This window comes from Gorilla gorilla, chromosome 22 (assembly GCF_029281585.2).
Source record: "Gorilla gorilla gorilla isolate KB3781 chromosome 22, NHGRI_mGorGor1-v2.1_pri, whole genome shotgun sequence".
Lineage (NCBI taxonomy): Eukaryota > Metazoa > Chordata > Mammalia > Primates > Hominidae > Gorilla > Gorilla gorilla.
The window spans coordinates 11125271-11197059 of record NC_073246.2 but is presented as its reverse complement, the minus strand read 5'-3'; the positions used below and the strand labels follow the sequence as shown (position 1 = coordinate 11197059).

Genomic DNA, 71789 nt, shown 5'->3' with positions numbered 1-71789 from the left:
GGTCTTGAACCCCTCAAAGTCATTTATGAGGGTCGGAATCAACTTCTTCCAAACTCCTATTAATGCTGCTATTTTTACCTCCTCTGGTGAATCATGAATGTTCTTAGTGGCATCTATCAGAGTGAATCCTTTCCAGAAGGTTTCGAATTGACTTTGCCCAGATCCATCAAAGGAATCATGACCTATGGCAGTAACAGCCTTATGAAATATATTTCTCAAATAATAAGACTTGAAAGTCAAAATGATGCCTCAATCCATGGACTACAGAATAGATGTTGTGTTGGCAGGCATGAAACCAGCATGCGTTTCCCTGTGCATCTCCATTAGAGCTCTTTAGTCACCAGGTACATTGTCAAAAAGCTGAAGTATTTGAAATGAATCTTTTTTTCTGAGCTGTAGGTCTCAACAGTGGGATTAAAATACTCAGTAACCCATGCGGTAAACAGCTCTGATATCATCCAAGTGTTGTTGTTCCGTTTATAGAGCACGGGTAGTGTAGATTTAGCATAATTCTTAAGAGGTGCCCTAGGATTTATGGAATAGCAAATGAGCATTGGCTTGTAACAAGAAAGTCAGTCTGTCCTTTAAATATTTTTCTTTTTCTTGATATAAGGTCTCACTCCATTACCCAGGCTGGATTGCAGTGGCATGATCTTGGCCCACTCCATACCTGACCTCCTTGGCCCCACAATCCTCCCACCTCAGCCTCCTGAGTAGCTGGGACTAGTAGCATGCACCACCATACATGGCTTATTTTTATTTAATTATTTATTTTTTGTTAGAGACAGGGTTTCACCATGTTGCCCAGGCTGGTCTGAAGCTCCTAAACTTAAGCCATTCCCCCACTTCAGCCCCACGAAGTGCTGGGATTACAGGCATGATCCACCCTGTCTGGCCTCTAAATTCGTGTTATGGAGACTCATTTTCATAGTTAAAATGTCCTGAATTGACTGTGGCCTGTTGGGAGGTGGGATAGAGGAAACTACTTATGGAAAATGAAGAAGAAATGGAAGCACACCAGAAGCAAGAAAGTGTCATTCGATTTTTACATCAAGGACTCCATGGTAAAGAGAAAGAACAGGTAGCCTGTTTTTGTGGCTGACCATTGGACTGCAGACTGAAACTGCATCCACCAGGTTCTTCTGGATAGTCCCAGTTTTAAATTTTTGACCTGACATTCACGAACACAGTGCTACTGGTCAGACCTTTGTCCGGGTTTAAGCTTCAGAACATAATGTCTTCATGCAGTGGGAGGCCTGATTATGGTTATGATTCTGCCCTGGGGCATCTGCCCCTTCTGACCTGGAGGTAAACTTGGCATCTACTACTTACCTCTACACTTGAACAGCCAAGGATGGGCTGAGCACAGAGGCTCACATCTGTAACTCCAGCACTTTGGGAGGCCAAGGCAGGAGGATCGCTTAAGGCCAGGAGTTCAAGCCCAGAATATAGTGAGACCTCGTCTCTGTAAAAATAAACAAACAAAACCGAGGATGGGTGGGTGACATGGAGCAGTTCAACATGGGAAACCATTAATCTGAGAGCTGGAAGGACCCTTAGAGCAACACCCCGTTAACAGATGAGACTCTTCCCTGAGATTATAGCCTAAGGTAATGCATTGAGCTTTTCTAGAGATTTGAAAATAATCAATCCTAAAACCCCCAAGCATACTGCTACTGTTTGCTATTGAATAATGTTTTCTAGTCTGGGTGTGGTGGCTCCTGCCTGTAATCCCAACACTTTGGAAGGTTGAGGCAAGTAGATCACCTGAGGTCAGGAGTTCGAGACCAGCCTGGCCAACATGGTGAATCCCCGTCTCTACAAAAATACAAAAAATTAGCAGGCCACCATGGTGCGTGCCAGTAATCCCAGCTGCTTCGGAGGCTGAGGCAGGAGAATCCTTTAAACCTGGGAGGCAGAGGTTGCAGTGAGCCGAGATCACACCACCGCACTCCAGCCTGGGCTACAAGAGTCAAATTCCATCTCAAAAATAATAATGATAATAATAATGGTTTCTACAAGCAAGGAGTTACTTTGTACTGTGAACTGGTGGGAAGGGATCTGCCATGTGTAAGCTTTCAGATTGATGACAGTTATTTCTAATTTTAAAAATAGCAACCCAACAGAAAATTGGGAAAAGGCATTAATAGGGATTTCACAAAAGAGAAAGCCTGCAAAACATAAAAATTTTCTCAACCTCATTAGTAATCAAGGAAATGTACAAGATACTACACATCTATTCTCTCCACAAATATTAAGAAGTTTGACAATATGAAATGTATTAGTCCATATTCACACTGCTGATAAAGACATACCTGAGACAGGGAAGAAAAAGAGGCTTAATTGCATTAAGGGCTCCACATGGCTGAGGAAGCCTCAGAGTTATGGCGGTGGATGAACAGCACTTCTTACATGGCAGTGGCAAGAAAATATGAGAAGGAGACAAAAGAAGCAAAAGACGAAACCACTGATAAACCCATCAGATCTTGTGAGACTTATTCACTATCACAAGAATAGCATGGGAAAGACCGGCCCTAAAGATTCAACTACCTCCCCCTGGTTCCATCCCCGAACACATAGGAATCCTGAGCAATACAATTCAAGTTGAGAAGTGGGTAGGGACATAGTCAAACCATATTATTCTGCTCTTGGCCCCTCCAAATCTCATGTCCTCACACTTCAAAACCAATCATACCTTCCCAACAGTCCCCCAAAGTCTTAACTCATTTCAGTATTAACCCAAATGTCCACTGTCCAAAGTCTCATCTGAGACAAGGCAAGTCTCTTCTGCCTATTACCCTGTAAAATCCAAATCAAGCTAGTTACTTCCTAGATACAATGGGGGTACAGGTAATTGTTCCAAATGAGAGAAATTTGCCAAAAGAAAGGGGTTACAGGCCCCATGCAAGTCCAAAATCCACCAAGGTAGTCAAATTTTAAAGCTCCAAAATGATCTCCTTTGACTCTATGTTTCACATCAAGGTCATGCTGATGCAAGAGGTGGGCTCCCACAGCCTTGGGTAGTTCTCCCCCTGTGGCTTTGCAGGGTATAGCCCACCTCATGGCTGTTCTCATGGGCTGATGTTGAGTGTCCGCAGCTTTTCCAGGCTCATGGTGCAAGCTGTCAGTGAATCTACCATTCTGGGGTCTGGAGGAGAGTGGCCCTCTCCTCACAGCTCCAATAAGAAGTGCCCCAGTAGGGACTCTGTATAGGGGCTCTGACCCCACATTTCTCTTCCGCACAGTCCTAGCAGAGGTTCTCCATCAGAGCACCACCCCTGCAGCAAACTTCTGCTTGGACATCCAGGTGTTTTCAAACACCCTCTGAAATCTAGGTGGAGGTTTCCAAACCTCATTTCTTGACTTCTATGCATGTACACGCTGAACACAACATGGAAGCTGCCAAGGCTTGGTGCTTGCACTCTCAGGGCCATGGCCTGAGTTCTATGTTGTCCTCTTTCAGCCATGGCTGGAGGAGCTGAAACACAGAGAAACAAGGCCCTAGGCTACACACAGCACAGTGAACCTGGCCCAGCACAGAAATCCATTTTATCCTCCTAGGCCCCGGGCTTGCGATGGGAGGGGCTGCTGTGATGACCTATGACGTGTCCTGTAGACATATTCCCCATTGTTTTTGGGATTAACATTCAGCTTCTTGTTACTTACACAAATTTATGCAGACAGCTTGAATTTATCCTCAGAAAATGGGATTTTCTTCTCTATCACATTGTCAGGCTGCAAATTTTCCAAAACTGTATGCTCTGCTTCCTTTATAAAACAGAAGGTCTTTAACATCACCCAAGTCACCTCTTGAATGCTTTACTGCTTAGAAATTTCTTCCAGCAGATACGCTAAATTATCACTCTCAATTTCAAAGTTCTACAAATCTCTAGGACAGGGGCAAAATGCTGCCATTCTCTTTGCTAAAACATAATAAGGATTACCTTTGCTCCAATTCACAACAAGTTCCTCATCTCCATCTGAGACCACCTCGGCCTGGACCTTATTGTTCAAAACACTATCAGCATTTTTGTCAAAGTCATTCAGCAAGTCTCTAGGAGGTTCCAAATTTTCCCACATTTTCCAGTGTTCTTCTGAGCCCTCCAAACTGTTCCAACCTCTGCCTGTTGCCAAGTTTCAAAGTTGCTTGCACATTTTTGGGTGTCTTTTCAGGAGCACCCCACTCCACTGGTATCAGTTTACTGTATTAGTCTCTTTTCACACTGCTGATAAAGACATACCCAAGTCTGAGAAGAAAAAGAGGTGTAAAGAAAAAGAACTGTGATTGGATTTACAGTCCCACATGGTGGGGGAGGCCTCAGAGTCATGGCAGGAGGTAAAAGGCACTTCTTACATGGCAGCAGCAAGAGAAAATGAGGAGGAAGCCAAAGCAGAAACTCCTGATAAACCCATCAGATCTCATGAGACTTATTCACTATCATGAGAATAGCACAGGAAAGACTGGCCTCCATGATTCAACTACCTCACCCTGGGTCCCTCCCATAACATGTGGGTATTCTGGGAGATAGAATTCAAGCTGGGATTTGGGTGTGGACACAGCCAAACCATATCACCGCATGTGGAGAGACTGCGGATCAACAAGATCATTTCAAACTAATACAGGAGGTGAGAGTTTAAATTAGAACAACCACTTTGGAAAGCAATTTGGATTATCTTATAAATTTGAGCATTCTCATATATTATGGCAAAGTAATTCCTCTACCATAGGCCCTGGAGAAACTCTTGCCCATATGTACCAGAAGTAGTAAAAAAAAAAAAAAATGCTCATGTAATGCCATTCATAATAGCAGAAATCTGGAAATAAGCCAACTGTTCATTAATAGGAGAATGGGTAAATTAATAGGAGAATGGGTAAATAAATTATACCCTTAAAAACTAAATAACATGTCATTTAGGGTAAGCATATGTATGCAATAAAACAATGTGTTTTTTTTAAAGGAAGAGAATCCTAAACATAAATTCAGGGTAGTATTTACCCTCGAGCTGAAGGGTGAAAATCAGGAAAAAGGACAGAGGAGGAGCAGATGTTAGGGTCAGAACCCTAGTTCTTTGGTTGTGTTGTAAGTTCACAAGTGATTACCATATTGTTCAAATACATTTACACAGAGGCGCAGGCACAGACAAGGGTGAAATAGGAGCCAAGGTGTGCTATGAGCCAAGGATTATAATTAATCCAATTTTGTGCACTTTAAGCCATTTGAAAAACAGAAAAGCAAAACAACAAAATATTTTTTAAGAAATTGAATATAGGGTGCTATGCTCTGAATGTGTCCCCCTAAAATTAATCACCAATGTCATAGGATTAGGAAGCAGGGCTTTTAGGTAGTGATTCAGTCATGAAGGAAGAGTCTTCACAAATGGGTGTAGGATCCTTACACAAGGACTGGAGGGAGTGGGCTTCCCGTGTTTTGCCCTTCCGCCTTCTGCCATGTGAGGACACAGTGCATCTCCTCCTGAAGACACAGTGCACAAGGTACCATCTTGGATGAAGAGACCAGGCCCTCACCAGACACCAATCCTGCTGGCACCTTGATCTTGGACTTCTAGCCTATGGAACTGTGAGAAATACATTTCTGTTCTTCAGAAATTACCCAGCCTAGTGTATTTTCTTATATAGTAGCACAAACTCATTAAGGCACAATGCCTCTTGTCATTTTCTTCTACAATTTTCTTTGTTGCCTCTTTAGCACTGGGTCATTTTATATTTGATCCTTCATAATATCTCTTACTTTTGGTTTTTCACATTTCTGTTCCAAGTGTATTCTTAGATACATATTTTCCACTATTAGCCTCAGGGGTTGCCTGGGAGTGTGTTTCTGTGCCACCGCTGTAGGACTGTGTGTGTGTGTGTCTCCCATTCTCTCTTCTCTCTCTGTCTCTCACCCTCTGTGTGTTTCTTTCCCTCTCTCTGTCAGTCTGTGTGTGTATGCCCGTGTGCGTATGTGTCTTTGGACGAATGTGCTCTGTTCGCCAAAATGCGATTTTTTGCATGTCGGCCAGTCTTTGGTGAGCCTCTTTCTGCGTCTCTGCCTGGGTCCCGTGGCCAGTTGTCCATCGTTTTCAGGGCGGTTCCACTTTGGGTTTGTGAAGCCCTCGGTCACGTGAGGAGATGCGTCGGTCCCGGAGCAATCGAAGTCTCATCCCCATCTTGAGCAGCCTCTTTTCTAGGATCAAGAGGACCACACTCCAGCCCAGGACAAAACTCCACAGCAGCACATTGTCCAGCAGGAGAGGAGCAGATCCACCTCCAAGAAGATGGTTGTACCCCTGCATGGCTCTTCTCTGAGCAATGAAGCCACACCACGATACAGTTCTGAAGAGGAAGCCAGGAATGGGAGACGGCAACAATCCCTGTCCCTGGAATGCTGGCCTCTCTGGACAAGTCACGCGTTTCGCACCCCTCCCCTTATGCCCTTGGCGGTGGCAAAGTCCCGTAACCTGCCTGGGCTCTGGCCTCTGCTCTTTCCTCCCTCTTGTTCTGTCTCCCCTGTTTCCGAGGGGCCTAGTTGCCTCTTGGTCTGGCTGAATAACTTCTACGAAGATCGCTTCCCAGTCCATCAGGGAGACACTTTCTGGAGATCTGCGACATGACTCTTTCTCTCTCCAAACCTGTTTCTGCTGGATTGGGCAGGTCTGATAAGCCTGGAACACTTGGCTTCCATGCGTGTCTCAGACAGGGAAGCTTCTTTGGTCTCCTTGTTTCACCTCATCGGTGGGTGGATTGCCTAGAATGAGCGCTAGATGATCATGATTGGCCTTGTCTTCTAGGACAGGTGGTGTCCCATTTCCTTTGCACATCCTGTCTCACAAATGAGGGATATCCTCTCCTCTGCTCATAGGTGGACTGATTCCCTGAATCTTTTGGCTGTAACGAATGTCAGGAAACCAAAGTAACTGGGCTGGGCCTGGGGATGGGGTTGGGGCTGGGTGCAGGGAAGGTTGTGTCAGGGCTACGTGGGCGGTGGAGGCGTTGGGGTGGGGTGAATGTTGCAGAAACCTCTGTGCTCCTCTGGCAGGCATTTCAAAATGTGGCTTGGACTGAGGCACAGGCCCCGTCCAGGTTCCCAGGTCTTCTTTGAGTTCCCTTGGCACTCAGAGAAAGGCCACTTGTTCCCCCTTTCCACCGGGCACATGCCTGGACACCATTGTTGGTTTTGCCATCACCCCATATGCCTCCGGTGACGCACATTCACCTCATCTTCTGTGGGATATGCCAGTGCCACGCGTGATCGCATTGTCTCCACCTCAGCTTCACACCGTCCCTGTTTGCACCTGTCCTGGAAAGCTGTGTCCTCTTGCAGGAGCCCCAGGACTTTTAGAAGCGAGGCACGCCCTGCTCTTTCAAGGAGGAGGGAGGCAGAGGGCTCACGGATCAGTGAACTTTCAGCTGACACCACGCCTTGAGGGCCATGGGATCATTCTGTGCTGCAGCGAGGACCTGCCTGCCTCACCAGATGTACTGAGCCCATCCTTTCTAACACGGAGGAGTCCAAACTAGGATCTGAAGAGGAGTCCTGAGAACGCAGCAGGCGCCCTGAAGATCCCCCTCCATCGGTGGAAGTCAGCTCAAGGAGGTCTGAAGACTGGACTTCTGAGGGTTTGGCCCTGGGACAGGATACTCAAGGACTCCTCTCCCACCCCGCCCCAAACTGGACCTCAGCCCCCACGCCACAGCCCCCACTTTCTTCCCAGAGCTGAGGGACAGACAGAGAATTGCGACTAGAAATTCGATCGATTGGTACGAGGGACCACGTGGCCAGGGGCTGGCCAATGACCAGGCCGCCCGGGATGAGCTAATAATGGAAGCAATTTGTAACTTTCAGTAGCTCTCTAGGCCTGGGTACCAGAGGGAGGGAGGCAGGCAGAGGAGGGGAGATGGGCACCCCCAGTCTTTCCATCCTCCTCATTCGTCTAGGGGCACCCGAATCCCCTATTCCTTATTTCCCCTATCACTCAGACACCAGCAGATTCCTTTGCCCACTCCTGTTGGCTGCCGTGGCTCCAAAGCGAGGTAAGCTGGTCCTCTACCCCTCAAACTCTTCACAACCCTCACCCCATTTACTAGCACCTGCAAACCACAGCCTCCCTTCCTGTCCCATTAGTGAATTTAAATCGGATTTTGTTTTTCCTCTTGGTTGAAAGAAAAAAATCTTTTTGTATTCTTTTGTGTAACCTATCTCAGATTTGGAGAAAATTTTAATTCAAATTAATACACTTACATTGGAGGGGGTGAGTGGTACTTTCCTCCTTTTCAATAAATTTCTATACTTGCTACTTTATGGAGAGTTTACTTTTCTTTGGGGATGAGCTACACCTTATGTTTTCACATGTGTTACTTCTTTAATGATAAGTTCAACTCCTTTCTCCATTCCATCCTCCAATTTTGCTATTTATAAATATCACCTAATGGATTTAGAGTTTATTCATTTTTCTCCTCCCTCACTAGTTTTTCAGCTGTTACAGAATCACCACAATTTATTTTTCTCTGTATGTGGATGAGGTTTTGTGTTGATTCCTCTTTTTGTTTTGTAAATGAATTTATTGTTTGGGAAACTCTTGGGGGTGTGTGTGTAAAAAAGGTCTTTTGATTAATTCCAACCTCTCCTCTTCTGAAGAACAATTTGCCTGAAATGTTTTGTGTATTTTCCTCATTTTTATTATGTTTAAATTTGAGGCTTTTTACCTTCTTTAAAACCTGACCTCTTTTTAAAATTTAACTTTTGTATGTTAAACCATTTTTAAGGTTTTTATTTTATAAACTGCAATGGTTAGTAGATTTACTTGCCTTTCCCTGACCTCCTTCACGCTCCTGCCTCCTCCATCTCAAAACTCCCATCCCCAGCTTCCACAATTCTCAACTTCCAACGGACTCATCCTCCCCTCTCCTCCCAGCCAAAGAGGGATGCCTGGGAAGTAGACAGTGTCCTTCTTGGGTCAGAACTTATGCTCTGGTTCTAGTTCAGGACACCTCCAGTCTGACCTCCAAGCTGACAAAACGAGTGAGAGCAGAATTTCTGTTCAACTTTTTCATTTGGGACTAAGTTCTTTCCACTTGGCTGTATTCTGGAGAACTCTGATACATGAAATTGAATTTTGAATTCTCATCTTTTCCCTAAATTCTAAGAAAAGTGCAGGCAGATTGTTTTTTTTCCTTAAATGTAAGCTTTTAGCTTAGGAGTCAGCCCTTTTGGTCTTTTACCTCCTGGGGGAGACTTCTCAGAGAGACACACAGTGTTGATTCTTCCTTTTAGTTTTGGGTAAGGTAGAAAGGGCAGGGATTGGGGAAGCCCATATTGATCTCTGGCTCTAGCTCTGAACAAAGAAGGGTAGAGAGCTGGCCTGGGGACTTGTCCCTTTGGTCAGTAAGGTTTAGCTTAGGAGAGGGTTTGAAGTAAATCCCAGCTCTGAGGAAATTCTTCTTTTTAGCATTACTGTGAAAATAAACTATTAAAATGGTGTGACATGGCTTCAAACTATTCAGATTCCTTGAAGTAACAAAAATAAACTTACAAGAGTAATTTGTGTTTCCCAAAGATCTGCCTCCAGTGACCGTCTATTTCTCTCAGGGATACAGAACCCAACTGGGCAGAAGTAAAACTGCCGCCCCTCCCCTTTCAGTTCCCCAGTCACATTGACATTCTGGGCACATTTGGCCCAGCTCCCGTCCCTGCGTCTCCCAAGTATGAATCTAAATTACTATTAATAAGGGGCCGCTCCAAGTTAACTTGCATTAAAAGAATTCATTTCAATTTGTTAATATTAAATGAATGCTCTGCACTTTAGCTCCCTTCTGCACCCTGGATTCCCAGATAAGTGATGGGAAGAGGGGGCAGGGAAGTAGAATGAGGATTTTATTTCTGGCTCTCCAGCTTAGCCACTCTGGTGCCTCCCCTGAGGGTGTGCGATTAGGCACAGTGGGGGCCTTCTTGGAGAAAGTCTGATGGTCTTTTTTGGTGAAATTCATCTGTTTCAGCAGGAGTTGTGGGGGAGGGTGGGTGGGGAGCAGAGGGAGAGAGACAGAATGGTTTGGGGGACCTTGTGGGGAGCAGAGGGACTAGGGAGAAAGTGGGAAGGGAAAGGGACAGAGGTCAACAGGAGTTTTGGAGAACAAGCGTTGTAGGCTGTGGGGGGTAAAGCCGATTTGTGAAGAACTGGTGATAGGAACTAAACAACCCACCTAGAAGGGGAGGGGCTTTGAGCAGGGGTGGGGAGGTGTGATTTGAGGCAAAACAACTAGAAGTTCTGAAACTATTAATATCTAGCTGTGTGACTCAGGGCAAGTTGCTTAACTTTTCTCTCTGCCTTAGTTTCTTGACCTGTAAAACAGGGATACTAATAGTAGAACTTATCTCAGGGGGTTATTTAGAATTAGAAGAAATACATGCCATGTGTTTTCCACAGTGCTTGGCACATAGAAACTGCCAGTAAATGTTAGCTCTTTTTATGGCAGAGTGGTTAACAGGATGGATTCTGGAGGTAGACGGCCTGGTTTTGAATCTCGGTCATGCCTTATGTGAGTTGTATGACCTAGGCCAGTTACTTAACCCCTTGTGCTTTAGTTTCCTTGTCTGTAAAATGGGGTTAATCGTACCTAGCTCAAAGACTGCTGTCAGGATTAAATGAGTTATATGTATGAAGAGCCTGGAACAATGCCCATCCCATAGGAAACACTATGTAAGCATTAGTCGTCATTGATATTGTTGCTCTTCTGATCTAGGAAGGTTGAAAATAGAGGCACAGGTGAGCTACTACTTACAGGCTAAGATTGCAATCAGATCAACTCTTTCACTTCTATCCCTGAAGCTAGTACTGCAACTGGGGCTGCATATGAGGGCTTGGGGAGAGATCCTATGACCCTGGAAGCTGGGATATCCAAGTCCTTCCTCTGCTCTAGATCTTGGGTTGGTGGTCCCTCCAAGACCCATAGACTCGAAGTCACTTCTTTTTCCCTGTGCAGGGTTGGAGTGGGGCTGGTAATGGGAGAATTACTTTCTTGGTCTAATAACTCCCTTTAGTAGAGAGTTAGTCCTGGGAGTGTGAGTTGGGGGGAGGTTGGGTAGAGCAGAGGAGATTAAATATCGTTTATGTACCAGCCCACACACACTTGACCTCACCAGAGGGTTGGGAAGACAGAGATTCAAAGAGGGGAAGTGATCTGACAAAGTCCTAAAGCTAGAACTTGGCAGAGTTGGCATCTGAACTCTGATCTGCTAGATGACAAACTTAAAGCCCTTCCATTGCTGCATGCTTTTTGAAGGGAGAGATGGGACACGTGTAAACTTGGGCCAGGACCATGGGGTAGATGGAAGATGGGCGAAGATAGAGTATTGCAGTGGGAAGTGGCCAAGCAGGAATTTTTCAATCATGGAAGATTTCCTGAGAAAAGAGATTCCAGATCAGGGTTCAGATGGTAGGGGAATGAGGATAGGAAGTAAAGAAGAGGAAGGGAGCCATGCATTGACAAGGAAGGAGAAGAAAAAAGAATTTATGCAAAGGCTGGGTCAGAGTAATGGATATGAGTTCAATTTGCCTTGGGTTTGCCTTACCATTTATTGAAGGCATACTATGTACTAGGTACATACATGATCACATTTGATGTTCACAACAGCCCTGACAAGTGGGTTTCTTATCCTGATTTCCAAGAATTCATTGAAGTTCTGAGAGCTTAATGCCCGCTTTAGGTTACACAGTAGTAGCTGGATTTCCTGGCATCAGAACCCTCACCTAGGCTGCCTCTGAGCATGGCTTCTGTGTCCCAGTCTCAATTTCCATGACTGTTTCAGGTCCTCCTGTTCCCCCGCATTTGTAGTCACCCTTGGTGACTGGGAACAAAGGGCTAGAGTGTAAGCTGAAACTGAGACAGGGAGTGGCAGGCAGGCAGAGGGGACAGAAACTTTTCTCACATCCACCCATGTGAAGAAGATGGACAGAAGGGTGGTCTTTCTGGAGGGAGGCTTCCAAGCCACTTTCCCAAGACAGCTGATCTTGGGATGAATGGCAGGGACCTGATTGGGTAGGGGATGGGTGGTCACATTGTTTTCTGGGCTGTAGACTTTATTTCCCTTCCTTTAGGAAGAGAAGAGGAAGAGGACAGCTCAGGTGTGGGTTTGAGCCCTGGATTAAGACTGCCCATTGTCCACTAAAATCTCTTCTTTCCTTGCTGCACGAGGGTGGAGGGACACCCAGCTGGACACTCCATTTCCCAGCTGCTCTTGTTGCCAGGTGTAGACACAGGGGAATGTGAGGTGAGCATGTCCTCAAAGCCTGATGGCATTGAGTAAATTCTCCTTTGTGTTCTCTCTTTCATGAGCTGGGCATATGTGCCTGAGACAGGTTTGACAAGGCAACTGAAAAGATATCCCTAAAAGAAGACAAAGCAAAGGTATGAAAGGAACACACATCCCTGACTGACTAGGAGGAACAGAGCTGCCTGCTGTCTGGAACCGCTTCCTCCCAGACTAAGTGAGAAATAAACTTCTGCTTTCTATATGCTACTGTGTTTTGGGGCCTTTGTGTTATAGCAGTTTTGCTGTCATCCTTTCTAATTCACCTTCTCAGACCAGATATTTCAAATTAAAAAGATTATATCAGGCCAGGTGCGATGGCTCGTGCCTGTAATCCCAGCACTGTGTGGGGCTGAGGCAGGCAGACCACTTGAGGCCAGGAGTTTGAGACCAGTCTGGCCAACATGGTAAAATCCCATCTCTACTAAAAAATACAAAAATTAGCTGGACACAGTGGCACACTCCTGTAATCCCAGCTACTTGGGAGGCTGAGACAGGAGAATTGCTTGAACCCCAGAGGCGGAGGTTGCAGTGAACTGACATCATGCCACTGTGCACCAGTCTGGGCTACAAAATGAGATTCTGTCTCAAAATAAAAAACTGATTACATCAGATCACGGAATAACTATAATAATATTTATTGGGCCAGATAGTATGCGAAGGACTCTATGCACATTATTTAGTGTAATCTATGTGACAATCCTCTGAGATATGTGTTACTATTATTCCAATTTAAACACGAGGAAACAGGTTCAAGGAAGGTAAGTTATGTGCTGAGGGACACACAGGAGGGGGTGGAGCTCGATTTCAAGCCCACTGGGTGTGCAGAACTGAGCCTCTTCACCATGGGGGCAAATCCCTCCTGAGGACAGGGCTGGAAAAGCCATGGAGATCATCACCCAGCAACAGACACTGCCTCTGCCCTCATGGACCTTGCAGTTCTAGTGGTGAGAGTAAGATGAATACAAGTGAACAAAATGATGGCAAGTTGTTCAAGCTTGTTCAAACTTCTAAACACTGTTCAATGAATGAATGAACCAACAAGAACTTACTATGTGCTCTGGAAAGAAAATGTGAAAAAAGTCAGAGTTGTAAATCACTTTCTGCTACCACTATCTTTCCTAGTCTGGAAGTCAGCACTACTTCTCCATCCCTTGGAGGAGATAGTGGGCAGATATTACAAAATGTTAGCTAATAAGAGCTATCATTTATTGGACCAGACATACACCAAGGGGTTTCTATAGTTCATTAATTTTCACCCTTTGAATTAGGCATCAATATTTCCATTTTGAAGATGAGAAAAACCGAAACTCAGGATTTAAGTAGCTATCTGAAATCACACCCATAGCAGTAAGTGGCAGAACATTTGCTCTGGACACTGGGATAAGTATGTGTGTATGGGTTTTATTTTGTTGTTTTTTTTTGTTTTCTGTTTTTTTTTGTTGTTGTTTGTTTGTTTTCGGGATGGAGTTTTGCTCTTGTTGCTGAGGCTGGAGTGCAATGGCATGATTTCAGCTCAATGCAACCTCCACCTCCTGAGTTCAAGTGATTCTCCTGCCTCAGCCTCCTGAGTAGCTGGGATTACAGGTGCCCGCCACCATGCCTGGCTAATTTTTGTAGTTTTAGTAGAGATGGGGTTTCGCCATGTTGGTCAGGCTGGTCCCAAACTCTTGATGTTGTGATCCGCCCACCCCGACCACCCAAAGTGCTGGGATTACAGGCGTGAGCCACTGCACCCGGCCATGTTTGTGTTTTTATTCCTAGCACTTCATAACAAATGCCAACATCTCTTCCTGCGGCCCTACCACAGAGGGAGCTGATCAGTTTTCCCTCCTGCCCAAATGCAAAGCAGCCACAGTGGAAGTGCCAGAGTCCTCCCTCACAGCCTTCTGTCTAGTGGTTATTCCTGCTTCAAGGCTAAGGAAGGGAAGGACCCGTTTTGCTTTCAAATGCTTTTTCCTTCCAGCCCTTGCTGTGCGGCCCTTGTATGTGGGAGGGACGATGAGAGTCCTGGATATTGTCAACAAAAGACTTGAACAAGCCAAAGAGCTGATGATGTTGACAAGAAGGGGACCTTAACAAGGCAGATAATCAAAAGTTGATGACTGACAGCCCCTTTTGCATCCCTTCACCCTCTGCTAAATCAGGTCTCTTACATGATCTTGATGACAAATAATAAAAATTATAAACACATTACAGTTTTCACTTGCATTTGTTCACTTCTCACAGCAAATATGAGAGGTATCTAAGGCTGAGCAGCTTATTACAGAAAAAAGTTTATGGGACTAGAACCTTAATTTTATGTAACAAAATTTATATAGAGCTTACCATGGATCATGTACTCTCCTAAATAGTTCAAAACTTTCATTTTTAGAGAGATGGGTGTCTTGCAGCCAGGCGCAGTGGCTCACACCTGTAATCCCAGTGCTTTGGGAGGCCGAGGTGGACAGCTCACCTGAGGTCAGGAGTTCGAGACCAGCCTGACCAACATGGTGAAACCCCATCTCTACTAAAAATGCAAAACACAAAAATTAGCTGGGTGTGGTGGTTCATCCCTGGAATCCGGAGACTGAGGCAAGAGAATCACTTGAACCCAGGAGGTGGAGGTTACAGTGAGCCGAGATCATGCCATTGCACTCCAGCCTGGGCAACAAGAGTGAAACTCCATCTCAAAAAAAAAAAAGAGGGGGAGCGGTCTTGCTATGTTACCCAGGCTGGTCTTGAACTCCTGGGTTCAAGCAATCCTTCCACCTCAGCCTTCTGAGTAGCTAGGACTATGGGCCCATGCCACCAGGCCTGGCTGTATCTCATAACTATTAACTCATCTACTTTTTCACCACCATGAGAAGTAGGCTTTACTGTTATTCACATTTTTTAAGATGCGGAAACTGAGGCATGGTAATCAAGTATCTTGCCCAAGGTTGTACAGCCAGCAGGTGGTAGAACAGGGATCTTGAGCCCAGTCACAGCATCTGTGTCTAACCACTTCGCCAGGTGGGCTTCGCATGGGGACTACACTTGAAACTCTAGTTTGTTAGTCTGGTGCCCCTGCTTCCGCCTGCCTCCCTCAGTCTTTATGGCCCACTGGAAAAAGCAAGCCAGAGCTGTGGCTCCCAGGGTGATGATCCTTCAGCTGCCTCCTTGGCACTGTCATTCCCTCCTCCCATCTCCCGCCAAGGGCTACAGCCGAGAATACCACAGACGGTTTGCCATGGATCAAGATTTCTCTCAAGAAAGAGCTCACAGAAAGGCTGCTATGAGAAAGGAAGTCACTTGCTACTCCCCTTATTCCTCCATCAGGAGGAGCTAGATGAGGTCAGTGCACATTTGAGTGGGTGCCATCAAAGCACAGCCTCTGGCCAGCGTGGAGACAAACGTGGGCTGTGTGGCCCCTGACTGAGTGGCTGAAAGGAAACTTGAGGTGGTAGATGATGGAACTGATCGAAATAAAACTTCGGTAGGAATGCTGCATGTCATTCATTCAACAGTGCTCCCTGACCAGGGCCCAGGGCCGTGCATATGAGCTGCAAATGGGTTTGTTCATTCGTTTACATAGCTATTTGCTTATTTATTCAATAAATTCTGATTATGCCCCTAAGAGGCACTGTGCTAGATATCAAGGATGAACAAGACAAAATCCCTTCCCCACAGGGGCTCCAGGTCTAGAGAGGGGAGGAGGAAGGAAGATCCACAGTGATTTGTATCATATGCCGAGGAAAGAGAGTCATTTACTATCACCGTTTGACATCCTCACCCCCAGTGCGGTCCTTCTCTTTGTCTCTCCATGCTGGGAGTGGGCAGTCCCTGCCATGCTGCCCTTCAGACACAGCCCTCTTCCCTCAAGCTGCCCTCTGCCTGGATCCCACCTTCCCTGTGAGCTGGAGTATTTGCCTTGAAGGAGTCTTGACTCTCCTTCCCTGTCAGCCACTGTTTGGCTGCAGGCAGAGACAGTGGTGGCAATAAAGCAGCAGAGAGAGGGCTTTGGTATCAGAGCAGGGACTCGCGGGTGGGATGGGATGGGGATGGTTTTCCGTTTGACCCACTGTGTTCTCTGTGCTGCTCTGCCCAGGGAGGCTGACCTCTGCAGACTGTGTCACCTGGGCCCCTGATCTCTCGGCCAATAGAGGTCCCGGCTGAGAAGGGGGAGAGAGGAGTCAGGGTATTTGTTTCCCCCATTCCCTGTCAACCCCCCTTTTTGCCTGCCTGAAGCTCTGTTGGTGGTTGTGGTTCCTCTATGGTCACAGCTTTGCTGAGTGGCCTCTCTCCTCTGTCCCGTGACCCCAGTTGGCATCGGGCTTTGGTAGAGATATTTCTATCCTGGTGCCACACTAGCCCTTATTAGGTTTCTTCATCTGGTCTATGCCTTTAGAAACTGTCACATCACTAAACCCTTCAGTGAAACCCTTTCGAGTGTGTCATTTATTTTCTGTTGCCACCCTGACTGGCTCACCTGGGTGCAGCGGAGGTGGGGACAGAGCAGGTTGGGGTTCCAGTTCAGCTTTATTATCCCTCTTTTTCAGGGTTTCCCAGAGGAAGAAAGAGAATTTGGACAAATGAATGAGGAACAACGCTCTCCTGAGGGTTTTCTTTAAGGGGCGAGGATCACTGCCTCTAGCTCCTTTGATGAAAGCAGAATTAAGAGGCAGTGCAGGAAGGCACAGCAGGAAGGCTTATGGTTAGACTACAGAGAAGGAAGCAGCCACTGCTGGGGACCTACCCTGTGCTGGTCACTGACAAGCTGTCTCATTAAACCTTCCCGGACCCTCAACCCCTCCTACTATCTTATCCTCATTTTACAGATGAGAAGACTACGACCAAGAGATGTAAAGGTCTGGGGAGCAGGATGGGAGCTTCACTTTGTCTCAGTTTCTCTGGCAAAGAGAAGCCTCACTTTGTGATCAAGGGATTGGGAGGGTGACAGATAAATCTTGGCTTAAGTGTCAGCATAGAACTGGGAATCTGGAGCTAGACAGCACTGGCTTGACTCCTTGGATCTGCTTCTTACTAGCTGTGTGATATTGGGCATGCCTCTGTCTCCTCATCTATAAAAATGGGGCTAATGATAATAACACCTGCCTTACAGGTTGTGTAGAAGGTTGAATTTGTAGTTATGAGGTGCCCAGGAACAGTGCTGGCACACAGTGAGCGCCAGGCACAAGTGTTAAAGAATGGAGCCTCCTGCTCTCTCCTTATTTTCCACCCCCTGCCCTCTTCTCATTGCCCACCTCCCCTGTCTTCTCCTCACCATCCTGAAAAAGGTTGAACAGCCACCCAGGAGCCCCTGAACAGGCATGTTGGTCCCAGGCCCTTTGTGAGCATGCTTTTCCCTGCCCTGCCCCATGTCATCACCATTCTGGATGGAGCAGCAAGGACGGAGACACTTAGTTGGGCTGTCCACTCCAGGTCCAATGCCAGTGGGATCAGCTTCGATGGGATGCGCACAGACTGACCTCTTCTCCCCAGCCCCTTCAACTTCCCAGAGCTGCAGGGGGCCTGGGAGTTCTTGGTAACAGCACATTAAACCTCTGTTTGTGGGAACTTTAATTTAAACACAAACTAGAGACGGCAAATGACTCTGGCAGCCAGATAAGCCATCTCGGGAGAACAAGGAGAAAGTCAAGAGAATCAGCCCAGATAAGGCCTGACTTTAAACTACTGGTGATATCCACAAGCCTGGGACAGATGAAATCTAGGGGTCCTGAATGAAGAACCCCAGAAGCGCCATACCCCAGTTGTCCTTGCTCTGGGCTCTATGCCAGCTCCCTCTCCTGTGTTCTCTATATTTCTATCTTTTTGCAAAATTCTAACACGATTCTTTGGCTCCATCCCTCCCACCCCCACCCCACTGTTTTAGAGAATGCACTTTCTTTACTTTGCTTCTCATCTTCTTCTGTGACCTACTATTCTGAGAAAGTTCTACTTGTTATCTAACCTCCATCTATGCTACTACCTTTAGAGTCTAATACATCCTGCTTAGTGGTAGCTCTGGGAGTTTCTGTTCATGTGGCAAATGTGGTGTAGTAAAAACAACCTGAAAAAGACCTGGGTGAACTTCTTTGCATCTCAGTTTCCTCATCTGTATGATGAGTGTGTGAGAAAGAATCTCTAAGGACTTGTAAACTCTGACTTCTCACAGAGAATCTGAGGACAAGGACATCCCAGGAAATCTCTATTGTTCTGGAACCCATGAATTTTCCACTGTTCTACTGTTTGGGAGTGAGCATGGGGAGAGCAGTCAAGCCTGTTGATTCCTTTCTGGGAGGGGTCTACAGGCTTTGTTTCCACCCTTCCACCCACAACGCAGGCTCAGGCCAGGCCCAGGCCCAGGAGAGAGGCTGCCTTTCCACTTCTGTCAAGGCCTGCTGAGCCCAGCTCTGTGGGGCTGTGGCTGCTAAGATGTTGTCTCTGTCCTCTGGGGTAGGAGCAACACATGTTCCCTCTGTCACAGCACCTGTGAGGGTGGCAGAGGGATGGCAACCCCCAAGAGGGCAGAGTTCCATCTCTCCAACTGACCTTGAAGCATCTTTTTATCCTGCTTTTCTGGGAGGCTTAAAGTGAAGGCAGAGGGAGATATCACACAGTCCCAAAGCCCCCACTAAATGGGGAACTACTGTCTTTCATCTGTCATGCAGGGTAAAAGAAGACACCTTGGCTACAGCAAGAGGAAAGAAGGTCAAACCACAGGCAGAACTTTCAGGTTGAATGTTAGAGCAGACTGTGATCCCAAGAGGTCACCCAAGACCCTTGGTCTCAGAGGATGCCTATGAGGCCCTGGTCCCTGGCTGGAGTGGGAACAATAATCCCAACAGCCCCATGCTAGACTGACTTGGGGTTCAGAAGGTCCCTGGGACTAGAATAGAAGGACTTTGGCATTTTCCCTGGCCTAGGGCCCTTAGACAGAAGTGGGCAGCTGCCATCAGGAGCCTGGGGCCCAGCTGTGTCCACACCTTGTCCTCCTCCCCGCTCCTGAGTGCCTGGCTGCCCCTGGAGCCCCAGGCTTGCCTGCCATCTGGGCAGCTCAGAGGAAAGCACACTGCCAAGGGAGTGCCAGCATTGATTTATGGCTCACAACCTTGGCAGGCTCAGGCTGTGCCCGAACCGCCTTTGCTCAGGGAAGAGAAGCTTCTCTTAAAGGGACAGTGCAGAGGAATGCAGGAATGTCCAGGACGAAAGCTTGGCAGGGAGCTGGCAAGGAAGACCTCCACCCATCAGCACTCTGGGTGACTGTCACCCCCTAGGGAAACTTCTCCCTAGGGAACCACCCATCATACCTGTTATCATACCCTATCCTTTGTAGACTTGGCCCAACTGTAGCATATTAATATGTTCACTGTCAGTCTTTCCCACTGGACTGTAATCTCTAGGAGGGTAGGAACCAGACCCATTGTGCTCATTCCTGAATATTCAGCACCAAACACAGTGCCTGGCGCCTAATAAGATCTCAGTAAGAATTTGTCAAATGTAGGAAAGAATGAATAAATGAAGGTCCTTGTCCATGAGGTGGAGGGAAGCCCACGTGTCTTCTTAGTGCCTGCCATGGTTTCTGAGACCCTGCAGCATCTGCTGCTACCCCCAGAATCTCTCCCTCCAGGACCCTTCCTCACCCCTGTCATATCAACCCAGGACCAATGGGGCCAATCTTATCTGGATACCCTTGCCTCCCCACTTTCCTTGAGTCACCTTTCTTAAGTCCTTCACACAGTGTTCTTTTCCTCCCATTTTCCTTCCTCCAAGATACTTTCTCAGATTACCTACAGCCTCAGTCCTGGATTCAGATACTCTTTCAGATAATATTTTATTGTTTATTTTTATTTTTATTTTTTATTTTTCTCGAGACAGAGGCTCCCTCTGTCACCCAGGTGGGAGTGCAGTGGCAGTCTTGGATCACTGCAACCTGTTTCTCCCAGGTTCAAGTGATTCTCCTGCCTCAGCCTCCAGAGTAGCTGGGATTACAGGCTTGTGCCACCACGCCCAGCTAATTTTTGTATTTTTAGTAGAGACAGGGTTTCGCCACGTTGGCCAGGCTGGTCTCGAACTCCTGACCTCAAATGATCCACCCGCCTTGGCCTCCCAAAGTGCTAGGATTTCAAGCGTGAGCCACCCCGCCCGCCCAGTTACCATCTCTCTCTCCTTCCCACCCTTCCTCTCTTCCTTCCTCTCTCTCTCTTCCTCCCTCTCTCTCTCTCTTCCTCCCTCTTCCTTCCTCCCTTCCTCTGCCCCCTCCACCCTACCCTGCCTCCCTCCCTTTCTTTCTCTCCATCTATTATGGACTGAATGATTGTGAATCCCCAGATCCCTCTGTTGAAGCCCTAATTGCAAATGTAACGTTATTTGAGGATGGGGCCTTTGGAAGGTGATGAGGTCATGAACCCTCAAGAATAGGATTAGTGCCCTTGGAATAAGAGACACAAGGTAAATGATTCCCTTCTGCCACTGAGGACACAGTGAGAAGGTGCCATCTCCAAGCCAGGAAGGGGACCCTCAGCAGACACCGAGTCAGCACTGTGATGAACCTGGGCTTCCCAGACACCACATCTGAGAGAAATAAATGCCTAGTGTTTCAGCCCCGAGTCTATGGTAATTAGTGACTGCAGCTCAAACTAAGACACCCTTTGCCTTGACGTAACCATAGCGATAGTTTGGATAAAATTTCCTTCATTTTGGATGTGACACTGGACACCTCCTGGTCTTCGTACACTGAAGACATGAAGTGTCATCCGGCTGCATGTGTTGGGCTGGGGAACCCTTGGTGTTGCCTTCGTACACTGCAGACATGAAGTGTCATCTGGCTGCATGTGCTGGGCTGGGGCACCCTTGGTGTTGTCTTCGTACACTGCAGACATGAAGTGTCATCTGGCTGCATGTGTTGGGCTGGGGCACCCTTGGTGTTGTCTTTGTACACTGCAGACATGAAGTGTCATCCGGCTGCATGTGCTGGGCTGGGGCATCCTTGGTGTTGCCTTCGAACACTGCAGACATGAAGTGTCATCCGGCTGCATGTGCTGGGCTGGGGCACCCTTGGTGTTGTCTTCGTACACTGCAGACATGAAGTGTCATCAGGCTGCATGTGCTGGGCTGGGGCACCCTTGGTGTTGTCTGCTGTCACGCTGGGAGCCTGGACTCTGTGGGCAGGGCACACAGAGGTTGCAGGGCCATCCTTTCATGGAAAATGTATCTAGACTGCTTTACTTTTTTGACCCTTAATAAAATAAAATACACTTTCTTAGCTCCCTATTCTTGCATACTTTTTCCTGGGGAACCCAAGGACTCAGCAGGTTAGAAACACAGGGTGGTCAGCGTGATGCTCTGGGAGGCAGCCTCCAGGGGTAATGCTGTGGGCAGTTCCTCCACAGCTCACACTCTGCAGAAGCTGGGTGAGTGCCCCTCCTAAATACTCTGGAGCAGGATGCTCCTGGCCCTGACCGTGGCATCATGGCCCTAGGATCAGCCTTTCACTCAATCTTGGACAACGAGTTTTTCTTCCAAGGTGGTTTAGCCTTGGTGGTGAATGTTGTTGCTCCAGCAGCCAAAACTGAAGGTGCAAATGCAGGAACTGTCAGCCCCACCCTGCTGTGTGTGAGGATGCTGCTGCCCTGTGCAGTGAAGAAAGCAGGGTGCTGCTGGAAGCCAAGGCTGAGGGTGGCTTTGTGTCTGGATCCAGCTGTTCCTGAAGCTGCCTGTATTCCTCTCTTCCCAAGAGCCTTGCTCTTCTTACTCTGCCCCGGCAAATGCAGTCTTTACACAGAGACTTTCCAACATTTTTTAGATCACATAGAAGCTCTCTGGAAGTTTTAAAACAGCAACCTATAGGCCAGGTGCTGTGGCTCATGCCTGTAATCTCAGCACTTTGGGAGGCCAAGGTGGGTGGATCATGAGGTCAGGAGTTCAAGACCAGCCTGGCCAACATGGAGAAACCCCATCTATACTAAAAATACAAAAATTAGCCAGGTATGGTGGTGTGTGCCTATAATCCCAGCTACTCGGGAGGCTGAGGAAGGAGAATCACTTGAACCCGGGAGGCAGAGGTTGCAGTGAGCGGAGATCGCACCATTGCACTCCAGCCTGGGTGACAGAGCAAGACTCTGTCTCAAACAAACAAACAAACAAAACAACAACAACCTATAAATACGAGAGCTCCAACACAGATCCCACGAGCAGATGCTACTCTTCTGAAGCCTCCACCAGCAGGAGGCCACTTGGTGCCTTTCAGGGGACCAGGGGAAAGGCTTCCTCTCTGCACTAGGGATGGTGATTGCAGCTGCCAGGGGAAATTCACTTCCTCATTGTTGAGTTGAATTGGATTGAGTGTTAAATGATTTCTGAATCCTTACCTCCTGTTTTAAAGGAGAATTTTTCTTTACCAAAGAGCATTTGTTGAGCATATAAAACACTTGGAATGGACTGAAGCTGGGGTTTAAATGTGGAGCTCTGAGCCTGCTTCCCCTTCCTGTATCTCAAAGAAATAAGCCCCGGATGGCTCACAGCTCCTGTGTTTGGGACCAATGTGTCTTCTTTGAGTCAAATCTTTCATCAACATTATCCTCTATGGATGTCTCCCCCTGGTCTTCACCCCGCCTGGCCCACAGCCAGTGCTTCTCGCCTGGGCTCACTCTCATTCAGGCCACTGGAAATGCCTGTGGCTCAAGCACCAGATTTTGAAGATGGGGTTATCGAACTTGGCATAAGAAACATGAGAAATGAATATCAAAAAACCTTAACATTAACAAAAGATGCATGCTTACAGGGTGGTGGGCTCCCTTGCACTGGAAGCAGGGTGGCCGTCCTGAGAGCCGGACACCATCCTGTGAGTCATCTGAGGACGGCCATTTCTTTCCACTCCATATTTCTCAGGACCTGGCCAAGGGCAGTGAGTGGAAAACAGACAAATGCCACATTGGTCGAGTGAGTGATATTGGAATAAGTCCTTCTTTGAGTAAAAAGTCGCCAATGTCACAATCCTGCATGTAGGGGAAGTTACCAAGGACTCTTGCTTATGTACATCTCTGCAAGGGTTCAAGATGGTTTCTGTTAGAGCCTGGACTTGAACATTCCTCTGGCTCCCTTGAATGCCGAAGTGGGCCCCTCTGACCCTATGCACCCCATCCATGAGCTGCTGCAGGACTGGAAGAACCAGTCCTTGGAGTCAGGCCCTATGCACCCCATCCATGAGCTGCTGCAGGACTGGAAGAACCAGTGCTTGGAGTCAGGAAGGCAGGAGTTTGAGCCTGGCTTTGGTCAGCTACTGAGACACCATGCTGCAAAGCTCGTCAAGACTCAGTCTCTACATCTGTAAAGTCGGCATAAGTTTCCAGTGCTGGAGTCTCTGATGGGATTCCATAACTGACATCCCTCTTCCCTGGCCAAGATCAGAACACCTTGGAAAATGAGACAAAGCTCTAAAGAATGGCACAAACCCAGCCTCTGAGGTCCTGAGGGGCCCACTCCCATCCCCAGGGGCTACCTGGGAATCCCACCACCCAGACTTGGGGCCTCCCAGGGAAGACTGCGAGAATGAGGACTGAGAGAGGGTTTTAATCAACATATATATAACTAATAAAAAAATTTATTCTTGGACCTTTTTCTTTTGGTATTGAGAGCTTAACTTGAAAAGGTTTTAGTTTCTCCCCAAAACTTTGATAATGGGGCCGGGCACTGTAACTCACACCTATAATCCCAGCACTTTGGGAGACCAAGATGGGTGGATTACTTCAGGTCAGAGGTTCGAGACCAGCCTGGCCAACATGGTGAAACGCTGTCTCTACTAAAAATACAAAAATTAGCCAGGTGTGGTGGTGCACACCTGTAATCCCAGCTACTCAGGAGATTGAGGCAGGAGAATCGCTTGAACCCAGGCAGCAGAGGTTGCACTGAGCTGAGATCATACCACTGCACTCCAGCTTGAGAGACAGAGCAAGACTCCATCAAAAAAACTAAAACAAATAAACAAAAAAATCCACAAGACTTTGATAATGGGAGTGGGCTTATTGATGTGGACTCTGGTACAGAGTTAGCATTTTCTTATTTGATGGCTTTAGGCATTCACACTGATGCTGTCATGTAATCCCATTGCAAATCCTCTGCTGGGTTGCAGGGACTCCAGAGATTGACACAGTAAGGATGGAAAGAGAGAAGGGAACACGTTTTCAGCTTTGGCTACTGAGTGTCCACTTGAGTGGACAGCTCTCTGCTTCCCAGTGATTTGCAGAGTTCGCGAGGACAGAGACCACTTACAGAGTCATTTTACACCTCGTGTAGCAGGTAAAATCCCTCTGCGAGGCACTGTGGACTCAGCCAACACCCTCCTTGCTGGGGCTCATGTCTCAGTTCACTTCCTCCATTTTTTTTGGGTTGTCCCCTATCATATGTTTAGCAAAAGGTGCTGATAAGAGAATTTCCAAGAGATATAACTGGAGGAAAAGAATATGCATCAAGTCTGTCCTCTCATTCCACGCGGGCTTAAAGGATCCTGGCTTCATGGGGCGTGGTGGAGAAGGGAGGAGATTCCCTTTGCAGGGGACTTGGCTGGCGGTGTGATGCTGTCACCTGCCAAGCGTCTGATGCTTCATAGTGATTTTAATTCTAGCAGCATGGGATGGGAACAGAGCACAGGGCACTGAGTTTATCTTCCTGAGAGACGGATGACACCCAACCCCTCTTCATTTCCGAGGACGGCGTAGTTGGCAGAGAAGCACCCAGAAGGGCATAGTTGGTATTTTCAGATGGTTTCCTCTGGACTTGCTCTGTCTTCTGCAGTGGGGAACCATGATGGTGCCTACTTGTAAATGGCCTCCGTTTCTCTCCTCTCGCTCCATAGTCAGGCTTTTCTCCTTCCACCTTCCAGCCCTCCTGCTCCAGAGGACAGCGGCACACTTCACCCTCTGTCCAGGTGAGCCCTCTTCCCTGCTCTGAAGTAAGCCAAGACTGTCATAGTTCATGTGGATAAAATTTCAGATGTTTGGTTTCTGTGTGTTTGCATGGGTAGATACATAGATAGTTTCCCATAAAAATGTCGATTATATTTTGGGCACAATCTCATAGATCATTTTCCTTTTTACTTGCTGTACGAGACACATGTTCTGATGTCAATGAATGGGTGCTCCACCATTGCCAAGAGCCACATGGCACTGGATTATGTGGGTGCACCATCATCTGTGTGACCACTGCACTGTTGCTGGACACATCCTTGCTTGCTAACTTTTTTGTGTGGGGGCATGTGGGGACGGATTTTTGCTCTTGTCGCCCAGGCTGGAGTGCAGTGGCATGATCTCGGCTCACTGCAAACTCCGCCTCCCAGGTTCAAGCAATTCTCCTGCCTCAGCCTCCTGAGTAGCTGGAATTATAGACACCCAAGACCACGCCCGGCTAATTTTTGTTTTTTTCAGTAGAGAAAGCGTTTCCCCATGTTGGCCAGGCTGATCTCGAACTCCTGATCTCAGGTGATCCACCTGCCTCGGCCTCCCAAAGTGCTGGGATTACAGGAGTGAGTATGGCCCTTGCTTGCTAACTTTTCAATGAGAAAGCACTGCAAACACAACCCTTCATACTTTTCTGACCACTTCTTTGGGGCAAGTCCATGGGGGTGGAATCGGAAGGGTGGCCACTCACTTTTAAGCACTGTGTCTACAATGCCAGTGGTACCTGTAATCTGCCTGCCCAGTTTGCATCCCAGCCAGCACCTGTGGGAACTAGGGAGGCTGGATTCCTGCACACACAGGTTGGTTGGGAGCCAGAGGATGCTTTGTAATCTTTGACAACCTCACATAGGTGGCCAGAAGTCTTTTGTATGCTGCCCTGACACATGGACATAATTGATGTGCTTGCTTTCACCTTTATTTCTTATTTGGTAAATGCCGATTTATTTTATTTAAGGATATTCTTGGTAGCCCTTTGTGAGGGCAAAGGCAGTTTGTCCTTAACACTTGCATCTGGCAACAATAGACATAATAGTAATAATAATGTGTATCTGGCACATAGTAGAGACTCAATGAAGGTTTACTAAGTCTATCCATTAGCACAACTAGGAGTTTCACCACAGGCTTAGTTTTGGGCTAAGATGTTAAATGTGTGGTTTAACAATGATTTTTATTAATTAAGCTATACATTTTTTGAACCTAAGCTCTGGGGCAATTTGGAAATGCCTCCTATCCTCAGATAAAGCCAACGTGCATTGACCTTGAATTTCAGTAAAGCTGAAGGGACAGGAGGACTGATTTCCCTCCAAATGACAATCGCTAGGAGGCAGAATCAGGCTCAATAACCATTAGGAGGTAACAACTGTGAACTTGGTGATTTTAATGATTTCAAATAAATTACTCCAGGAAAAAGAAAATCTTTACTACATTTTACTTTGGGAGTACTCCCCCTACCCTGAAATTGATCAGAGACATCCAAATAGCAGCAAAATTAAAAGGAGGTGGATGTGGTGCCTTGCCTTCTTTAACTTGTATTTAAAGTCATGATAATGATGGACTCTAAGACTTTATATGCTCAGTGTGTGCACTGAAGAAAATTTCACTTACAAAACAGTATTTTTAAAAAACAGTTAGGAATTTTATCATTAATTCCTTTAAATTTGTGAACAGAAAACCCCTGCGCTCCTGAGTCTCAATGCCTACGTGGGTCTGGACACCAGGAATGGGAGCAGAGGTGTGTGTGCTCCGCGGCCACCCCAGATGGCAACTGGGGAAGAAATAGAACCATGATGAGGTCATTTTGAGCCATGAGGCAGCCCCTCAGGGGACCAGATGTGTGGAGAAGCCCACCTTCCCCTCCTCCCCTGGCTGTGCCGAGGTGGCCTCCTTCTTCCATAAGGCCCATTGCCTGGAGCCCACATCTCAGAGAGGGTGGCACAGGCAGAGAGACTGGGGCCCAAGGCCCCCTTGCAGAGTTCCTGCATAGAAATGCAGATTCTGTGGAGCTGATGGTGCCGTAAACAGCGGCAGGTTCAGAGTGACCACATAATTCCACAACATAGATGGTGATGGGGTGAGGGCCATGGAGACCCGGCTCATGGGAGCTTGTCTTTCAGTGACCTCTGCAGGCAATGGGAAGTCGGTAAAGGGCTCCCCCTTCCACCTGGCCCCAGGTGCAGATGGCAGCTGTCGTTCTCCAGCACCCAGGTATAGATGGGAGAGGCAGAGCCACTGTGGAAGGTCCTGGAAGTGCCACCTTCTGATGGACACTGGTGGGAGGAGGCCAGGGCCTGACAAGAACCTTCCCTTGGTCTCCAGCAGACATGAGAGGAAACAGCTCCCACAACACGGGCACACATTCTTCTCTTGGTGAAGCAGAGTCATGAGAGAAGAAAACAGACTCAGAAAACAAAACAAAAGAGTTATTTAAATATGAATCAGAAAACACTGTGTGCAGATGTGGGGCCTGGCCTTGGGGGAAAGGGAATGACCAGATGCAGGTTCCTGTTGAGTCCAGGAGACAGAGCAATAGAGGAAATGGAATCAACCACGTGCATGGGCTCCACACCAGCATGCTGAGGGCACACAGGGAGGCCCATCAGGGCTCCCGGGTGGCAGGTGGCTCTGTAGGGGGCTCAGAAGCCTCAGGCACTAGGAGGCCAGAGCAGGTGGTGGTTTCTGTCATACCCAAAAGGCCACAGGGAGACACCATGGGGAGGTGCTTTCCCAGGGAGGCCTGAAGAGGAAGAGCTGGAAACGAGGGTGTCTTGGCCCCATGCTGTCTCCTTTCTCACCAGCTTGGGCACCTCTGGGTAAACTTGGTGTCCCAGGGGAGCACACTTGGGGTAGAAGTCCCCAGGCTGGATACTACACCACTCACCCTGCAGAGACGGCCCCCAGAATCATCCTGGGTGTTAGTATTGGAGATTAACATATCCAAGCCAGCTGTGGAGGGAGAATCCTTCCTGGAAATAATAAAATGCAGCCAGATCTGATTCCCCAGCCCAACATTAAGTCTCCAGCGAGGAAGCACTACCAAGAAATCCGGGGGAAACTCTGGGCTCTGGACGCTTCTCCTTCCAGGGTACCTGAAAATGCTGCTCTCAGGGAACGGTGTGCAGAGCCCCTGGGGTGGGGAACTGCTGTCAGGGAGGGGAGTTCAGAGCACCTGGGGAGGGAGCTGCTCTCAGAGGGGGATCTACAGAGCTCCTGGGGAGGGAGCTGCTCTCAGAGGGGGATCTACAGAGTTCCTGGGGAGGGAGCTGTTCTCAGGTCAGGGTGTGCAGAGCCCCTGGGGAGGGAGCTGCTCTTAGAGAGGGGTGTGCAGAGCCCCTGGGGAGGGAGCTGCTCTCAGGGCAGGGTGTGCAGAGCCCCTGGGGAGGGAGCTGCTCTTAGAGGGGTGTGTGCAGAGCCCCTGGGGAGGGAGCTGCTCTCAGGGCAGGGTGTGTAAAGCCCCTGGGGAGGGAGCTGTTCTCAGGGAGGGTTGTGCAGAGCCCCTGGAGAGGGAGCTGCTCTCAGGGCAGGGTGTGCAGAGCCCCTGGGGAGGGAGCTGCTCTCAGGGCAGGGTGTGCAGAGCCCCTGGGGAGGGAGCTGCTCTCAGGGCAAGGTGTGCAGGGTCCCTGGGAAGGGAGCTGCTCTCAGGGAGGGGTGTGCAGAGCCCCTGGGGAGGGAGCTGCTCTCAGGGAGCGGTGTGCGGGGCACCTGGGGAGGAGAGCTGGGATGCGATCCTGCATCTCGTAATGTGACCAACACTGAGACACAGGACCAGGGAAGGGAAAGGCGGAGGAAAGAACCAGGGGGGAACATTGCTGATATTTTTCTGTGTTCATTTGTAACTTCTTCTGTTGGACTTACTTGTCTCTGATAATAACACCCAGGAGGGGTGCAGACAGGGTGGACTCTGTCCAGAGGGGCTCCCAGGCCAAGGCACCGCCTCTGTCCCAGGTAAACCACCAAGGAATGAGATGTCTGATCATAAATCAGAGTGTACATCTATGAGACATAAGGCTCAACAACTGTGCCATGTGCTTGGACAGTTTAATGCAAATAAAACATTTAAAAAAGAGACACTTAACATTAAATAAATCAATCCCAGGTATAGTTAATAATGAGATAGGGGTGTGGGTAATACAAAACTAAAAATTCCTTAACTTACCTAGGGATGTTACAATAAATACCACCTTATTTGTGAATTTACAAATGGAAACATTACCTGCAGATTTCGGAACCATAAAGGTGGCCCCAAACAGAAATTTTAAATTGAGTGTAAATAATCAAATTCATTGCAGTAGATTAAAATAAAACTTTTTATGTATAAAATGGAGAAAACAAAAGAAGAAAGTCAAAAGCCATAAAAATGTAAGAGAAGTTGTCAGCAGGAGTGTGAAATATAGCAGATATGCCCAAAATATACATGCTTCAACCACAGCCCTCCCACTGAGAAATATTGATGCTGACAGATTTTTTTAAAGAAAGCCTTTTTGGAGTAGAGTTTAGAAAAGATAACATTAAGCAAATGACCCAGTTTAAAAATTGAGGTGGGCAGTTATAACTCGCACATTCAGGGTGATTATCTTGTATGAAACAAAATCACTAGGCCTGGGTAATGAAGAGTTCACCAGTTGGAAGACATCAGGCATTCATTTTCGATGCTGAAATCACCACATTGGGCAACTCCCTTGAATCCCACAGAAAGCCTCAACTTCCGTTTCAAATACTTATGGACATGGTCAGAGAAGGTGCTAAGGTTCTTTTGACTAACAGTTTATGTGAGATTCTATAGATCAACATGGAGTGAGGCTATCCAGGGCTGCAGGATTCCTGGTGTGGAGGCAGGATGTGTTGACTGCAACACTTGTGGCATCTGGCCGGAATAATTACTTGTCATGGCTTCTCTTTGGAAACACCTCGGCCTCCACCCACTGTGTAAGACAGCATCCTCCTGGCTGGGACAGTCCAAACGTTTCCAGTCTTTGTCAAAGCTGCCCTGAGGGGAACCAGGGAAAGAAGCAGTAGATGGCATCAAGCTTGGTACAGATGAGGACTTTTCCACAAGTGCACAGAAAATGCTTGGTAAATATTCATTAAAGGAATGAATTCATGCATTTTTCCCAGTGTTGAAAAATGTTTTTAAAAGATCACCAAAAAAACTTCAGCTAATTCAAGAAATAGAAATCACACAAACAACATTCACCAAAATACAATAAAATTTCAATTACACACTGGAGCTAGGGCTAGAAGGAAACACTCCTATAACAATAATAATAATTTTTAATAATGAAAATGAACCGTGTATAATCAGTGATAGCAGATGTGGGCAAAATGAAAATGAATAGCGCGGTGCCACTCCAGCAGATGTGGCCAAATCTGTACCTAGAGGTTAATTACTTTTCTCATGTAACAGAAAGGAAAAAAAACTAACTAAACACCCAACGTAGGAAATTGGAAAATGAAAATAAACCTTAATTTCTAAGGTGATTAGAATAAATTCATTTTTTGAGAAAAAAATAAGTAAATGAATTTCTTGCAAATCCAAGTCCCTTTCAGGCAAAATCCAGGAACTGGGGAGGGAGAATAACACAGAAATTTTAAAGCAAGGAGAGAAAACTCCCCACATCCAACATTACAGTGGGGTCTCCCATGAAATGGCTGGTTTCTTCGGTGTCTCCTGTCTCTTTATTTCCTTCCTTCTCCTTTCTCTTTCTTTCTCTCTGCATGCCGGTGGGCCCCAGCACACATACAAGGATAGATGGAAAATCACGCCAGATTAGATATTGTGACCACAAGGAGGACACGGAGGATGCAATCATGGCATTTTTCCCTTAAAAGCACGAGTACCCTATTGAGTCTTTACGAAAAATTAAGCTGCAAATTATTTTCATGTACTTAAGAGCAAAGACATCAGGGGTGTCCAACCTTTTGGCTTCCCTGGGCCACATTGGAAGAAGAAGAATTGTCTTGGGCCACACATAAAATACTCTAACACTAACGATAGCTGATGAGCTAAATAAAATTTTTCAAAAAATTCTCATTATGTTTTAAGGAAGTTTACACATTTGCATTGAGCTGTATTCAAAGCCATCCTGGGCCGCATGGGGCCAACAGGCTGTGGGTTGAACAAGCTTGTTTTATACATAGTGATCAGAAGAATGGATAGGCACACAGAATTTCCATTTACTGGCCAGGCGCGGTGGCTCACGCCTGTAATCCCAGCACTTTGGGAGGCCAAGGAGGGTGGATCACCTGAGGTCAGGAGTTCGAGACAAGCCGGGCAAACATGGCAAAACCCCGTCTCTACTAAAAAAAAAAAAAAAAAAAATAGCCAGATGTGGTGGCGCATGCCTGTAATCCCAGCTACTTGGGAGGCAGAGGCAGGAGAATTGCTTGAACCCAGGAGGTGGAGGTGGAGGTTCAGTGAGCCGAGATCGTGCCACTGTACTCCAGCCTGGGTGACAGAGTGAGACTCCTTCTCAAAAACAAACAAACAAACAAAAAAATTTCCACTTGCTTTCATGAACTCAACACAACCATGATTCCAAATTCAGACGAGGAGAATAAAATTAAAATAATTGAGAAGAAACAGATCACTTCGTTTGCGAACTCAGACGTAAACATTTCACATGAAGTAATGGAAAATCAGATTCGACTGCCTTAAGAACATTCTACTACTGCCAAATATACCTCAGTCTTGTGAAGAATATTCCACTGGGGCCAGATAAAGCTTTCTCTTGTAACAGAAATGTCTCGAGATCTAAAAACATGTGCACTGGGACACCGATAAGGTGATGAATAACAGATGGTCCTCTTGATGAATGCTGAAATCGCATTTTTTTTTTTTTTTGGCCAAATGTGTCTGTTTTTTGTAGTGTATTTTTATTTTTTTCTATTTATTTGTTCTGCTTATTATAATAGTCTTCTACACGGCCCCCTAAGATTCTAGAAATTGTTGCCTACACATACTTCTAGGACTTCTGGGCCTTTCTTTTTAACCCAGAGGAAGTTTGCATTGAGGTAAGCCGTGAGTTGATGATCTAAATCATTTGCCAATTAGCTCAAGACAACGTATTGAATTCCTTTTTCTCCTGGAGTAGAAACCTCCTGTGGCAGCCCGTGTGAGTTATGGGTAGACTTCTGTATTTGTTTCTGTTCTCTTATATTTGGGGTTTGATGGTTTCGGAAGTTCTAAGTACATTTTTTTTTTAATTTTAAATCTTTAATTTCCGTTTTCACGTATTTTCTTCTTGCTTCCAAAAGGAAAGGAGTGCGTAGCTCTGTTGCCTGTACATCGTCCACAGCCCCTGGGTCGGGGCGGGGTCCCCTGGGCCGCCCGGGGGGGTCCACATGCAGCCCCTGGGGGGCCGGTGTGGGGTGAGGTCCGGGGGCCGCCTTATTGCTGAGGTCTGGTCGGTTGGGGCCGCCGCTAGGCGCTCTGGCTGGGCAGCTCCTGGGAGATGAAGCGAAGCAGACACTCCAGGTACTGGCTGTAGAGCTCGATGTCGTTGTGCCCGGCGCCCTCCACCCACAGCGGCTCCACCGCCTTGGGGCAGCGCTCGTAGAGCGCCAGCCCATGCGAAAAGTCGATCACCTCGTCCTCCGTGCCGTGGATGATGAGCACGGGCGACGTGATCTTGGACACCTTCTCGATGCTGCAGGAGGGGCGTGGAGCGGGTGAGACTTCGCGCCCGGCCCGGGCCCCGCCCCTCCCCCGTCCCCGCCCGGGCCGCTCACTTAGGGAAGGCGTCAAAGCAGTAGGTCTTCTTGGTGTCGGGGAAGGCGACGCGCATGCCCGAGGTAAGCGGCGAGTGCAGCACCACCGCGGCACACTCGTAGCGCAAGGCCAGGTCCACGGTGGGCACCGTGCCGATGCTCTGCCTGTACAGGATGATGCTGTCCGGGCTGATGCCGTACCTGGCAGCGCCGGAGCAGGGTCAGCAGCGGCCTCCGACGCGCGCGCACCCTTCCCACCAGCGGGTGTCCCCGGGCCCAGCTCCGGATGTGACCCTCCAGTCTCCCCACTCAGCCAAGTCAGTGGGTCAGGCCCAGGCTCCACACCAGTCCCGAGGGCCACCCCCAGCCCCCAACACCGCGGCGGTAGGCGAAGCCAGCGGCCCCGCCCCGTTCCCTGCGCTGCAGTTCACTGGCGTTTCCTAGCTAGGATCTGCAGGGATCCCGCCTACGGAGTGCCCCTGGGGCGGGGGTAGGGGAGGCCCTGGCGCCTCTCCTCCTTCTGGTCACCCCTAGGTGCACACTGGGAACTGTGTGGCCCGCACATCCTGAATGCTTCTCGCCTTCCTGCCCGGGTTAGAAAGCCGTTCCTGGTGCACTGGCCAGGACAGCGGACACTCTTCCTCCCTGCAGCCCTTGCCCACCCCCTTGGCCATGAGGAATTCAGGCAGCTGTGTCCCCAAATGTCTCCACCCAATTTTGGACTCTCGGAGTCCCCACGCCCAATGAGATACCAGTGCAACCCAGGTCAGCATCGAGGGTGGTGGCTGCGAAGGTGGCACCCCCTCCCACCAGCACCTTCCCTTGGGAGTGGACAAGTCCTTGGCCACCTCAGCACCACCAGCTCCCACCCAGGGCCACCCCCACCCCCAGGTCATTGGTGTGTGGTCCCTGACCCAGCTGATCCAGCACCAGTTACAAAGCCTCCTTGTGCCCAGTCCCAACCACGCAGGACCCACCTGCCACCCTGCCCATGCCGGGGCCCCACAACTCTCCTCCCACACGCTCTAGGCTCTGATCCCAGGCAGATGCCCTCTTGCAAGGCAGGAGCATGGGTGGGTGTGCGTCCCCTCTGCCTGGCATTCGGACTCCACCAGCAGGGCTGTCCCTGTCCCTGGCCTGGAATCCCAGCCTCCTGGCAGCACTCCACAGCTCACCACTCAGCCATGCCCCAAAGGATGCTGCCTGGCTTGTGCCTGTGGCCCCAGCTCTGCCTCAGCCTCCCTGGCCTGCTCCCTGGCAGCCATGGTCAGTAGTGTGCTGAGACAGCCCAGCCTTGTCACCTGCTACAGGCAGGAGCCCCCAGCTGCCACCTGGATGTCACCATTCAAACGAACAGGACACATCCCCAGTGGAGGCCCTGGGCACACTCTGGCCTCCCCCTCACAGCTCTGGGCCTAGGTTCCTGCAGGACAAAGTGGCAGCAGGACAGATGGCCGAGCAGAGCTCAGAGGTGGCCATGGCGGGTGTGACTCTGCCAGTGGCCCAGGCAGTAGAGACAGGAGGGGCCAAGGAAGTCGCACGAAGTGGTGATTGGTGTCAGCTTTCCACACTGCTGGGAGGCCCCCAGAGCTGGGACCAGCTCCCAGGCCCACAGCAGGGACTGCCTGCATATCACCAAGGCAACGACGACCCCACCTCCCTAGGGTCTCTGACTTCTCAGAGCTGTGCCTGGTCCCTGTGGGAGCAGGTCAGACCAGTGGGCTGGGCAGGGCCAGGACGAGACAGCCCCAGTGGATGGAGAGCAGGAAAAACCACCAGAGGCCCACCCGGGTCTCCTCGTCCAAAGCAGCACTGGCCCGGGCGGTGCTCAAACACCGGTGAATGGCCCAGGCAAGCGCAGGGCTGGGGACGTGGATGACTAGGAGGGCTGGATCTGGAATCGAGGCTGGCCCAGACCTCGGATGTGTGCTGTGGGTCTGCACCTTACCCTGTAGGCCCTGCCCCAGGATGGCCAATCTCCGCAGCCACAGGGCCTCATGGGCCAGGCCTCCGGACCTGGATGCAGCAGCCTCGTCTCACTTGGCCCCAAGTGCTGTCTCGGCCGATGGGCTTCCAGCCACACGTGCACAGACCCCCAGACCACCACCCACTCCCTCCCGCCGGGTGGCATCCACGCCCCTGGGACAAGCTCAGCCCCTTCCCATTCTCAGGCCAGGGGTTCCCAGGGAGCCTGGATCCACAGGCCAGGGTGTGGGAGGACCGCCTGGCCACACCTCAGCCATGTGGAGGCGGCACCTGCACACCCAAGCTCGCCTGTCCGGCTCTCTGGCCCTGTGCATCCACTGTGGCTCCCCTCCTGCAGGGCCGCCCACCTTCCTCCCAGGGAAGCCCGCCCCCCGGCCCCCGGCCTGGTCCCCTCTTGGGTGTGCCCAGGCTGAGCTGCCCCCAGGGTCACCTTCACCTCGTGCGCAGGGCCTGCCAGGCGGCGTCGATGTCGGCATAGAGGTTCCTCTCGGAAGGCCTGCCCGAGCTGGCACCATAGCCAGAGTAGTCATAGGAGAAGATGTTGCAGTGGAGGCGGGAGCCCAGGCCAATGTAGAAGCTGCTCATCTGGCCCAGGTCCACGGCATTGCCGTGCGAGAAGAGGACCGTGTACCTGGCACCAGGCACGCAGCGAACATACATGCAGGAGACGCGGTTGCCGCGGGCGCTCTTGGTGGGGAAGAAAGACCTCGATGGTGTCCAGCTCGCGCTGGCTCTACTGGAAGTCGGCACGCTCCGTCAGGTGCAGCTTCCAGCGCCCGGGTGCGCCCGAGGAGGCCCGCAGGGTCCCCAAGGGGGCGGCCCCGGCCCCACCAAGCCCCTGCTCGGGCTCAGGCACCAGGGAGTAGGTGGCCTCCGGCGGCAGGAAGGCGAGCTTGGCAGCGATGCGGCCGGGGCAGGGTGGGCAGCAGAAGAGGCAGCAGAGCTCACTCAGCGACAGCCCGTTCATGGCGGGCGCCGCCCGGGCCGGGCCTCCACCGGGGCCCCCGCCAACAACGCCGCCCGGCCTGGCCCGGCAGGGGAGGGGTGGGGGTGCTCCGAGTCGCGGGCAGGGGGGAGAGAGCCCCCCCAGCTACCGCCCCAGACAGCAGCCCCGTTAGGAGGCCAGGGCCCAGCCCCATCGCGGTCCAAGCCGAGCCCCAGGGAGCCTCGCAACCACAGGTCTCCATGTCGTGCCGTGGGAAGCCCACCCCGGCCCACGCCCCCGGGCCCCAGGGCCGCGCTCCATGGCTCCCGGCCGCCCGCCCGTGCGTCCGTCGGTCCCTCCGCACCCCTGCCCGGCCTCCTTCACCGCCACCGCCGCAGCTCCCCCCACGGACAGAAGTGAGCCTCGTTCTCACCACCGCCCCTGAAGTGACGCGAGGAGCACGCGGGGCGGGCAGTTCTAAGTACATTCTAAAAGCCTCTCTTCCAATCCATTCCAGGACCCCGAACTTGCTCCAGCCTGCTGATTAAGGCATTTAATTACCAAGGATGTTCAGTCTTTTTTGTTACTCACTTTTTCTCCAAAATATCCTTCCACATAAATTCTCCCAAATAATTCTTAGAATCATTTTTATTTAGTTTTTTTCTTTAGCTGTTCTGTGTTTCCCATAAGATATATATATATATTCTTTTTGTATATGTACATATTTTTTTTGTATATATATATAATTTTTTGTAAAGAGGAAAATTTAATAAAACCTGGTTGTAAACAAGATAGAAAACACAATTCCAATTTTAGGGGGACATGATATATTGTTATGGAAAGAAGCCTCTAAGAATATATGCCAGCTGTTAAGAAAGACTGCGGAATTACTGCTGAGTAATGTCTATTTTGTGTACAATTCTGCACTTTCAAGTTTTCCTGGAATACGTATGTTTCCTTCAATTAGGACACCACCTATTTCTTTGAAATGAAAGTGCAAAGTTCTGTGTATGAGGATGTATTGTGTGAACATGCCATGTGCACAGGTCAGCCAACGGTTCAACGGGAGTAATTGTGTGTGGCTCAGCACACAAGCGTGAGTCAAGTTAAGCTAGACGCTCATCAGTCAGTATCTTGCTGTTCACAGTGAGTCCTGTGTGAGTCTTCGGAGCCTCCATATAAATGGTGCTGGCTCTGAAACATAGACGGCTACCACCTGGAAGTCCCAGAGGCCTCCACAGCTTGCGGGTCTGGGTGGGGACTTCCCTGCCCTCTGGGTAACCCGGGCTGATTTTTCAACATTCCTATAAAACATATATTCCTGGAAGGAGGAGGTAGGTGAACTGGAGTTCTAAGGAGGTTGTGTCCCTGAGTCCAGCACTGGCCTGTCTCTGCAGAGCCTGTGGGGTCAGTGGTTGCTGGAGGATAGAGTCCAGATACAACAGATACACAAGAGCTCACAGATGTGAACAACCCCAAGGATGCAGGTCATGGTAAGATGCACTGCAAAGACAGGAACTGGTGGGATGGGATGACTGCATTTAAACTTAATATGTGTAAATGTGTATGTGTGTGTGTGTATACCATATATTTTCTATCTAGCTTTGTGGGTATACAGAATACATGTATGTGTGTGTGTATATATATATCATATTCAATGTATTACATAATGCCAAAAAATATTTAATGTGGAAATCCATTCATGCTATATTAGGAAGAGAAAAACAGCAGATTACAAAAAAGCAAATATAGTAATTTTTTGGTATAATTACTTAAGTACAACACATTATACATGATATATAGTCCATATAAATATATAATTTTAAAAGTAATATTATATATAATAAAATATACAATAATATATAATGCAAATTTTGTCAATTAAGTTATAATTCAGTGGCATTCAATACATTCCTAATGTGAGTTTTTTTTTTTTTTTTTTTTTTTTTTTTTTTTTTTTTTTTGGAGACTAAGTCTTACTCTGCCGGCCCAGTCTGGAGTGCAATGGTGTGATCTTGGCTCACTGCAACCTCCGCCTCCCAGGTTCAAGCAATTCTCCTGCCTCACCCTCCCGAGTAGCTGGAATTACAGGCATGCACCACCATGCCTGGCTAATTTTTGTATTTTTAGTAGAGATGGGGTTTCGCCATGTTGGCCAGGCTGGTCTCGAACTCCTGACCTCAGGTGATCCACCCTCCTCAGCTTCCCAAAGTGCTGGGATGACAGGCATGAGCCACTGTGCCTGGCTTTTCCTCATGTTGTCCAACTGTGACCATCTTCCATCTCCACAACTTTATTGTCTTCCCAAACTGGAGCTTTGTCCCCATTAAGCACCCACTCTCCACGACCTTCCTGCAGCAGCTCCCACACCCATCATTCTCCATCCTGCCTCTGTGAATTCCCTGCAGCAGCCCCCGCAACCAACATTCTCCATCCTGGCTCTGTGAATTGGCCTCTCCTTCCCGTGAGCCTCATGCAGGTGGAATCCTGCCACAGCTGCCCTTTTGTGTTGGGCCTTTTTGCTCCACATGTGGAGTGGAAAAGGTTTATCCCTGCTGTCACCTGCTGTCTTGTGCCTGAATACTTCCATGTTGTGTGCTGACCACATGCTGTTTATCCATTCACCCACTGGTGGACTCCTGGGCTGTCTCCGCCTTTTGGTTATTGTGGAGAATGCTGCTGTGAACATGGAGATACCTTTCTGAGTCCCTGGGCTTGATTCTTTTGGACATGTGCCAAGGAAGGAGTGGGATGGCCGGGTCGACAGATGACTCTTTGCCTGTCTTCTGCAGAGACTGCCGTTTTCCATCTTCACCAGCAAAGTGCGAGGGCTCCAATGTCTCCCTGTCCTCACCAACATGTGCAATTGTCTGTTTTGCTGATGAACATCATCCCAGTAGGTGCGAAGTGGTATTTCTTTGAGACTGTGATTTGCATAACAACTACTGAGGTAGAACATCTTTTCATGTATAGTCATGAAAGTCATGTAAGTCATGTCACTTAATGAAAGGGACAGATTGTGACAAATGCGTCCTCAGGGGATTTTGTACTTGTCTGAACATCACAGTCCTTGTCTGGACTTACACAAACCTGCCTGGCACAGCCTACTCCATACCTAAGCAATGTGTCACAGCCTGGTGCTCCCAGGGTACACACCTGTGCAGCGTGGACTGTACTGAATGCTGCAGGCAATTCAGACACAAGGGTGAGGATTTGTTATCTAAACCTGAAAAAGGTGCAGTGAAAACACAGTATTCTTGCTTTTTTTTTTTTTTTTTTTTGAGACGGAGTCTCACTCTGTTGCCCAGGCTAGAGTGCAGTGGTGGGATCTCGGCTCACTGTAAGCTCTTCCTCCTGGGTTCTTGCCATTCTCCTGCCTCAGCTTGCCAAGTAGCTGGGACTACAGGCACCCGCCACCACGCCCAGCTAATTTTTTGTATTTTTAGTACAGACGGGGTTTCACCATGTTAGCCAGGATGGACTCGGTCTCCTGACCTCGTGATCCACCCGCCTCGGCCTCCCAAAGTGCTGGGATTACAGGCGTGAGCCACCACGCCTGGCCCAGTATTCTAATTTTATGGGACCACTGCCGTCTATTCAGCCTGTGGTTGGCAGAAAAATGGTCTGTGATGCCCACCTGCATTTACCCACCCTCTCTTTGTAGATCTGCTTTGGAGAAATGTCTGTTCAAGTTCTTGGCCGGTTTTGTTATTGGGTTGTTTGGCTTTTGTTGATGATGAGTTGTAGAAGTTCTTTATAAACTCCATTAGCCTTGTTTTTAGTATAATTTATTTCATTGTAAGCTTATGTGATTTAATGGGCTAAATTCAGCAATCAGCTCACAGAATTCCTGGAAATTCTGCCATTACTCTCATGGTCCATGTGACCCAGTTCCAGCACAGTGCTGCCTCTCCCTGCCCCAACTGTGGTCAGGATTAAGAAGACAATGTTCATGGCAAGGCTTTGAAAAGTCTAAAATGTTTTCCTAATCTGAGGACATACCACTATTATCATTAATGGCTGTTTTTTGACTCAACACATAGGCCCAAGAAATGTGTTCGTATTGTCTCTTTCTTGTGAGTGGAATTGTGGTGGGGAGAGGAGGCTGGAGCCGCAGAGTGAGATGACACCTTGAGCAATCTGTGAGCTGCCACCCTCCTGCCGCCCGATACCCCAACAGCTGATAAATAAGAAAGGCAAAACAGGCTTCCCTCCCACAGCATTTGAAGAGTCTCAGGGCATTTTAAGCCCTTGAAAAGCACTTAGCTGATAAAAACGCAACCTAATGAGGAAGAGACAGGCTCTTTTCAGCTGCGCAGCCCATTTTGACAGTGACAAGGGAGAGCCCTTTCACTCAGAGGCCCAGGAGTCTTGTTCCTGGGCAGATGGCCATCAGGAGGACTGTGCTCAGCACTCCTGCTTGCAGGCCACCTCCCTGGGGCTGTGGGTCTTTAGCTTCTGTCTCTTGTTCTTGCTTTGAGTGAGAGACCAAAGAGGAATTCACGGCAAAACAGAAGGTCTGCTGAAAACCTGATAAGCGGAGGCCACCCTCACACTGCCTGCTGTTGAGGGCAGTCCTGTCCCCACTCCAGCCAGTCTTTGTCCTGTTGTATTATTTTATCTGGAGTTTTTCCTTCCTTCCCTTCCTTCCTTCCTTCCTTCCTTCTTTCCTTCTTTCCTTCCTTCATTTCTTCCTTCCTTTCCTTCCTTCCTTCCTCTCTCCCTCACTTCCCTTCCCTTCCTTCCCTTCCTTCCTTCCCTTCATTCCTTCCTTTCCTTCCTTCCTCTCCTTCCTTCCTCTCTCCCTCCCTTCCCTTCCCTTCCTTCCTTTCCTGCCTTCCTTCCTTCTTTCCTTCCTTCACTTCTTCCTTCCCTTCCTTCCTTCCTTCCTCTCTCCCTCCCTTCCTTTCCCTTTCCTTCCTTCCTTCCTTTCCTGCCTTCCTTCCTTCTTTCCTTCTTTCCTTCCTTCACTTCTTCCTTCCTTTCTTCATTCTTTCTCCCTCTTTTTCTCTCTTGCTCTCTTGCTCTCTTATTTTGCTTTTTTCTTTATTCCCTTTCTCCCTCTTCTCTCCTTCACTCTTTCCACCTCCCTTCCTTCCTTCCTTCTTTCCTTCCTTCCTCCCTCAGTCCCTCCCTCCCTGCCTTCCTCCCTCTTTTCTTCTTTCCTGCCTTTCTTTCTCTTTTTGGTGCATCTCAAGTACAAAGAACAGGATCCATCATTCTGCAGTAATCTAAGAAGAGCCCATAAACACACTTCCCTTAGTCCCTGCTAGGGTCTTTATCATGACATCTGTCTAAGAATATGGTCCTGTTTAACCCACCCCCAGATGTCTCCATTCCCCCAAGGGCAAACTCTGCCTGAGTGCAGTGTTCATTCTTCCCTTGTATGTACTTTTATTCCATTTGTGTGTATTTCTAAATATGTATTCATGTGTTATATTGTTGGATTTGTGCAGTTTTTAACTTTAGGAAGGAGTAACATGTAGTGAGCAATTGTACTTTTTCACTAAATATTTGATTGCTAATATTCATTACATGGCTGTTTTTCATTTGTTTTGACCATTGTGTTCCATACATCACAGGCTGACATGTGACACCTTGAGGGACAAACCTGGCTGCCTCTTGTCTTTGTAAACACAGTTGTCTTGGAGCACAGTCTTGCATGCATTGTCTCTGGCTGCTTGTGCATTGCAGAGCAGAGTTGAGAGATTGTGACAGAGCCAACAGGACCTGCAAAACCAGAAATATTTTCAATCTGATCCTTTTTAGAAAACGTTTGCAGGTGCCTGAGTGGTTGATCCTGTTTTTGCTACTATGAAGAACAGGGGGCTGGGAGCAGTGGTTGATGCCTATAATCCCAGCATTTTGGGAGGCCAAGGCGGGTGGATCACTTGAGGTCAGGAATTCGAGACCATCCTGGCCAACATGGTGAAATGCTGTCTCTACTAATAATACAAAAGTCAGTTGGGCATGGTGGTGAGCTCCTGTAATCTCAGCTACTCGGGAGGATGAGGCAGGAGAATTGCTGGAATCTGGGAGGCAGAAGTTGCTGTGAGCCAAGATCACACCACTGCATTCCAGCCTGGGTGACAGAGTGAGACTCCGCCTCAAAAAAAAAAAAAAAAAAAAGAAGAAGAAGAAGAAAAGAAAGAAAAAAGAAAAAAAAAGGACAGGGGAAGGTTCGTGTACACATCCCCTAGTTCACGTTCAAGAGTCTACTTTGCCTAGAAATGCAATTGGTAGTCATGTGGCAGGTGATGCTCACCTTTGGGGAATGATGCTTAAGAGTTTCCCAAAGCTTTCTGCCAGTTTATGATTCTACCAATAAAATCAGAGACTTTGGGAATGTTCATTGTCTCCACCACCTGCTATTGTCAGTCTGTTTATTTTACTGACAACTGTAGACAAGTTTTCCTGGGGAGCCATGGAAGACATTTTATCAGGGAGCTAACACCATGGGTCTCCTGTAAAATGTGGGTTCTCCTAGGAAACTGAATGGAATCTGTTCATTCTGGCTTTACGGGTGTGTGGCAGCTCCTGAGAAAGCATTTCTGACTTGGTTTCTGGGAGGCTTGGTGGGCTCAGGGGTGGGGGTTCCTTGTGTTGAAGCAGGGCAGGCAAATAGTTACCTACCACCTGTGCTGGGCGAACAGCCCTGGATCTTCTGGAGCATCAGGTCAGCCTTACAGGCATTGGGCTTCCTCAGCAGTGTCCCTGAGCATATGGAAGGTGTGTGTTTGTGGGTAGACTTCAATATGGATCCCTTTTTGTTCAGAGGGGAAGAGCACTGAGGCCTCAAGCTCTGCAAGCTGTTACCTTTTGGGGGTCTGCAGAGGGCCCTAAGCAGCCGGCCAGCCCCGTAACATGGGGATGTCATGGCTCTGCTGCTGTTCAGCTCTAGGGGAGCCTTGAGCAAAGGCTGGCCTCAAAGTCCAAACGGTTACCCATGCCACATGATCACTCCACAGTGGTCTTGCCGTGGATGGGACCATCACAGCTGGGCCAGGGAGGCCACATGCTCTTAAGCTCTGGCCTGCCCACACCTGCCCTGGGGCCTCACCTGTTCTCCCCAATATCCTCTGACCAACTGATGAATGAATGAATGAATGTGAGAAGGACCTTGGAGTGAAAGTTGCTCTGAGGAGGGCGACCAATGTAGTGGCAGGACCAGGCCACCCAGGGCTAGTGGGGACAGTGGGACACGGGGATGTGGGGACCAGGGGAGCTTTAGGTGGGTGAAGATCACCACTGTGAACCTCAGAAGAGCTGCCAAGGGGAAGAGGGCCCAGTCTGTGCCTTGTGTTCTTATGTGGGAGAATGTGTCCACCTGGTGCATGCTATGGGGACAGATTGGATGTGGTGTAAGAAGGACTTGATGAAGGTTGAGCTGTCTATGTCTATTAAAGGCTGGCTCAGTACTATTACTGCTATACTATCATCACCATCATCATCACCATAATCATCATCACCACCACCATCATTACCATCACCGTGATTACTAACACCACCACCATCATCACCATGCTCACCATCACCATCACCATTATCATCACCATCCCTACCATAATCACCACCATCATCACCATGATTGCCATTATCATTGCCATCATTACCATCACCATTATCACCATCAACACCAACATCAACACTGTGATCACAATTATCATCACCACCATCATCACCATGATCACTATCAACATCAACATCACCATGATCTCCATCATCATCACCATCATCATCATCACCATCACTATCATCATTACCATCACCATGATTACTATCACCGCCATCATCATCACCATGATTGCCATTATCATCACCATCATCATGCTTACCATGATCATCACTATCATCACCATGATCACAACCATCATCACCATCACATCACCACCATCATCACCATGATCACCATCATCATCACCATCATCACCATCACCATGATCACCATCACCACCATCACCACCACCACCATTACCATGATCACTGTCACTATCACCATCATCATTACCACCATCAGCAGCAGCACCATCATCACCATGATCACCATCATTATCAGTATAATCACTGTCATCATTACCATCACCACCACCTTTATCACTATCACCATCACGATCACCATCAACACCAACAACATCATCATTATTGTCTTTCAACTAGGTAGCAGTGACCATTAATTTTATGTGTCAACTTGACTGGGCCCTGGACTGCTCAGATGACTGGTGAAACATCATTTCTGGGTGTGTCTGTGAGCAGGTTTCTGATGAGACTAACGTTTGATTGGATGGACTTAATAAAGCAATGGCTGTCCCCTGTGTGGGGAGGCATCACCTAATACTTTGGGGGCCTGAATAGAATACAAAGCATAGGAGGAGAGATTTTGCTCCTCTGCCTGACTGCTTGATCTGGGACATCAGTCTCTTCTTGCCCTCAGACTAGAACTCACACCACCAGCTCCCACTGTTCTCAAGCTTTCAGTCTCACCCTGAATTACACCAGGGCTTTCCTGGGTCTTCAGCTTGTGGACAGCAGGTGGTGAGCCTTCATAATTGGATAAGCCAATTCCTTACAAAAAAAATCTCTTTCTGGTCGGGTGCAGTGGCTCACACCTGTAATCCCAGCTCTTTGGGAGGCTGAGGCGAGGGGATCACGAGGTTAGGAGATTGAGACCATCCTGGCTAACATGGTGCAACTCTGTCTCTACTAAAAAAAATACAAATATTAGCCAGGCGTGGTGGCTGATGCCTGTAGTCGCAGCTACTCAGGAGGCTGAGGTGGGAGAATGGCGTGAACCCGGGAGGCAGAGCTTGCAGTGAGCCGAGATTGCACCACTGCACTCTAGCCTGGGTGACAGAGTGAAACTCCATCTCAAAAAAAAAAAAACCTCCTTCTGTATGTATATCCCATTGGTTCAGTTTCCCTGAAGAACCCTAATACAGTGACTGAGGCACACTTTGGCTAAACCCACTGAGCAGAATCAGGGTCCTGGGAAAACCCCAGGCTGTGGTCAAGGGTCTCAGGCTTCAGCCCTGGTCCAGCCATGGGCCAGTGGGGAGGCCGGGAGTCAGGCATCATACTGGCTGCTTCTCTCTGACTCTATGCTCCTATCTGGCACTAGGCTAGAATCCAGTGAGCCTTACCCATCCTAGTATTTTGCTCACAAAGGTGAGTGAGTCCAAAGGCACCAAGTCCATGTGAGCCCTGGGTTCCTACAGACTCAGGAGTTTCTCCTGGGGAAAGTTGTCAGAAGGAGGCAACCACACTTCTGAGAGCTGCCTAGCAATTCTGAACTCCCTGTGACCCTCAATCAGAGCAATTTGTTGAGCAAACAATAGCAGAGGATTAATAAAAGATGTAAGAGAAGGACCTGCCTTCTCGTGGTTAATTGCCTCTCACCTTTCCAAGACAATCTAGCACATTCCCTGTTGTGTCCCCTGAGAAACGGGGCTCCTTCCCAGAGAGGTGGGTGTGAACCCCAGGGCTCCAAGTGTGTTTCCAGCAATGTTAAAATGTTCTAGCCACTCCTTGGTGTTGGTTGGCATGAAAAGTTGCCCTCTCAGATGGTGAGAGCATGTGTGTGTGCATGTGTGAGGCACACAGACAGCTGTGGCATATCTTATTTCTTCTAATCCTCCCTAATTCTTTTCATGTCAAAGCCCATTCAGGTAGTGCTAGAGGCAGCAGAAGCCATTGTGTGGTTGCAACAAGGAGTGGCTCCAGTCACTGCAGGGAGTGGCCAGGTGTTATGTCCCAGCTGTGGCCGCAGCAGCATCACTAAGGGGCCGCCTTCCAAGTCAAACCAGAGATGGGTCTCTGAGAACGGCTGTGATGGCCACCTTCCCTCATGTCTTCACCCATCCCCAGCCATACATTGTTATTTTTTACATTCATCTCTCCATGTATTCACAGTTTTACAAAGGAGCACACGGAACCCAACCCAGTCTGTGAAATAGGCGTGATGCCCCACAGGAGGTGGTGAGGGAAGGTGGGGCCAGGTGCTCCAGATTAGAGTGGCTGGGGATGGTAAGTGTGGGAGGCAGAGGGGGAGGCACCAGGAGCCTTTCACTTAGAGATGACGAAGGGAGAAGGAAAAGACCCATCCAGAATCCAATTATGTTAACTCATCTTTGCTATCTATCCTACATTCCAGGCCTGGGAAAAAACCCCAAAACCTAATTACTGTACCGCTAATGACTGAAATGACAAATCGAGGAGCCTCCAGGCTGCTGATGGTAAGAATTTAAGGCTCTGAGTCTCTGTGGGGCGGGGTGCCCTGGGCTGTCACTTAAGGAGGGCTTTCTCTCCTGGCTTTGTGGGTCACTCAGCACACACCAAATGCCTCTGGGTACCTGAAAGCCCACAATTCCTACTGTGTTGGTTCTTTCTTCATTTCCACCTGTAGATGTTGGAGCCACTTGATTTCAGAGGTTCAGAGGAAGGGTATTTGCTGATCTCTTCTCCCAAGCCCAGAGAAAGACAGCAGGCTTTCCATGGAAAAGATGCCAACGAAATCAGTTAGGGCCCCTGTCTTCCGGAAGCCTTGGGAGGTGGTGCTGGCCGTCTGTGGCTGTTGTCCTGAGCACCTCTGGAGAGGCAGCTGGAGTGACAGCCCTATCGCTGCTGCAATCTGCTGATATAATTACACAGAGAATGCATTTAATGCTTCAGTGGGCAACTTGGTATAACAGTTTAATTTTTCACTGAAATCTAAATTTGCTCCCAGACTGTATATTTTTCTATCATATTAGATAATCAATCAGAGCAGAAATCCAATTTTAACTCCATCAACACTCCTCTGGAGAAAGTTACACAGTGAGTGCCCTCTGGTCTAGGCTGCTCAAGGCTGGCGTGTGAGCCCACACTGGGATGTGCAGATGAGGAGTGGTCCCTTGGCTGACCGAGGCCTCTCCAGGAAGAGACTGGCTGTGGTTCCCCAGGAACTGAGGCCACTGGCTGGGTGGAGGGTGGGGGCTGCCATCTGTGCAGGGTGCTGGGGGTCCCCCCCCATCCCCTCATGGCCATGAGGAAGAGGCCAGGCTGCAGAGAAGTGGCCAGACAAGCAGTGACCTCAGGGTCTTCCAGAGACCTTGCTGCTGCTTCTTGGGCACTGGACGATTCTAGTGTTTTTCATGCGAGGCAGATGGGGCCTTTGGACCTTCTGTGGACAGGGGTTCTGGAAAACCCCTGCCCACATGTAGACAGACTTGTGTCCCCAAACCGTGTTCTGATCTTGGCCCTGCTTCTTCCCCGTGGAGTCAGCGAGGGATTGGGAATTCAGTTCTTCTCTCCTGCCTTCCAGGCAGCACAGGGCAACCTGCTTCATGGCCACAGGCCTGTGGTTGGTGACTGAAGAGGCAGAAGACAGGGCATGGGTGGGTGGTCTCTGCCTGGTGGCATGCAGGTTGGTGGCAAGGCCGTGTCACTCGGGTGGGCTGGGGGGCAGCTGGTCCAGCTGTGTCTCAGGCAGGGCCACCATGGTGGGCAGGCTGTGTTCCTGAGGGGCCAGCTGACCGCCACCATCACCTGCAGACACCAGACAGCATGTGGGAGTCTCCATCTGCTTCAGAACCAGGCCCTGACAGATGGCAGGGACAAGCCCCCCGGGATGGGGGCACCCACAGGCACACACAGTCCCCAGCCTCAGGCCAGCCTGGACTTTACTGGAACAGGGCGGCCACGTTTGAAGGCCCCAGGTCTGCACCCTCCCAAGGCTGGAACTGCAATTGCCATACCCAGAAATCACAGACTCCAAAGAGGCATTCTATCCATGAATGGGGGTTTTTATTCTATAAACAGGAAGGACTCACTAACTGGGCCACATGAGAGAGAGCCTGCTGGGATTGGGATTTGCAAAAAAAATTGTTTTTTTAGACAACTGAAAAGCAACCCGTCATTATCCCAGGCGGCGTGGGCAGGGCCTGGAGGGCATCAGGGATCTCCTTGCTCAGGAGGTCCTGAGTGGGCGAGTGGACCTTGCCGTCCATCACCCGCACATCCACCCCACAGCGGGGAGGGTGTCAGAAAGAGGGCGATGCCAGCATTCATGCCTGTAGGATTTCCAGGCCACGGTTGTCTGTGGAAGGGTCTAGAAAGGCGTCTTCTCTGAGGAGTGCACATGTTAGCAGGTGTCTCTCTTGCCCTCCCGGCCAGCAGGCTCTCTGAGGTCACCACTGCAGCTGCACACCTTGGCATCCTGACCTCGGGCTTGACTGTGACTTGAGCAGCATCCTTGGAGCAGCTTGGCCTCTGCGGATGCACGGGATGAAGGGGAGGTGCACGGCCCAGCCCCCACCAACACTGCCCTCCCTACATCTATTTCAGAGGACAATGTGCTCAGCTGTGCACCAGGTTCAGACCCATGCCTGGGTGGCAGGAGCTGGAGACACAGCCCCCTTGGCCTTAGCCAGGAAGCAAGGTGATCGCTGTTAGGGTTGCGGAAGGAGGCCAGAGGAGAGGCCCTCCCTTGGTGCGGTATTAACCATGTATCCTTGTTTCCGTGTATGATGCATGGACCTGGGGGGATGGGGGCTGCTGACCAGGGAGGGACTGGGCACTCCAGCCCAGGTTGGCCTGTCCCAGAGCTGGCAAAGGACTCTCCTGTTATGCAAACCCCCCAACCCAGAGCCCACAGTCCACCTGCCTCCTGTAGCAGAGCCTACACCAGGTCCCTGCCCTCATCACCAGGGCCAGGTACCAACTAGGGGCAGCCCCCATGCCTGGAGCCAGCTGGAATCATTCAAACTCCCCAGCTCTGAACCCATTCAGCCTGCTGCCCAGCCTGGTGTTTCTTCCCAGGAAGCCACAGGAAAAGCTCTGCCACAGCTCCCCCAGCTCCCTCTGCCCATGGCCACCCCGAAGCATCCCCATGTGGCCCTGCCTGGTGTGGGTGCCTCATTCTCTGGATCTGTGAGTAATAAATGATCTTTTCAGTGACAGCCATCTCCTGACCTGTTGGCCTCACCATACCTGGATACAAATGTAACCTGCAGGCTAAAGCCGCCACGTGGAGGGCGGTCCACTCTGTACCTGGCAGCCGGCTGTGCGAGTGCTAATGGGGTGGGGCAGGAGGTGGGCATCAGGGTTCTTTCCATCCCGTCCTCCCCAGATGTGCGGGCTTCACTCTTGGCACTCACAGTCCCACTCGGGGCTCTGTAGGACGAGGCTGCCCTGGACTGCTCACCTCTGGCTCCAGCATGGTGGATATTACGTGGCGGCTCAGGCCCAGATGTGCGGTGATGCTGGCACTGCCAGGGCCACAGGGATGTCCCTCCCCCTGCAGGCTTCACCTCCAGGCAGAGTCCTTCTTGGCTGTGGCCCAGGCACCCCCCACCCCACCCCCGAGCTGAGGTGGGCCAGGCTGTGGTGGGGACTTGCCCGGCAGGGCCTGCAGGCAGGGGGTGGGCTACAGCTGGCTGTAATGAAGGCCGGTGGGGCTGGTTCATGACCATTAGCAGCCGGCCAGAGGCTCCCGTAGGCAGGCTCCAAGAGGAAGCCCCCTTATGTGATTTTTGCAGATTTTGATTGACATAGCCAGGTTAGGAGGCAGATGGATTTGTTTCTCTTCTTACCCTGGAATCTGTCCCCATTAGCCCCTCACCTCGGCTGAGTGGCGCCGGCGTGCACCTGGGCCTGGCTTCTAACCAGGGCCTCACTGGCTCCTTGGGAGGCTGGGTTGGGGAGGGGAGGAGGGGACATCTGTCAGATTCATGGAGGGTTCCCCCCAGACCTTGGACCTGCAGCACATGGGGGCAGAACCCTGGACAGGCCAGAAGCTCAGGGCTATACCAGGCTGCAGACCTGGCCATCACTGAGGGGCTGGCCCTGGTCACAGAGACCTCTGTGGACCTCAGTGTTCCCCTCCAGCAAAGGGTCATGGTGCAAGGGGGTCTTCCATTCATGGTCCCTCCCCAGCCCCAGGCCATCCCAAGGTTCATGGGCAGGAGAAGGGCTGGCAGGGCTCCCTCCAGCTCCCCCAGGAATGAGAAGATCCACTGAGCAGTGGCCGCCCTGTGTGCCCACCCAAGCCCCAGATAGGCAGGGGCTGAGTTCCAGCTGCTCTTTTCCCTGGTCACCTCCCAGGAAGCCTGCCCTGGCCTAGTGCCTGTGGGGAGGCCTCATGTCCCACACCCCCTTGCATTTCAGCCATGTGCTCTGCAGACAGGAGTGTGTGCCCTGAAGCAGAGGCCATCAGAATGACGGGTTGGCTCCTGTTGGCGCTTGTGGGTTCAGAGTCTCCAGCCCCATGGGCCTGTGGCCTGCTCCATGAGATGAGGGAGACCCCCTTCCATCCTTCCTTCTGCCAAGTGCCCTGAGTGTAAAGCTGCAAGCAGACATCAAAGGGACTCAGAGGCAGAAGCTGGAACCCCTAGCTCACCTGTGCTCAGGAGGTGCCTACTGAGCCCAGACTGGCTGCTGCCCCCCAAGAGCCAAGGGAACCCCACGGCCACCCCACCTGCAGGAACACTGCCTCTGTCTTCCAGTGGGAAGCCTGGCGGTCTAAGAACAGGGTCCGCTGTGGGCTGAACATCGCCAAGTGTCCAAACTACCCGTGGGACTCACCTGGACACTGCCTGGCTCAGGCCCACACCCAACTCAGGTCCACGCCTGGCTCAGGTCCACACGTGGCTCCCTGTGCTCCGTCCTTGGGCAGCAAAGCCCGGACAACCGATGCAGAACAGTTCGACTGCCTGATCATGCCGTGGGCCTCCATTTTCCCAGCAGCAGGCATGACCACCTCTGCTCAGTATTTCTCTGAGAAGGGGAAATTGAAGCCAAAACCTGTGTTCATGGACAGATGCACTATGGTTGGGATGATGTGGGAGGGGGTCTCCCTCGGGTCCTGTGTGTCCACATGCCAGGGCTGGGCCCTCTGTTTTGAGTCTGTGTCCCAAGGATGAGCCCTGGCACCTTCCTGAACTGAAGGAATGGCAGGGAGGAGAGGGCACAGCCTAGGGAACCTGCTTTTCCGTGCTACCTCCTCCCCCAGTGGACACTGGAGACAGGCCCTCTGTGGCTGTGGACCCAGCCCTGGCTAGGAGGCAGAGCCAGGAAGGATGGAGCCGTGGCCAGGCAGGGTTAGGACTCACGCCCTGGAGGCTTCCCATCTGCCCTGTAAGTGGGGGCCAGAACCTCCCTCTGGCCAAACACACATAGGAGAGTTGTGGGATCCAGCCAGGCATGAAGGGGAGGGTGACTGGGTGGATGTGAAGGAACTGGACACAGCGAGTCCATCAGCCATGGAGCTGCAGATGTGGAAGACAGTGGTGGACAGCAGCTCTGCTGAGACCATCTCAGGCCACGCAAAGAAGAGGGGAGCCAGAGCCGGTCTCAGCAGCTGTGACTGTGTGGGGGGCAGGGTGACCTCAATGCTGTGGACCAGCGAGAGGTGCAGTGGATGGATGTCCCTGTGCTCAGGGGATCTGGGAGGTGCAGCCTCCATGCCCTCAGCCCCACCTCAGTTTGCACAAGGCAGTGACACAGACTTCTCTGCTCTAGGCTTTCCATTTGCTTCTGATTAGTCCATCTAAATGGTTTGAGAAAATAAGAAAAAAAAGGGGTTTGTTCTGTTTTGTTTTGTTTTTTGAGAGACGGAGTCTTACTCTGTCACCCAGTCTGGAGTACAATGGTGTGATCTCGGCTCACTGAAACCTCCACCTCCCAGATTCAAGTAATTCTACTGCCTCAGTTTCCCAAGTAGCTGGCACCACAGGCACACACCACCACGCCCAACTAAATTTTGTATTTTTTTAGTAGAGATGAGGTTTCACTGTATGTTGGCCAGGATGATCTCGACCTCCTGACCTCAGGTGATCCATGCGCCTCAGCCTCCCAAAGTGCTGAGATTATAGGCATGAGCCACCGTGCCCGGCCAAAAAAAAAAAGGGTTTTGTGAGCCACTGTCTCCTCATCCATACAGGAGGAAGACCCTCCCTGCCTCCCACCCGAGGCTGCCTGAGATAAAGTCAGACATCACCCAAATGGAGCTCAGAGATATGAACGCTCTAAAAGGAACATGAACAAAGTGAACAGTCGTTGGAAGATGTTAAGGAGACTCTCTCATAAGTGTGGAATGGGTTAGGTTTTCTAAATCAAAACTTTAAACCCGGATGTCACAAGCAACATTTGGTTATGTAAAAAGTTTCAACAGTGTTCTAAAAAAAGCCACCATAAACGAAGCAGATGACAGGTTACATGCAGGAGAAAATATTGCAGCATATAAAACAGGAACCAGATTAACACTCAGAATAAATAAAGAACTCCTATAAATCAGTGAGAGGAGAGAGGCAAATAGGCGATGTGCACGGCTGATTTACAGAAGAAGCTGCACACACGTGGCCATGAACATCTGAAGGATATGCGTCTTCCGGAGAATGGGCAGCTCAAAATGCAATGAGGCTCTGTCATTACGCCGTCGCACATTGGCGGTCATTTCTAACCAGGGATAATTTAATTTCAGGGGAGTTTCCAGGGGAACAGGAGCACCAGGAGACATTTGGTATGAGGCTAGATTGGCAAAGTCATTTTGGAAACAATTGCTTGTTGATATAAAAAGTGACAGCACATGAGCAAAGCGATTCCACTTTGAGAAATGGAAATTAAGAGACAGAACGCAGGCTGCAAACCCGCCGCACCGAGCTACCTGTACAGGTGCATAGAAATGTCTGGGAAGCAATGCTCAGCACGATATTGCTTAGGACACAAATTTTTTTTTTTTTTTTTTTTTTTGAGATGTAGTTTCACTCTGTCACCAGGCTGGAGTGCAGTGGCGAGATCTTGGCTCACTGCAAGCTCTGCCTCCCGGGTTCACGCCATTCTCCTGCCTCAGCCTCCCAAGTAGCTGGGACTACTGGCGCCTGCCACCACGCCTCGCTAATTTTTTGTATTTTTAGTAGAGACGGGGTTTCACTGTATTAGCCAGGATGGTCTCAATCTCCTGACCTCATGATCCGCCCGCCTCAGCCTCCCAAAGTGCTGGGATTATAGGCGTAAACCACCACACCTGGCCAGATGCAAATCTTAATGCCTACTAGCAAGAAGACGCTAAACCATTATACATTCTTGCTAGGGATTTCCGGGCTCATGTTGAAAATAGAGAGAGGGAGAGGTTTCTTGTGATGGAAGGAGAGCCCTAATGACATTCCTGAGTCCTAAAGAGCCTACGGCAGAGCCCAGTGGAGAGTTGTCCTGATCAGTTAATTGAAGAGGAAGAGAGTGTGCATCGGCCTGTGTGTGTGTGTGTGTGTTGTGTGTGCGTGAAGATGAAAGATCCTATCAAGCAAGTCTCGTGCAGTGTGCAAATGTGAAGGATGACCTGAGACCGGCTTTGGAAAAGGCCAAGGTTCCAATGAGCAGATCCCAAGACAGAGGAGAGAGTGTGGAGAAGAGGAGTCAGTGGCAGTGCTCCAGGACTGTGAGGAGTCCCCTGGATGATCGGGAGAGGACCCCCAGTGTGGATTTGGGGCGTCGTGATAAAGATACCATAGGTGCTGATGGAGAGAGAAGCAGGGAATCCTTCAGATGGACCAGGGATCCCAGGCATCGCACCACCTTCCCTGGATGCAGGAGGTGCTGGGGGCTCTGAGGGAAGGACCAGCAGCCACACGTGCCATCTCACTTTGTGCTCTCCCCTCTCCTGACATCACTGTTGGGTTGTTTAATAAATAGCTGAGCGAATGAATGAAGGAAGGAACAATGCCTGTCGCTGGAATTCCTCCATGCTCTGGGAGGACTTCCTGCCCTTTATCACCTGATGACATCTCAGACCCTGAGGGTTACCAAGACCACTCCCTCTCTGATTTGCTGGAAGGCCTTGACCCATCCTTAGCATACCCCTTAGCAGCTCACAGAGCAGGCAGCTGGGCAGCCCAGGAACCTCTGAACTGAGCAGGTGCAAAGGCGGCCCCCCACAGGGGCAGCCTCTTCTCCATCCCCCAGGCAGAGTCTCTTTCTGGACTCAGCATGCAGAGCCCAGCTCTCCTGGAAGACTATTTACAAAGAGCTTTGTATGGACATGGAAACCAAATGAGAATTCCAGAGCCAGGCTCTCCCTAGCTGAATTCCTCCCTCTAGGCCTGTCTTGGGGCTATCGGTCTTGCCTCCTCTCTGCAGTATAGACAGCTGGTTCCGTGCTGCTCACACCTGCTGGGCCCTCCTGGGTGGTGGCTCTCTGCACCTGCTGAGTCATCCTTGGTAGTGGCTCTCTGCTCCTACTGGATCCTCCTTGGTGGTGGCTCTCTGCTCCTACTGGATCCTCCTTGGTGGTGGCTCTCTGCTCCTGCTGGCTCCTCCTTGTGTTGGCTGTCTGCACCAACGGCGTGGCTTCAGTCATGCCAGCTCTGCCTTTCTTCAAGTGCTAGAGACACATTGAAAAGTTTTATGCAAAGCAATTACTATCCTTGTATTGATAGGTCCATGATTTTCTGATACTGGATCAGTATCCACTATCACCACCACACCCCGCACTCCCCCACCACAGCTTCATCTTCAAGGAATATATAAATTTTAAATAAATATTTGCACGCACAGGACAGCTGCCTTTGAAGGAAATCTATGAGTGCCCTCTTGAAGATACAGATTTTCTTGCTTCTTTACAAGTTGAATAATGTCCCCTACATGTATCTGCTTTGTTGATCCAGATTTTCATACATCATGTTTTCCTGTATGGCTTTGAGATAAGTAGTGTTCCTTATTCCTCCTTGAAGATAATGTTCTAAGAAGGAAATACATCTTTGGAAGAAGAGGAATAATTTATAACCAGTTGGACGAGGACTTCAGTGCCTCATCCTCTTATGACCTAGACATGGGCTGAGAAAGAGGGTCTTACTGAGGACACAGTGTGCCTCGGTCGGGATCCCTGCTCTGGAGTGCAAGGGACATTCAACGGCAAGCACAATAATTATTCACATCTGCTTTATTTTTTAAAGGCTATGCCTCATATGTAACCCTGACAAGCAAAACACTTGTCACCTCATTCAACCTGTCACCTCATTCAACAGACACATGGAGAGGCCCCACAATGTCCCTCAACTGCCACATGCTGGAGACCAGACACTCAGCTTCCCTGCTTCTGCTGGGCATCCCTCTGCTTGGGGGAGCATCTTGAGGCTGTACAAGTCTCAGGTGCAGCTGGCAGCAAAGAGACATAGGAGGAGGTGGTTGAACCCACCCTGCAATGTCCAAGGTCCAGGTTAAACCCTGAGAGTGGCTGAGCATGTCTGGACCTGTGACTCAGTTTCCCTACCTGTAAAACACATCTTCAACGAGATGAACGATAGTCCTGAGCATAGCAGTCCACAGGGAACCCCGAGCCACTTCTGCGTCCCAAGCCCTCTTGTTTCTGCATCCTGTCTTCACTCTGCTCACCTCTGAATGAACCCCATGGTCCCCTGGAGGACCTGGGTGGAGAAATACCCTAAACACCTCCCCAGGCATTGAGCTCATGCCTCCAGCACAAGGCCTGTGGCTGTAACGCAGGGAGCTGGACTCCAGCTTGGATGCTGTTCTTTCTTTCTTTCTTTCTTTCTTTCTTTCTTTCTTTCTTTCTTTCTTTCTTTCTTTAAAAGTGGTGAAATCTACGTAACACAAAGTGAACCACTTTAAAGTGAACAATTTTGTGGCTTGTGGTACATTCACAGATTCGTGGATGCTCTTCTTCTACCTGAGCTATATCCTGCCTGTCACAATTCCATAGGAAGTAAAAGCCAGCTACTCTCTGTAAATGGAATTTTAAGCAGAACTCTAACACTGTGCACAGAAAGTGTGACTGTGCTTGGTTCGAGGGAGACAGGGTCTGGTCTGTGTCCCCACCCGAATCTCATGACGAATTGTAATTCCCAGCGTGGAGGGAGGGACCTGGTGGGAGATGATGGGATCATGGGGAAGGATTTTCCCCTTGCTGTTCTCATGACAAGGAGTGAGTTCTCATGAGCTCTAGTGGTTTAAACGTTGTGTAGCACTTCCCCTCCTTTCTCTGTCTGTCCCCCGATCGACCCTGTGAGGGTCTTGCCCACTTCCCCTTCACCTGCCTCATGATTGTAAGTTTCCTGAGGCCTCCCCAGCCATGCTTCCTGCAAAGCCTGTGAACCTTTGAGCCAATTAAACCTCTTTTCTTTATAAACTACGCAGTCTCAACTAAAGAAAGCCAGTTCTTTATAGCAATGTGAGAAGGGACTAATACAGAGAAGGGCCACCTGTCCTCTCAAAGGCCCCACCCAGGACCCTGGCCACCTTTGAAACCAGCATGTCCGGGTGCCCTCTCATGTTTTCTCATCTTGGGAGTCCTGTGATTTTAAGGTTCTTTTACAATCACACCTCTAGAGAGTGCTGATTCCCTGGATACCACAGGACCTCCCTGAGGCATCCAGGACAGAGCAAGCTTAGATATCAGGTGGAGGTTCTAGGAGCTGTGCACCCCTGGACCCCTGGACCACAGAGTCTGGGTCAGGAAGTGGGGGCAGGATGTGGGGCCTGATCTCTGGGCTGCTGACCACAGAAAGGGCTCACACCAGGAAGTGGACTTGGGCCTGTCCAGGGCAGTTCTGGGGTAGAAATGGGAGCTGGAGATGTGTGTGGCTGTTCCCGTGAGGATGCTCCAGCCCCAGGAGGCCGTGGGGCAGAGGTTGGTGCTGTGTGGAACCGCACGTGTGTGAGCCAGTCAGGAGACTGCTCTGTTGGTCAGGAAAGGCCAACACAGTGCACTGTCCTCACACTGGGAGGACCGGCTTCCCACCCCACTCCAGGGCTTTGTGGTAAGCCTGATACACCTCTCTCCGGGGCTGCGTGGTAAGCCTGATACACCCCGCTCCAGGTCCACGTAGTAAGCCTGACACACCCCACTCTAGGGCTGCGTGGTAAGCCTGATACACCCGGATCCAGGGCTGCACGGTAAGTCTGATACACCCCGCTCCAGGGCTGCGTTCTACACCTGATACACCCCGATCTAGGGCTGCCTGGTAAGTCTGATGCACCCCACTCCGGGGCTGCGTGGTAAGTCTGACACACCCCACTCCAGGGCTGCGTGGGAAGCCTGATACACCCCGCTCCAGGGCTGCCTGGTAAGTCTGATACACCCTACTCTGGGGCTGCATGGTAAGTCTGACACACCCTGCTCCAGGGCTGCTTGGTAAGTCTGGTACACACCGCTCCAGGGCTACATGGTAAGCCTGATGCCTTCGTCAGTCTGGGAAGAGGGGAAGATTTCTCCTCAATGGTGACTGAAGATGAGTGTCTTTGCTATGGTTTGTGATGTTTTTTGCCATCCCTAGGTCCTTAGCAATGGTGAGTCTACTCTCAGGCCAGACACCATTGTCCCCCCACCCCACAAACCACACAGGCACACACACACACACGAGCACACACACACAAGCACACACTCACACATGCACACACAAGAGCACACACATGCACACACGTGACCAAACGTTCACACATGCACACACACGAGTGCATACACACACATATGCAGGCATCCACACACATGCACACACACACGCCTGGCCCTCAGTCTTGGATCAGGGCTGGCTGCCTGCGTGCTTGTGCTGTGAGGATGCACCCCTCTCACTGCTTCCCCTACACTAATCATTTCCACTCCAGGCCTGTGTATCTTGTTCCACGTGTCTGAAAATCCTATTTATTTCCACAACCCCTGGCCGTATTCCAGGCCCCCATGAAGCATTTACTTCAGTCTGTTCTGTGACCTGGATTACACCAGTTTCCAGCACAGAGCTTCAGGGCTGGGGACTCATTTCTGAGTAGGTGCAGGAATCCACATACACTGAGGTGAGGTGGGCAGAGGCAAAGTCCCCTGAATCTCAGGTCACACACCTACCCAGCCAGGGAGACCCTCCTGAACCTTACAGCCAGACTCACCCTGGGTAAGGAGCCCCAGGCTCTGCCTCAGTGTGGTCATATCTGCTTATGCTCTATCCACGATGCCACAAGGACCCTGTTGCTATAAGCCTGGGAAGCCTGAAGATTCAGAGGGGATGGCCCAGGCCAGCAAGGGGACATCATCTCATCCTGGAGGACCACCAGGACAGTGCAAAGGGGCCTTGCAGTGCCCATCCCAGGAGGGCCAGGTCAGTGGGCACAGCAAGCTCACCCTCACGTGGGGCCCGGGGAGGCTGGTTCTCCCTGCAGCAGGCTTGTGTGTGTGACTGCAGAATTCTCCACGTGGACCCATTTGACACTGGGCAGCTTGCGCTGGAAGGATTCCTTTCCAGGAAGAAACAGAGCACCGCCCTGCCCTCCTCTGCTTCCCAAAGACAGATGGGAGCCCTGGAAAGGAAGCCGGCATTGCCCCCAACCCTAGGGCTGGCACAGGGGCCAGCAGCCAGCAGAAGAGCTTGATTGCTGTTCCCTGGGCCTAAAAATGGATAAACAACCGTGAATGCCAGCGAGGTCCAAGCCATATTCATCACCATTACAGAGAGTAATTCGGTGTGTGCTTGTTAATCGATCACTGCTCTCACTGGGGCTCCGGCCAGGCTGGGCCCCGAGAGTGGACGGCCATCACCAGCCCACGGGCCACAGTGCAAGCAAGATGGATGGCAGCTGCTGCAGGCTCTAATCTGGAGCTGAGTGCTGGGGCTCAGGCTGGCTGCACACGGGCGTCCCTCTCCCAATGCAGACCTGCAAATGAGAGGGGGAAAACTGAGGCGGGCTCCTGGCAGGGCGTGAGGCATGCCCTACCTCATGTGTTCTCTGTGTGACAGGGCAGGGGGTTGGGCAGTGCCACTGGGAGACCCACCTGCTTGGGGGCAGGGGAGGTGAGTGCTGGGAGGCACAGCATGTGGACCTCAGTGGCCTCATTCCATGATGTGTTCTTAATTAAAATAATCATGTGCTCCATGGACACAGCAGCGTTTCAACAGGGGGTCACACCCATATGAGAGGTTGGAATTCACTCAGCAGAGCAGGAGGAGAGGCAAGGAGAGCCAGGCCCAGCAGGTTAGAGAACGTGTCAGTTTGGAAAGTGAGCACGTGAGCCTGCGGCAAGGGTGGCATGGCCAGGTCATGTCTGGTTCCAGTCTCAAATCCCCTCTGCCCCGTGGCACCTGTGCCATAGACTTCTCACTTTTCCTCTCCACCCTGAGAGCAGAGGTGCTGGGCACCTGCACGAACAGTGGCAGTGAACTCTCCCCTCCTGGTCCCCATGGCCAGGCTGGCCCTTGGTGACCATCACTGGTGCCCCTTGGTGACCATCACACACTGCTGTCCCCATGGCCAGGCTGACCCTTTGTGACCAGCACACACTGCTGTCCCCATGGCCAGGCTGACCCTCAGTGACCAGCACACACTGCTGTCCCCACGGCCAGGCTGACCCTCAGTGACCATCAGTCCTGCCCCTCAGTGACCATCACACACTGCTGTCCCCATCATCACTCCATCCACTCCAGGGTCTGCCCCAGCAGAGGCTCCTATGATGTCACACTCCTGGGTCTGGCACCAAGGCCTCCACACCCTCGACCCCACCTGTCTGTGCACAGAGAGCCCCTGTGCCTCTGCCCAGGCCCTGGACTCCCCCAGGGTTGGCCAAGCACAGCCCTCTGTGACCACCATGCTGCTGTGAAGGGGCCTCCCTGGGCCGCATCACATCTGGCCTGGCTCAGGTGCAGCCTGGGACCTGGGCTTGCTCAGAGCCTCCCTGCGCGGCACCCCCAGAGTGCTAACCACAGGTCTTCCCCTCCTGTCAGTCGGCTGTCAGGAGGGCAGGCCTGCATCTCCCCTGGGGTGCTTTTTCAGTTGGGGGCAGAATTGCTGCCAGTGTGAGGCGTCAGGCCCCATCTGCCGTCTGGAGGGTGGGAGGAGAACACTGCATATATAGTTCTGTTTTTCTTGCTTGTCAGCTGAGACCCTGGTAAGCCATTTACAGTGACTGCTCCTCAGTTTTCCCCTTTGAAAATTGGGGCTGGGGGTGATAGCAACTCTACTGGGTGGCCGAGAGAATCGGATACAAATGTGGAGGCAGCTGGCACACAGGAGGTGCTGAAGAGAATAAGGACAATTCAGAATTCCCAGCTGTACCCACAGAGCAAATCATTTGGTGCCCAAGACCGGCCTAAAACTCAGCAGAGAGCAGGGGCTTGGAGGGGCAGGTTTCACATGGGAAAGTTGAACATAGAACTTGAAGAGAGGGAACATGAGAGACTGCTGGGGTTCGAACTCAGGCAGATCTGGGGGCAGGAGCTGAGCTAGGAAGGGATCGGAGTCCAAATGCCAGGCTGAAGCCCCCAGGGTGGCCAGCCTCAATTCCGTATATGCCACAGGGAGACAGTGCTCACAGGATCCCAGACAGCAGCTGTGCTCCCTGGAAGCCCAGCCCCTGTCCCACCATGAGGATGGAGCTGCAGCCAGTGTCCTACCCTGATCTTCTTTGCAGCCATCGTAAAAGTGTCTACACTGGCACAACCACTCCAGCTCCTGCATCCAGTGTGGGCTGCTGCATAGGACATGGCCGTAGCCCCAGGACAGAGCAGGCTGCTCCCAGGTCCATCTCCAGCAGTGCAATTTTCAGTGTGGAGTGCAGCGTAGAAAGTGCTATTTGGTGGGATGGGCCATTAGCATTTCTCTTGGAAGCCCCTATCAGGACCCTGGGCTGGACCTGGATGCAGCAGAGCTGCTGTCTTTACTAAGGTGGCCAAGTCCACTGGGCAATGGGCATCTCTGCATGAAGGTGCTGCGGAGTGAGGCTGGCTGCATGATGTGCTGCAGAGTGAGGCTGGGGATGAAGTGCTGAGAGTGAGGCTGGGGATGAAGTGCTGAGAGTGAGGCTGGGGATGAAGTGCTGAGAGTGAGGCTGGGGATGAAGTGCTGCGGAGTGAGACTGGGGATGAAGTGCTGCAGAGTGAGGCTGGGGTGCCCGAGAGCAGACCAGCTTGGGGTGCTGGGGCTCAGGGCACCCAGTGGTCACCAGCACCTCTCTTTGCAGCTCCCACTGCTGGAGCTGTCTCCCCTGATGTGGTTGTCACCTTGGCATCCTCCAGCCTGGCAGAGCCCAGCTCATCAGGGTGGCTTCTGCTGGAACCACGGCCAGTCCAAAAGGCTCTTTAATCACCACTCTATTCATTCACGGAACATCTGCTGAGCCTGTCCAGGATCTGCAGGTGACACTGGGAATGGAGGAAAGGGGTCTTCCCTGGTGGGCTGCCCAGCAGACAAGTGCAGGCAGCCTCTGCTCCCCCCTCCACTCATATGCACACCACACACACAAGCTTGGGTGCATGCACACATTCTCTCTCTCTCTCTCTCTCTCTGTCTCTCTCTCTCTCTGTCTCTCTCTCTCTCTCATTGCCCAGGTGAAGTCCTTCCTGCAGAATCCCCACTGCTTGCAATTGTGTTTATTTGCTGATTGATTTGCTATTGTCCAGATCCCCAACTGGAACATGTGCCCCAGGAAACAAGAGAAGGATCCCCAAATAAAATATAGGACACTGGAATTTCAGATAAACAACCCATTGTAGTCAGTGTAAGTATGTCCCAGACATTGCAATTATTGTCTGGGCTATACTTGTCTAGAAACCTGTCCGTTGTTCACCTGAAGCCCACATTCACCTGGGAACCCTCTGTTCATATTTGTTAATCTGATGACCATAGCCTAGGAGGCAAAGGCAGTGGCTGCCTGAGTGCAGCAGGTCCCAGGGCCCCCAGGCCTACTGCTGGCTGCCACTTCTTGGGGAGTGGCCTGAGCACCTGGTGTGTCATGCTGGGCCCCAAAAGGGATGCCAGGGGCATGTTTCTGGTGTTTCTGAATTGGGGGTTTTATTGAGGTAACTGCAGATTCACACGCACCTGGAGGGACCACGCAGGGAGTGCTGCTTCCCTCTGTCCACTCAGACGATGCCTTGCAGGACCGCATCCCCTGCCACCCAGATGCTGGCCTGGTGAGATGGTCCCCAGGACTCATACTCACTGATGCAGATCAATGCTGAGCCATATCAGTGCATGTGTGCGTTCATTGACTACCTTGATGCAGGGCAGATGAGCCCCCAAACAGGGGTTTAGTCAGGGAGGGTTCTTGGCTTCACCCAGAAAAGAATTCCAGAGCAAGCTGGTGGTGTTAGACAACTTTACTCAAGTGTCAGCAGAGATGTGTTCCTTGCAGAGCAGGGCCCCCCATAGGCAGTGTGCCTAGAGCAGCAGCGAGAGTCTGTATCAAAAAAAAAACAGAAATTGCCACACCAGAGCAGAGGCTGGAGTTATGCAGCCCAGAGACTCCTGGGGCCACCAGAAGCTGGAAGAAGCAGGAAGGGTCCTCCCCCAGACCTGGGGATGGGTCATGGCCCTCGGACACCTCCATGTCAGGCTGCTGGCCTTTGGAACTTTGGCAGCAGGCATATCTGTTGCTCTAGGTCCCCAGTTTGTGGAATTTCCTGAAGTCCTGGAGGCTCACACAGGCAGTGAGTGAGGAGGCGCTCGGGAAGCTGGGGACCTGGTGACGTGGGGGTGGAGGGGTGGGCAGAAGGCCCAGTGAGGCGAGGCTCCTGAGGCTCTGTGGTGTGCCAGGAAGGCCAGAAGGTTGGCCAGGCGAAGGGGGCCCTGAGTCCAGTGACGAATATGTTGAGTGGTGGCGAACTCATAGGTTACTGGGGCTGGACAAGGCTGAGTCTGAGTGAGGTGTAAAGCTAGATCTCGCTGGGACCTGGTGAGCCACCTGACCTCACTGAGCCTTAGTTTTCTGGCCTGTAAAAAGGGTGGAGGCCACCTGTGTTAAAGGCTGTGGGCACCACGCCTGGCACCCAGAAATCCCCATGCTGTTGGGAGTTTTGTGTGGATCCAGCCCACTCTGGGTTGTGGGTAGCTGTGACCCCAACATAGGCTGGGTTTCAGCATCCTCTGACCTTCCCCTCTTCCCATCCACAGCCATCAGCGAGAGCTTCCTCCCCACCTCTGTGAGATTAATTGCTAGGAGGCTTCATGGGAAGTGGAGGAGTGTGTACTGTCACCTCTGGGCATTTGTTAATGTGAGTGAGAGATAATTCGGAGTCTGAGCCTGCTCTCTAGGGTGACGCCCAGGGCGGAGATATCAGCTGCATGAGGAGTCTGTCCGAGCCTGGTCTCTGGGGTGACACCTGGGTGGGGGTATCGGCTGCTTGGGGAGGGGCGAGGCAGATGCCGATCTGCCTGTTCCTCAGTTCCCAGGAGCTACTCCAAGGGCTGAGGGGTGCCAAGGAGCCCATGCTTTATTTCCACTGAGGATTAGCCCAGGCACGGAGCTGTTGTGCCTCCATGACGGAAATCACAAAATGACAGGACATGTGGGAAACTGCCTTTTTATTGCATTTCATGCGGAGAAGACATCAGGTCATATACCAAGCAGAAGGCTGTGAGATGGGAACATAACGGGAATTACTCCAGAAGAAAATAATTCCTCCCTTAAAGTCCTGCACAAATGTTGTGTCCCTCCCACCTGCCTTGTCACCCAGGTGCCCTGCGGGAGAAGTTTCTGGGTGCCTCTGGAGACAGAGATCCAGGGTCCTCGAGGGTCCAGCTTTGCAGGAGAAGTAGACAGGCCCCCACCAGTCCCCACGCCTGGAGAGCATGCCAAATTCCATGTACATTAAACTCAGCCCACGGCGTCAGAGGCCCCCCTTCAGCAGCCTCCTCAGAACCTCCCAGACCCGCTGTGGCTGCAGGCCTGGCCCTGGTGTCCTGGATGGAGGAGCAGAGGCCTGGAGAGCTGACTCTGTGGACACCTCCTGGCCTTGCTGCACACCAAGGACAACTTCACACTAAGAGCATCTGTGCAGGGCTGCCCACATGCCCGGGCAGGGGTGTTACAGTTTGCAGAAGCCCCTGCTTGTGTCTGTTGCCTTTTTCATGCAGACCACTGCACACAGCCTGGCGTAGGCCTCACTCTCAGGACCAGATGGGCCAGCCTCGCTCTCAGGACCAGATGGGCTGCGGCACCCACATGCACTTCGTGTTGGGCACCCCCACCCCCCACCCCCAGTACCCTGCCTGGAGACACCTGTGAGCCAGTCAGAGGCCCTTCTGGGCACACCCACCTGTCACTTGGAGCCCGCAGGCAGCGGCTCCCACAGCATGAGCTCACAGATGCAGGGGTGTTTGAGTCATAGCAACCCATGAAGCTCAATTCAGCCCTGGGAGGGCATTATTATTTTTGTTGAAAATATCCACACCCTTAGTATTTGGGTTCCCAGAGTCTACAACATGAGATCTCCTGGAAGAAAAGTCAACAATAATTTAAAAAGAGGAAGGAAGGAAGGAAGGAAGGAAGGAAGGAAGGAAGGAAGGAAAGAAGGAAGGGAGGGAGGGAGGGAATTAGGAAGCAAGAGAGAGAAATAGAGAGGAAGGATGGAAGGGAGGGAGGGAGGAAGCAAGGAAGTAAGGGAGGGAGGGAAGGAATTAGGAAGGAAGGAATTAGGAAGGGAGAGAGAGAAATAGAGAGAGAGGAAGGATGGAAGGGAGGGAGGTGTGGACGGCGTGCCCAGGTACCTCCTTAGCTCTGTCACCCACAGAGGACACATCACATCCGGGCGTGCTCTGGGCTGCCAGGGGCCTGCAGGTGGCCTTAGGGTGGTTTCTCCTTTTCTGCCTGGGGGCTCCGGGGAGGAGGCACTGAGCCTGGGCCTGAGGCTCGGCTGGCAGCTGCTCTGGGTAACTGGCTGCTGTGAACAGTTCCTTCTTCCAGACCTGATTGACATTAATTAAATATTTTAATATTTGTATCAGAGAAAACGTATTTGAGCATACCTCAATCATTTCTGATTAAATTGCCAAAGGAGGGCCACTTTGCGACTCCTATAAATGAATACATTTTCAACTTTTTTTTTCTGTTGAAGGTAATTTTCATGGCTGGTTTAACTTCTAGGGATGATAGAAAATATTAATAAAACATTTGATGTCTAAGTTTGGGTGGAAGTTTAATAAATTAGATGGGCAAATTTTACTTTTGATCACGTGGCTGAAAATGTTTTAAAAGGGATTTTTTTTTTTAAAGAAAGGAGCTTCTGGTGAAGTCTCTGCTCTCTGGGGGTTCTGGAGTCCTTCAGTGTTGGGCTGGGGCCCCCTTCACAGGTGTGGTCTCGGGGTTCACGATGATGGGATGAGAGGACACTCTGGCTGCGTCCTCAGGAGGGGCCTGGGTGAGAGGCCTCGTTGACACCTTCACATAGATGGAGAAACCCAGGCTCAGCCAGGTGGGTGATGCTCCCCAGGTCCCCACGCTGTGTCCCCCAGATGGGGCAGGATCCTTGCTTCCTATTCCTGTCTGCTGACTTTTCCCTGAAGCTCCGTGTCACCGCGGGACCAGAGGGGCTCATGTGGGCGAATTCAGCCGGCCTGTGGTGGTGGGCACCCAGCACCGAGGTGAGGCATTCCTCCCCAGCGGGCAGAGGGGCGCCCAAATCCACTCCCGGCTTTGTTGAAGGTTCTCTGAATCCAAGAAGTGACCAGAAATCCTGGCGAGATCTATGGGAAGCAGGCTGTGAGAAATATGTTGTTAAAATCTGTTTTTTCAAACAAGGTACCGGCTTTCCCTGAACAGGGAGGCAGAGCTTTGTTGGTGGGAGGCCACAGAAAGGAGACAGACCCCGTCCGTGAGCATTCGGAACAGCCATACAGCCCCGGGGCTCCTCCAGCAGGACGGACGCTTCTCCCCGGGGAAGGGCAGGGCAGGCACATCGGGAGGAACGGCCTGGGTCCCTTCAGCCACCAGCACAGCCCAGCAGCTCACAGGCCTTCCCAGCCTGGGTGCAGGCTGGAGCCCCTGCTGAGGTCGGCCTGGCTGGGGCCAGGGTCTGCCTCAGGTGTCACAGGGACGGAAGCCGTGGAACCAGGCCTGGAGAGCGGGTGCTCCCTCCACCTGTGAAGGACTGGCCGGGGCTGAAGGAGCTCAGCAAGCAGCAGGGCCCCACCTGGAAGCAAGGCCGGGTGAGGTGGGGTCAAGACGGGACCCAGCAGGGCCACTGACAAGTCATTCCAGAAGTGCATTCCCTCATCCCAAGTGCTCCCCAACACACATGCACACACATGGCACACTCAGGCATCCACAAAGACCCACACACAAGCATGTGTACTCTCACACACATGAATGCACTTACATACACGCACATACACAAAGGCACACACACAAGTATGCACACACACAGCAAACACATGCAGGTGCACACTCACACAGACACATGAATGCACTCACATACACAAAAGCACACACAAGCATGCACGCATACATGCATACATTCACACACATGCAGGTGCACACTCACACACACACTCACACTCACATACACAAAGGCACACAGACAGGTATGCAAACACACACAGCCACACACACGCAGGTGCACACTGACATGCACACGTGAACACACACAAAAGCACACATAGGCATGCACGCATACATACGTACATTCACACACACACGCAGGTGCACACACACATGAACACACTCACATACACAAAAGCACACACAGGCATGCACGCATACATGCATATGTTCACACACACGCAGGTGTACACTCACACACACATATGAACACACATATAGTCACATACACACAGGCCTGCACACACAAATCTCCACACACACACACACACACACACAGACATAAGCACAAGATTGTACAGTTTCATTGGTGTTTAGTCCAACACGCCAAAACCCAGTACCTTGGGCCCTGATGGAATGAGGGCATCTGTGGTACCCTCGGGCAGATTCTCAGCAGCCCTGTGGGGCCTTTCCAGCTTTGCTGGGCCCGCCTTCGTAGCTGGTCAACTGACTCCTCCTGCAGTGTACAGGGCCCTGCACTAGAAGGACGCACACCTGGGTTAATGTGTTGCTGTCACTGACCTGAAATGCTTCATCCTTCGAGCGAGGGGTCCCCACATTTTCAGTTTCACTGGCCTCAAACAATATTTGAGGTCTTGTTATTCCTGCTTCTGTGGAAAGGTAAATATTTATAGGAAATTTCCATTTCCTTTTGCTCATCTGACAGAAACTTGAAAATTCACAGCCCTTCCTTCGCCATACTGCCATCTGCTCCCAGGTTAGAGAGAGTCCCCAGGTCCCTCTGGGCAAGTGCAATGTGCACGTATTGAAAACATGTTATCATGAGGTGCGGAAGGAACGCACTCCTCCGCCTGGGCTTCCTCCAGATAGATGATGATAGTGTAACAGCAAGTTAGTGATGTGTGGCTCTGACATAATTAATTGATTTTATAGAACATTTTCATTCATTTGAACAATGTCTGGCCATCTATTGAATGTGAATTACAGTGACAATTAGACTCAATATTTAAATAATCAGTTTTCACTGTGCAGTATTGGGATGTCACAATTTACCAAGCACTTTTAATTATTTTATATGCTGGTTAGTGTGTTTTTGCAATTAAAATAATATCTACATGTAAATTTTGCAGTAATGCGGATATGAGCACTTAAGGGGGCCGGCTGCTCCATCTACCTCTCCATGCCGTGGACTCAGCAACAAGTTCCAGACACAAAACGCACCACAGCAGGAACAGGCAGGCTCAGCTGCTGACTTTTGTCCTTTTTCCTAAATCTTCTGTTGTCTTCTAACGTGTTAACGGGTTCATGAGGTTCCCGCCACGTCTTAATTTCTTCTTTCTCCAGCCAGGCCATCGCCCTGCTATTCCCTTCAGGTAGGAAGTGACCTCCATGACAGCGTTCAAGTCTGAGAGCCCCCTTGTGTTCAGGAGCCTGCCGGCGGGATGCAGCCCATCACAGAAGCCTGTGAAGTCATGTCCATGGGTCCTGGGAGCTGAGCAGAAAGAGCTCTCTGCCTGAAGACGCTGTGTGTGTGGGAGCCTGAGCTGAAGTCCAGGGCAGCTTTACTGGGAGTGCTGCAGTCTCTGGGCTTGGAGGAGGACTTTTCCACAGGGCATTGCTCCTGGTCAAGGCACTCACTTCACAGCCGAAGAGCAGCCATGGGCCCCTGCTCATGGAATTCCCTGCTCTTACCATGCTCCAGCCTGGAGTAGTGGGCTTGATAGAGCCAGGGAATGGCCTTTTGATGGTGATGGTACCTCCGGGGGCTGGGAGAGGTCTCCTGGGCTGTGCATGTTCTGAATCAGTGTCCAGCATGTGCTGCTGTCTCTCCCATAGCCAGGACTCATGGGTCCAGGAACCAAGGGGTGGAAATGGAAGGGCACCACTCGCCATCACCCCTAGTGACCTACAAGCAAAATTTTTTGCTTCCTGTTCCCATGACTTTATGCTCTGCTGGCCTAGAAGTCTTACTCCAGAGGGAGAAATGCTTCCACCAGGAGACACAACAATGATATTATTGTCCTGGAAGTTCAGCCTGCTGCCTGGCTGCATTGGACTCCTCATGTCTCTGAGTCAACAGGCTCAGAAGGGAATTTCTATCCTGGCTGTGGGTATCGGTCCAGATTATCAAGGGGAAATTGACCGCTGCTCCACGGGGAGGTAAGAAAGAGTGTGTCTACAAACAGGAGATCCCACAGGGTGTCTCCTAATACTGCCATGAGAAATTACAACAACCCAATCCAGGCAGAACTACGAAAGGCCCAGATCCTTCAGGAATGAAGGTTTGGATCTCCCCACCAGATAAAGAAGCAGGACCAACTGACATGACTGCCGAGGGGAAAGGGAGCATTGCATGGGAGAGAAGAAGGCGGCTGTGAGCTCCAGCGGTGCCCTCCGGGCCCATCACAGAGGCAAGAACTGTAATTGTCATCATGGTAAATTATAAATATTCTTATTTATTATTAATGTGTTTTTGTGTATGAATACATAACCACACACACAAAGCAAATCTGTTCTTCCCTCTCTTCTCCCCTTATGGTGTTACAGAATATGTATTGACTTCAGAGCGTAGTTTCTAAGCATTGTTACTTTATATCACAGCATTTGTGCTGCAGGATGTCATGGAGAAGAGGAACCATCACCCAGAGCTCTTCTGGGAAAGGGTTAGCGTGTTTTCAGGGGCACACAGAATGCTTTTATGATGTTAGGGGATCGTCTTTGTTTGGGAATTAGATACAGTTTTTATTTATTTGTTTGTTTGTTTATTTATTTATTTATTTATTGAGATGGAGTCTCGCTCTGTCACCCAGACTGGAGTGCAGTGGTGCTCTCTCAGCTCACTGCAAGCTCCGCCTACCGGGTTCACACCATTCTCCTGCCTCAGCCTCCCAAGTAGCTGGAACTACATGCCCGGCAATTTTTTTTGTATTTTTTTAGTAGAGACAGGGTTTCACTGTGTTAGCCAGGATGGTCTCCATTTCCTGAACTTGTGATCCACCCACTTCGGCCTCCCAAAGTACTGGGATTACAGGCGTGAACCACCACACCCAGCCAGAACTAGGTATGTTTTAGGGAGATGTATATAGAGGTGCATCATGTCAGGCTGACAGGCGGTGGACCCAGGTGGCAAGTCTCATGTCCACCTGGCTGGGCTGTGGTGCCTGGCATCCTGGGATGCTGCTGTGAAGGTATTTTGTAGATTGCTCAACACCTGCAATCAGTTGGCTTTCCATAAAGGAGGTCACCCCTGAGCAGTTGGGTGAGCCTTATCACATCATGAAGGCTTTAAGAGGAAAACTGAAGAGGAACATCCACCTGAACCTTGAGTTTCTGGCCTGCCCCAGAGCCTTCCCTCTTGGATGTCTGGGGCTCCTCCAGGAAGGGGCATGGGTGAGGCTGAGCACCTGCAGCTCCTCAGGCAGCAGACATGCTGGGCCACTCTCATGTGCCCTGCGGTGACTCGCACTCGCTGCTGTTCCCAGCGCCCCTGTCCAACTGGGTGGTGCATATTTGTTCTCTGGCATTTCCCCCATATTAGCCTGTGGTGGCTAATGGGGGGGACAACACATTTATCCTTTGTCATCTGCAAGGCTGGGGCGAGTCCAGTCCTCCTGGAGGCTGTGGGAGTGTGGAGGTTCAGGAACAGAAGGATACAGGGATAGCATGGTGGCCCATGCAAGCTCTTGAGGTGCACGTTGGCCACAGCACTAAATGGCAGAGCTGCTGAGCGAGGCACGCAAGTCACCAGGCAAGTTGTGAGGAGCCACCAGTGAGGCTGCAGAGACCTGAATTCTCCCTGGAATGGTGTCAGATTCTCCAGACCCTGCTGTGACTCTTCTGTGTTTATAGAAGTAGCAAGAAGAAACATTAGCCTATTTTAAATAAATCCTTAGATTCTGACACAATGGAATCTACATTAGCAACACTTGGATGGTAAAGAGCCTGGAAGTAATGTTCTGGTATTTGGCTCCCTTGAGTGAGCTGGGAGTGAAGAAATGAGTGACTGAATGAATGAATGAATGAACTCATTGGGGGTCTGCTGTGCTGAGCATGGTGCTGGGCATGGTCACTCTCAGGAGATCCGATCTGTGGTCAGGGAAGCTGAGGCTAGAGGAATCTTCTGGGTCTGCCTCTGCATCCCTGTCCCCCCTGGCTTTCTTGGGGGTCACCCAGTGAGTCCCCACTGAGCTGCGTCCATGGGACTCCAGGCATCTGAGCCCTCACACTGCCCTGCAGGAAGGCAATCCAGGGCCAGGGAGGCCGGAACCCAGCTGCAAGCCTGAGTGACTGGGAACAGGCGACCTGAACTCCAGGCTGCCTGCCTGTAACACAGGAGGGCACTGGGTAAGTTCCCGAGGCCTGGGACCAGTCTTCTCCCAGACAAAGGGGCAGATTGGACCCAACCACTAAATGCTGGAATGCGAGTTGCGCCATGTAATGTGGGAGGTGCCTAGACAGGCAGCAGCCCCCAATGCACCTGTATCCCCTCCTTTTCTGGACACCCTTGAAGGAGAGGAGCAGGTGCTGAGGGGCTCAGGAGGCCCTCATATGTCTGTGTTAACTTGTTCTCCATCCCCCAGAGAGCCCCGGTGTCTGAAGACTTCCCTGTACCGGGGCTGTGGTTAAGCTGGGACCAGTGGGAAACTTACAAGCTGAGGTGCCCATGCACGAAGGAGGAGGTGTGGGGGCCAGGGACCCCCAGCTGCAGCACACAGCTTCTCAGCAGAAGCACCCGGCAAGGAAGGAGTGGGTTGGCATCCTACTCAGGGCAGTGGAGCCAAGAGCAGCCCCAGACCGCCTCCTGCCCTGGAAACAATTCCTTTCTCTCAAACCCTGCCAGTCTCTAAGCTAAGGGTGTGACTAGGATGGGACGGCTTTTGTTTTGCTCTGCCGATCATTTTTGCATTTAATTCATACATTAGTTCGACTTAGTGGCTGCAGAAAAGCTGTAAACTGAAGGGATTTAAGCCTAACAAATGGTGTTCTAATGAGAATTATTGAGGTCAACACTAGGATTCTGCAAGAATTATTTTTCCTTTGAGGGAGGTCTGCCTCTGAGGGACCCCAGGCTGCAGGGGGTCTGTAGAGGTCGACCGTTTTCCAGGTGGTCGGGGAAGGTGATGTGCTTTGGGCCTCTCCACTGGGGTAACTGGAAGGCTGGGGTGGGCTCCGTTCCCCTGAAGGTCTAACCCCAGGGGACTCCCCGTCTTGTTCATAGGCTGTCTTCTCCTCCCCAGGGAACACGTGGTTGGTGGGGACCCCACAGGCAGGAGGTGCAGGAAGTGCAGGAGGTGCAGGAGGAAGCCCCCCCAGACAGAGACCCAGGAATCTTCCGCACCCTCTTCACTCCCCTAGAGGCTCGGGGAGCTGAGCCCCAACACTCCCCAAGGCCTGGGGGCATTAATTTAAAACATCTGATTGCCAGCAAAAGGTCTCATCAAAGATTAAATAAGCATAATTTAACTGAGGGAATGATAATAGATTTAGTTAAGAAGAGAAAAAAAGGAAAATTGAATTAGAATGCATATTTGAGGGAAAATTGGAGTTTAATGTAATTACACTTAGAGATGAGACAGATTACAATTACCATGTTTCAGAGGTGGAATTTTTAATTGCATTGTTTAAAATCAAGCCTAGGTCCCTGCCTTCAGCAAGTCAGGAAAACGGTTTTCAGGCAGTGGGGATGGCTTCTGTCCTACTAGCCTCCTCCCTGA

The 71789-nt window shown here is 50.5% G+C and overlaps 1 pseudogene; it reads right to left on the bottom strand.

The window, feature by feature from the left end:
• Positions 1-32628: 32628 nt before the first annotated feature.
• On the bottom strand, positions 32629-36229 carry LOC129529308 (alpha/beta hydrolase domain-containing protein 17A-like; annotated as a pseudogene).
• Between the last annotated feature and the right edge of the window lie 35560 nt (positions 36230-71789).